At 40.9% G+C, this 57,750-nt stretch overlaps 2 protein-coding genes across 2 annotated transcripts; one reads left to right on the forward strand and one right to left on the reverse strand.

Annotated features, from left to right (window-relative positions):
• The first annotated feature begins 5,643 nt into the window (after positions 1 to 5,643).
• Positions 5,644 to 6,637, forward strand: LOC140364943 (trace amine-associated receptor 2-like). Its single transcript, XM_072451324.1, has one exon. It carries the CDS (start codon positions 5,711 to 5,713, stop codon positions 6,635 to 6,637), a length of 927 nt encoding a protein of 308 aa, XP_072307425.1. The 5' UTR covers positions 5,644 to 5,710.
• A 2,324-nt stretch (positions 6,638 to 8,961) lies between these two features.
• LOC140363529 (uncharacterized) lies at positions 8,962 to 50,998 on the reverse strand. Its single transcript, XM_072450147.1, has 66 exons — positions 50,911 to 50,998; positions 50,473 to 50,579; positions 50,322 to 50,373; positions 49,655 to 49,807; positions 49,116 to 49,280; positions 47,914 to 48,060; positions 47,683 to 47,853; positions 47,095 to 47,166; positions 46,796 to 46,948; positions 44,950 to 45,117; positions 44,824 to 44,865; positions 44,514 to 44,579; positions 44,368 to 44,439; positions 44,069 to 44,221; positions 42,252 to 42,419; positions 42,126 to 42,167; positions 41,816 to 41,881; positions 41,670 to 41,741; positions 41,371 to 41,523; positions 39,554 to 39,721; positions 39,428 to 39,469; positions 38,972 to 39,043; positions 38,673 to 38,825; positions 36,891 to 36,945; positions 36,652 to 36,684; positions 36,491 to 36,547; positions 36,342 to 36,407; positions 36,196 to 36,267; positions 33,954 to 33,995; positions 33,793 to 33,849; positions 33,644 to 33,709; positions 33,498 to 33,569; positions 31,256 to 31,297; positions 31,095 to 31,151; positions 30,946 to 31,011; positions 30,800 to 30,871; positions 28,538 to 28,579; positions 28,377 to 28,433; positions 28,228 to 28,293; positions 28,082 to 28,153; positions 25,840 to 25,881; positions 25,679 to 25,735; positions 25,530 to 25,595; positions 25,384 to 25,455; positions 23,126 to 23,167; positions 22,965 to 23,021; positions 22,816 to 22,881; positions 22,670 to 22,741; positions 20,424 to 20,465; positions 20,263 to 20,319; positions 18,405 to 18,439; positions 18,228 to 18,299; positions 17,421 to 17,939; positions 17,005 to 17,111; positions 16,860 to 16,918; positions 15,970 to 16,109; positions 15,685 to 15,900; positions 14,153 to 14,356; positions 13,928 to 14,068; positions 13,675 to 13,853; positions 13,387 to 13,551; positions 11,765 to 13,195; positions 10,542 to 10,583; positions 10,410 to 10,478; positions 9,803 to 9,854; positions 8,962 to 9,731 (listed from the first exon to the last, which is right to left on the reverse strand). Exons 2-66 carry the CDS (start codon positions 50,575 to 50,577, stop codon positions 9,652 to 9,654), a joined length of 7,533 nt encoding a protein of 2,510 aa, XP_072306248.1. The 5' UTR covers positions 50,578 to 50,579; positions 50,911 to 50,998; the 3' UTR covers positions 8,962 to 9,651.
• Between the last annotated feature and the right edge of the window lie 6,752 nt (positions 50,999 to 57,750).

A 57,750-nucleotide genomic window follows, 5' to 3' on the forward strand; every position in this document is an offset into this window, starting at 1 on the left:
CACTGTTTGCCTGCACTGCCTCACTAGGCCCAAACACCATGACTTCCCCAATTTGCCAGAATTGAAGTCGAGATCTTGGAGCTGAAAGCGGGAAGAGGAGGCGGTGCCCTCTTTTTACAACATATTATTTTTATTTGTAATTATAAAAGACAAGAAAAGGTGAGGCCCAAGACTAGAACCCAGTGAAATATTTCATGCATTACAAAGTAAACAACGCCTCTCCTTGAACCGACACCTTAACGTGGTGGAGGGGTTTGAGTGCCCGAATGATCCCGGGAGCTATGTTGTCGGGGGCTTCATGCCCCTGGTAGGGTCTCCCAAGGCAAACAGGTCCTAGGTGACGGGTCAGACAAAGATCGGTTCAGAAGCCCCCTATGATGACAACACGAACAAGGCAGTTTACGTCGCCCGGATCGGCGTCACCGGGGCCCCATCCTGGAGCCAGGCCTGGGATGGGTGCTCCATGGCGAGCGCCTGGTGGCCGGGTCTTACCCCACGGGGCCCGGCCGGGCACAGCCCGAAAGAGCGACGTGGGGCCGCCCTCCCGTGGGCCCACCACCCGCAGTAGGATCCATAAGGGGCCGGTGCAGAGAGATCTGGGCGGCAGTCGACGGCAGGGGCCTCGGCGACCAGATCTCCAGACACAGAGACTAACTCTGGGGACATGGAATGTCACCTCGCTGGGGGGGAAAGAGCCTGAGCTTGTGCGGGAGGTTGAGCGATACCGACTAGATATAGTCGGCCTCACCTCCACGCACAGTTTGGGCTCTGGAACCCATCTCCTCGAGAGGGGCTGGACGCTCCACTTCTCTGGTGTTGCCCGCGGGGAGAGGCGGCGGGCTGGTGTGGGCTTGCTGATAGCCCCTCAGCTCAGCCGCCACGTGTTGGAGTTTACCCCGGTGAACGAGAGGGTCGCGTCCCTCCGCCTTCGGGTGGGGGACAGGTCTCTCACTGTTGTGGCGGCCTACGGGCCGAACAGCAGTGCAGAGTACCCGGCCTTCTTGGAGTCGTTGGGAGGGGTACTGGACAGTGCACCGACCAGGGACTCCGTTGTTCTACTGGGGGACTTCAACGCCCACGTGGGCAATGACAGTGACACCTAGAGAGGGGTGATCGGGAAGAACGGCTTCCCCGATCTGAACCCGAGCGGTGTTCAGTTATTGGACTTCTGTGCTAGCTACGGATTGTCCATAACGAACACCATGTTCAAGCACAAGGGTGTTCATCAGTGCACATGGCACCAGGACACCCTAGGCCGGAGGTCAATGATCGACTTTGTTGTCGTGTCATCAGACACGACAACAGAGTTGTCAACCGATCACCACCTGGTGGTGAGTTGGATCCGCTGGCGGAGGAGGAAGCCGGACAGACTTGGCAGACCCAAGCGCATTGTGAGGGTCTGTTGGGAACGTCGTGCGGAGCCCTCTGTCAGTAGGGTATTCAACTCGTACCTCCGGTAGAGCTTCTCCCATGTCCCGGGGGAGGTTGGGGACATTGAGTCCGAGTGGACCATGTTCTCCGCCTCCATTGTTGATGCGGCTGCTCGGAGCTGTGGTCGCAAGGTCTCCGGTGCCTGTCGTGGCGGCAACCCCCGAACCCGGTGGTGGACACCGGAAGTAAGGGATGCCGTCAGACTGAAGAAGGAGGCCTATCAGGCCACTCTGGCTTGTAGGTCTCCGGAGGTCATCGACGGGTATCGGCAGGCCAAGCGAGCCGCGGCTCGTGCTGTCGCAGAGGCAAAAACCCGGGCCTGGGAGGAGTTCGGGGAGGCCATGGAGGAGGACTATCGGTCGGCACCAAAGAAATTCTGGCAAACCGTCCGGCGCCTCAGGAGGGGGAAGCAGTGTCTCACCAACACCGTTTACGGTGCGGGTGGAGGCCTGCTGACCTCGACTGGGGATGTCGTCGGATGATGGAAGGAATACTTTGAGGATCTCCTTAATCCCTCAGTCACGTCTTCCGAAGAGGAAGTAGAGACCGGGGACTCGGAGGCTGGCTCATCCATCACCCAAGCTGAAGTCACTGAGGTTGTTCGCAAACTCCTCGGTGGCAGGGCTCCGGGGGTGGATGAGATTCGCCCTGAGTACCTAAAGTATCTGGATGTTGTAGGACTGTCTTGGTTGACACGTCTCTGCAACATCGCGTGGCGTTCGGGGACCGTGCCTCTGGACTGGCAGACCGGGGTGGTGGTCCCTCTGTTCAAGAAGGGGGACCGGAGGGTGTGTTCAAACTACAGAGGGATCACACTCCTCAGCCTCCCAGGTAAGGTCTATTCCAAGGTACTGGAGAGGAGAATCCGACCGATAGTCGAACCTCGGATTCAGGAGGAGCAGAGTGGTTTTCGTCCCGGTCGTGGAACACTGGACCAACTCTATACTCTCCATCGGGTGCTCGAGGGTTCATGGGAGTTTGCCCAACCAGTCCACATGTGCTTTGTGGATCTGGAGAAGGCTTTCGACCGTGTCCCTCGGGGTGTCCTTTGGGGGGTGCTCTGGGAGTACGGGGTCCGGGGCCCTTTGCTCAGGGCTGTCCGGTCCCTGTATGACCGGAGCAGGAGCTGTGTTCGCATTGCCGGCAGTAAGTCAGACCTGTTCCCAGTGCATGTTGGACTCCGCCAGGGCTGCCCTTTGTCACCGGTTCTGTTCATAATTTTTATGGACAGAATTTCTAGGCGCAGTCGGGGGTCGGAGGGTGTCCGGTTTGGGGACCACAGGATCTCATCTCTGCTGTTTGCAGACGATGTTGTCCTGATGGCTCCATCAAACCCGGACCTGCAACATGCACTGGGACGGTTTGCAGCCGAGTGTGAAGCGGCTGGGATGAGAATCAGCACCTCCAAATCCGAGGCCATGGTTCTCGACCGGAAAAAGGTGGCTTGCCCTCTCCAGGTGGGTGGGGTGTCCTTGCCCCAAGTGGAGGAGTTCAAGTATCTTGGGGTCTTGTTCACGAGTGAGGGAAGGATGGAGCGTGAGATCGACAGGCGGATCGGTGCAGCGGCTGCAGTGATGCAGTCGCTGCATCGGACTGTTGTGGTGAAGAGGGAGCTGAGCCGAAAGGCAAAGCTCTCAATTTACCGGTCGGTCTACGTTCCTACCCTCACCTATGGTCATGAGCTTTGGGCAGTGACCGAAAGAACAAGATCGCGGATACAAGCGGTCGAAATGAGTTTCCTCCGCCGTGTGGCTGCGCGCTCCCTTAGAGATAAGGTGAGGAGCTCGGCCACACGGGGGGAGCTCGGAGTAGAGCCGCTGCTCCTCCACGTCGAGAGGAGACAGCTGAGGTGGCTCGGGCATCTGTTCCGGATGCCTCCTGGGCGCCTCCCTGGGGAGGTGTTTCAGGCATGTCCCACCGGGAAGAGGCCCCGGGGAAGACCCAGGACACGCTGGAGAGACTATGTCTCTCGGCTGGCCTGGGAACGCCTCGGGATCCCCCCGGAGGAGTTAGAGGAAGTGTCTGGGGAGAAGGAAGTCTGGGAGTCCCTGCTCAGACTGCTGCCCCCGCGACCCGGCCCCGGATAAAGCGGCAGAAGATGGATGGACAAAGTAAACAGTATCAAGCACTTTTTGTCTGCAGCTGCTAAAATTGAATTAGCCATTAACTATTTTTTTAATAGTTTTTTCTTGTTAACATCCTTTTTTTTTCCTTTTTTTCCATTTGTTTATTAGTGCCATGTTACGTAATATTTGAGTTTATGTGCAGAACTTTGTCAACCTTGTGTTGGTAAAACTTACAAATGCAAGTACTTTACAAATAAAGTTGGAAAGCTTTCAGCTTCAAAAGGGAGGTACATTACTACTCAATCATGTGAATTTAAAGGTGCCATAACATGCTTTTTTTCACGTTTCGTAGTCTATCCTAAGTGTATAATTGATAATAATAAGGGTTGTGCAACACCCTTAACATAATGGTTAAGAAATATCACCCAGACCTTGGACCCCCTCACCAACCTGGAAATGCAAACAGCTTGGTTTGATATTGGCCCCCACCCTTGTGAAGAGCGATCTGGCTCCCCCGCCCAACCCGTGACGTAGTCTCAGAGAGCGTGTGTGCCCCGCCCACCCGTGACGTAGTCTCAGAGCGCGTGTGTGCCCCGCCCACCCGTGACGTAGTCTCAGAGAGCGCGTGTGTGCCCCGCCCACCCGTGACGTAGTCTCAGAGAGTGCGTGTGTACCCCGCCCACCCCGGAGACGGTGGGGGTGTAAACAAACTAACTCAATAATCACGTTTTCGATTCTAGCGGCGGTAAAAGACGACGGGACCGGTCCCCTTGTCATACGTTGGCCGCCACTTTTTGCGTTCCTTTGCACTGATAGAGCGTGGAAAGTGATCTCAAACGTACATTATGGAGCCCCCAGTGCTTTCAGAGGCCACAAACTCCTTGGACGAGCTACACAGAGGTCAATATTTAGAAAAGCTGTGATCAATCAACTCAGAGCCATATTTTATGCCTAAATCACGACTCTTCCAGATATCTCCAAGCCCACTGGTCCCATGGTTCACAAGTCCCAATTTTGATCAAAGGCTCTACGGCTGAATAAAACTGATGTTATTCTACAGCGTTTATTCTCCAGCGCAGGCAGGCGGTGCGTGAGTCTGCATGCCCGGGTCACCTACACCGGGCTGAACAGCTGTCAGCTCCGCCGCAAGCCGCTCCGTCCGCGCGCGAGTGAGTGACAACCGATAAAACTTCAGATCAACAAAGTGTGTACTAAACCGATGTTAATTCTACAGCGTCGGCAGAACAGATAGACTTATATATCCGGAGCTCCAGCGCAGACAGCGGTGCATGACAGTCTGCATGCCCGGGGTTCAGCGCACCTCCACCGGGCTGAACAGCTGTCAGCTCCGCCGTGCGCCGCTCCTGCTGCGTGAGTGAGTGACCGATAGAGCTTCAGATCAACAAAGTCTACTTTGAGCCTAAATAAAACTGATGTTAATTCTACAGCGTGCGCAGAACAGATAGATCTATATATATATATATATATATATATATATATATATATATATATATATATATATATATATATATATGTATAAAAGTCTATGTCCATTGCGCTCTTATTTCCTGGTTTTTCGGTATCGGTATAGAACTTCTCTCCGTTTATTTTCCCGGTTGCTGCATCAACTGCCACATAAACCTTCACCATTGTGATAATAGTAAAGAGTGCGATATCATGAATGAAGTTTTCGGCCTCTTTGAGCCGTGTTTAACTTAAATAGCCCCCCTTCCCCCCTCAGCGCGGAGCCGGGGGGAAGGGGGCGGGAGGCGGCAGGCAGGAGGGGGGTGGAGAGGGGGGATGGTGACGCGTGCCTGTGGTTATGACGCGGTCTTGCACCCACTGCCCGTCAGTTTGGAGGAAAGGAGATAGTCTGTAATATAGCTAAACACTGCGGGAATCAATCAAAAAAACACTCTGGGTACATATATGAAGCACAAATAGCAATGTAAGAAGGTTAAAAGCTCTGAAAAGTCGATTTTGCATGTTATGGGACCTTTAAACAATGAACAAATAGTAGCCTAAATTACATGTTGTTGTGAACAATGGTCTATGTTGTGATTCAAGATTCACTCATCCAATCAGAGAGCTACGAGGTGGAGCAAGATAAAAGTCCTGGTTGCGGACGGCATTTCAGACAAGCTGATCCTAGACTTATCATTCATGTTTTATTTTTAATTATGCTCTTGTAAATCCTATTTGTTCATTTCTGCATGGAGCCGCTCACCAACCTAACCACCTGTATCAATAATGTATCAGCAGCTAGTAGGACTCAGATGTTATCTTTTGTTTTAGGTAATTTTGCTGCTTTAACAGTATGTCGTAACCTGCTTGTTATATTTTCTATTATTTATTTCAGACAGCTCCACACTCCCACAAACTACCTGGTCTTGTCTTTGGCTGTGGCCGATCTGCTTGTGGGTGTTGTGATTTTGCCTTTTAGTATAGTCTTATTTGTAAGCCCATGCTGGGATCTCCAAGATGTCTGTCTACTACGTTCTGTATTTGATTATGCGCTGTGCTCTTGTTCAATATTGAACCTGTGCTTAATCTCCATTGACCGATATTATGCTGTGTGTCACCCTTTAATGTACAGAACCAAAATGAATGCCTCTTTTACTGCGATCCTAATTTTGATCATTTGGATTGTTTCAATAAGTTGTGGAATTGTCATGGCGCGTAGTGGACAAAAGAACAATTCAAGGTGTGCATTCGTATTTGGTTTAAGTTTAGGGTCTATAACTGCTGTCACGGCGTTTTACATCCCTGCAATTATAATGATTACACTTTACCTAAAGATTTTCCATGTGGCTCGAAAACAGGCTCAAAGCATCCACAGCATGCACACTAGCGAAGCGGTGAATAAAATGGAGAGGAAGGCAACGAGGACGCTCGTCAAAGTGATGGGAGTGTTTTTGCTTTGCTGGACTCCCTTCGCCTTGTGTATCACGTTTCTACCTTTAAATAATTTCAATGTTCCTCTAGCCGCAATGGAGGTTTTTAAATGGTTTGGGTGGTCGAATTCAATGCTCAATCCTTTCATCTATGCTTACTTTTACAGCTGGTTCAGGTGTGCTTTCAGAATAATACTCTCTGGTAAAATATTTAAGGGTAAATATACCAATGCTAGACTGTATTGAATATATATTGTAATACATTATTTTAAGAGCTAGTGTTTAGTGGTTGAAATCACTGGATTTGGATGAAATTTACTTTTTTTTTTACAACATAAGATTTTTTTTAAAATCCAACATTATTAACCCTGTAATTACAAACTGTATATTTTACTGAGCATTATGTTTAAAAATCTGACAATCCTTCTTTTATATGTCTGATTAGAAAATGACACACACTTTACAGAACAACATTAATGATTAATTTGATTAAAGGTAGTCTATAAAAATACATACAACTCTCTCAAACATAAATGCGATGCTTTTGTTACGACCATTTAACTTTAATGCAAATGTTACAAAGATAGAGATCAAACAATAAAACATTATACAAACAGTTAAACGTTTTAAAACGTGATTAAAAAGATGACATGATGATGCAAGCCTTATCTTCTTAGGTAGTGTCGTTTCAAAGCAGAGGACATCACCCTTTGTGTTGATATTTTATTTCTACTGCCTCTCTCAAGAGCAAGAAAAACAAAAACCATAAATCTCTCATAAAGGCTTCGGGTGGCATGTGAATGGATCCGGGAGCCTTGGCAAGGCCTCAATGTCCTTTTAACCAAACCCTTTACGTTGTTCACAATCCAGAAGCTGTGTGTACCAGTGTAGCACAAAGCATGGGAAGGATGTTGAGGTCTTTCACCATTCCCTGCACTAAAATTGCGTTCATGAATTCCTTGGGAACTTGGGGAAAAGTTTTTTTCTGTGAATGCACATGAATTTTCAGACGTCGAGAAAATAACTTGTGTCAAAAGCTGCTGCCTGTCTGCTACACTTGACATCACCTGTTGAGTGTGTTGTGTGGAGACAATCATGACAATCATGTCATTGAAATACAGATGACACATGAACTTCATAAGACTGTTCTAGAGATGCACTTGCAGAACAATGCAGTTTCAGCCTCTCTTCTTCCTGGAGAAGTGGACACTGTAAAAACTGTAGTAAAATTAGCCTTGTTTATGGCCACAGGCAGTTTTGTGTTTTTCACATATTATGTGAAAAACACAAAATATAGATTGTATTGCAACTTGAATGAACTGGAATGAACTTTAACTTGAATGAACTTTAATTTAATAAACTTCACTTTTTTCAATGAACTTTAATTTTTTTTCATGATGAATGTGAGATTGATAATTATTAAGAAGTGTTGATTGCAATTGTATATATACATTATATGAACATTCATGGTACATTTTTTCCTTTGACCTCTGTCTTGTAGGTCAACTCTGTGTTGCTGTGTGTTGCTGTGTTGCGACAGCCTCGAAACTTGACAGAGCAGATCTGTGTGGAGGAGTGGGCCAAAATCAATGATGCAGTGTCTGCAAACCTGGTCAAGAAAAACAGGAAACGTTTGACCTCTTTAATTATAAACAATACCTATTTGGCACTGTAAACGGTACCAAATATTAAAACAGATTTTTTTTTAAATTTGCTACAACATCCATATACGTTATTTAAAAAATATACAATGTGCTTTCTAGATTTATTTTAAAAGTGGGAGAACTTGCAAAATCAAAGAGTTTTCAAATGCCTTAAACTTGAGCGTCTTTTCACACTGTGCACTAAAATATACACTCAATAAAAGTGACATTTCCAAAAGTTGCACTTGAATAACTTGCTTTTCTAAAAAAATAAATACATTTAAACCTATTATTATGTTTTATTTTCCTTGTGATTGAAGTTTATCACAATGACATGGGGATTGGCGATATTGTCTACAAAGCATGGCTCAAAGTGAATCTAAGGTTAAAGAAATGTTTATTGAAAAATACCTTTGGGTGTAATGGTTATTGAAAAGTATGTGAAAGATGAAGGACAACCACAGAGGCACAATGACATTTTATTTAAATTTATAAAAATAATTATTTTTGGATAAATAAATCATCTATACAAAGAATGCCATATTCAATTTACAAGAATAATAAATGAACTACAGACAACATTCACAGTTAATACAGCAGCTTTTAAAAATTATATCTGGGGAAAGTGTGTAATGTAATAATGCAAAATTTAGTGTGAGTGAATAATTAGATTATCATTCTCTCATAAAGTCACATATAACATTATTTTTGGCATACACAAATGTCTATTTATGCTCTCCTGGCACACTTTTCAGTTTTGTGGCCAAGCCAGATCCCGTCAGATCAAAAGCTTAGCAGGACAATGCCTGGTTAGTACTGGAATGGGAGACGGTTGGAACACCAGCTTCCACAGTGAGGCGTCGTGTCTGTAGGAAAGACTCTTCACCCACATTCCCTTGTAAGAATGAAGAATGGCAGCCTTAGATCTGTCAGTCAATTCAGCGGTTTTGTGTGTCCAAAAGTACTAAATAAATATGAAGCATTTTTATTATTAATATCAGTTTTACTATTTTTACTTGTATTGTGTATTAAGATAGCACATATCCAATACATATTATTACAAAACATAATCAAAAGCAAGACGGCAATTTGGTTTGATATACAGTACAGAATAAAGCTGTCCTGCTTTCAGTAAGTGTTTTGTTGTAGTGCATTCCCTTGTCTTGTTGGTTTGTGTGCAATTTTAATATTACTTGCTTCTATATTGAATGAATGTTTGATTAATGATTCCTTCAAAAACATACATAAAAAGTGCATCATTTATTGGGCTAAAACTAAACTACTTCATTGCTCTTGAGTGAAAAAACAACAGCTTATCTCTTCCATGTCTCGAGTCAAGAATAGAAATAACATTTTCTATCTTGTATTTGTTCAATTACAGGTGATGTGTAGTTCAAATTTAGCGTGAAAAAATATGCATTATTACTGAGGGCAGGCGCTCCTCTCCACAGATCAAATCTGCAACTTGGCCTTGCTTGCCTCCATGAAAACATATATATACAAATATAACACCATATCGTGGAAAATTCCTGGCAAAACAATAACATCTTAATGGAAACATTTCCATGGAAACAAGCAGGTGTTGTATACTCCCCAGAAATGTTACATAGTGCCTCTTTAAGGCCCATGATAAGAAGAGTAAGACTCCACAGGCTCGCTGCTGCTGTTGGTAAATGCATTTGACAGGTGATACACATCTGAAAGAGAAGCTCACTCTTAGACATCACTTGATTTTGTACAAAAAAAAATAGCAGATTGCATCACTTACTTCGTCGTCTAAATATGCTGAGGAAGGAATTAATGGCCCCCACATTAGAGCTCTGGAAAAGAAAAAAATACAGTTTAAATCAGTTTCTGAAATTGGAATGTAGGCTCTTTCTCGTGGTACAAAATTGCTTCAGTTCTAGTTCGCTTAAATGAGACTAAACATCTAAATACCACCCACAATCACAGTCTGAAGGAGCTGTTAGTCTGGGCAGTGTCCAGAAGGCTAAAGGAGAGGGAAAGGAGGGAGTGAGGGGTGGCGTCTGGACCAAGAAGGAAAAATTAGGGCATTTGTGTTTATCTGAGCTTTGGCTGGATGATCAACGAGAGTTGAAGTTTCATATGAGGTTGTAGAAAGAACACCCATCAGGTTTGTGCAGACCAATAGGGTTAAACCGGAAACTCCAACGTTGATCAACAGCAATCGGATCTATGCAGGCTTTTACCCCCAACGTACCTAGTGCGAAAAAACTCTGTCCCGGAGGCAGGTATCTAATCAGTGGTGTTTGATGTCAGAGAAAACGTGAAACGTATTGGCTATTGCCAAAACCACAAAGCCGCAAAAGTACTTTAGGGGTTAGTTCTTAGTTCAGTGTTTATCATTGACTCACTCTTGTCCGATTGGAGCTAGAACCAGATGATCGTGTTGTTGGTGGTTTTCTTGACAGGATGGCACGTATCTAAATGCACAGATTATGTCATTTATAAGCATTATTGAAAACCTTCCTTATTGACTAACTTACCCTAGAATCAAAGAGTGTTCCAAAGACTAGAATAAATAAACCCTGTAGAGTAACAAAACAGTATTATCAAATATTCATATCACACATTCATATAGTGTACATGAGGATGCAATTTTTATACACAATTTTAACTATTGCAACTATGTATGTGCAATATGTAACTGATTAAATGTCTACTCAATATGACATTGTAGTAGTAGTAGAGAGGTAGTTTTACACTACTTCTTAAAAAAAAGTCGCCACTTGGCTTCAACTAAGCAAATACAGTTGGTACAAGCCTCCTGATCTTTCAGCTGCAACACGGTATTTAAACCCAACTGATGCAGTTAGTGGCTTCTCATTTCTGAAACAACCATGTGGAAAGACAAATCCCATGGTCATGGAAAATATGTCAATATGTTTGAGAAGGGTCAAATCATTGGATTCAGGCAGAGAAACAGAAACTAATCTACTCCAGATCTGAACCCCAAGTGAGAGTGTTTGGAGCCGGAGAAGGCTTTGTGCAGTGGTCTATATTTTTGAATACTGTGTGCAAAATGTCTTTGCTAAGTTTGTCAACTCAACATACAAAGTCATTACCACTGGAATTGCAGCGGTTTATCACAAGATGAAGTCAGCTTTTGGTGAGAAAAAATAGTTTTCTATTTGGATGTGGCTGAAGAGCCGCGGTGCGGTCAAATGGCCCAGCAGTTTCAGGAACCGCGGCACTGCCACGACCCTAACCTTAACCTTAACCCTAACCCTAACCCTAACCCTAACCCTAACCTTAACCTTAACCTTAACCCTAACCTTAACCCTAACCCTAACCCTAACCTTAACCTTAACCTTAACCCTAACCCTAACCCTAACCTTAACCCTAACCTTAACCTTAACCCTAACTCTAACCTTAACCCGGCGCAGTCAAATAGCGCAGCAGTTTCAGGAGCCGCGACACAAAATAACATGGCATTCGGCCGTTCTGTAGACACTCCCTTTCTATTTAAATCTATTTTGCTATTTTGTTAACACCTGAGTCTGCATTCTTCTGGTGCTAAAGCGTTACGGAGCCCAAAGGGAGTGAGACCGCTAGGAAGCTAGTACCACTTGTGGTCCACTTTGCATCGTTGAAACAGGCTGGCAAGGTTTACTTAAGTAAGCTGAGACACTTTCGGACCGCACCAATCCCCTCCAAAATGAACCCTTCAAAGCCTGACTCATAACCTTATGTCTATTATTCCACTTACCTGTAAAGAGTTGAAGAATGCAAATGCAATATGGATTCCTTTATTTGTTGGCTCCACCATAGTTCCCACTCCTAAAGACCAGGTCAGTCCAAATAATGGCGTCAGGATAAGCACACAGCGCGCTATCACCTTTAGTGTGTGCAAGTTATCGTCCTCTGCTGAGTCCCCAATGCCTCCACTCCTCAGCATCTTGTACAGCACAACAAACAGGATGATGATGTTAATAAACACTATAGTTAAGGCAGGTATGACCAAGGCCAGAAGTGCCATAGTCTCATCCCAATTGAGCCAGCATGCTTGGGTTTTCCGGATGTATCCGTTTCTTGAGGCAGTAGCAGCGACAGTCACCACAGCTATGATCAATGGAGCTCCATAGCCAACACAAAAACCCACGGCCAACATGGTTGACTTGGACATGTGCGAGAAGACCATGACCGTGCGGTAAAATAACAGCAGTCCAGATACTAGCATCCAGAAGAAAAGTGCTAAGTAGAAAAAGTGCATAAAAAATGTTACTGTGCTACACTTATCAACTGGTACGTCATGATTCTCATCCGGGTTTTCCAGCGGGTTCTTTGCAATAAAGGCTGCGATCATAAAGCAAATGTCGGCAATCAACAAGCAAACGGCGATGTTAACTATGGAGACATGTCGCATAAACGCAGTACTATTTCTGGTGACGGCTTTCCAGACATAACCTTCAATAATAAGGCAAATAACAAGACTAGCCAGCGATATCGCAACACCCAAGTACGTGATGATATCCAAAAGTTCTCTTATAGATTCAGGAATTTTTGTTGACATTAGAATGGAGAAGGAGGTAAGATGGTTGCAATTGCATGTTACAGTGTCGTTTATGTCCGAAACAAGGTCACACCCCTCGCTATCCCATGCTCCGAGGCCGTCTAGAAGACTAAAATCCCAGAATACACATTGAGGATTGAGGGATAGCGAGTCATCCCTTTTCTCGTAAGTCAACGTAACATTATTGATGTCTTGATCTACTTTAATAAGCACCACATCAGCATTGATTACAGTGTCCGAAACCATGGGAACTGTATTGTTATCTATGGAGTTTATTGTTGTAGTTGTTTGTTGGCTGATATTAAAACTTCCATTTCGCGGTGGCATAATGTTGTTCAGCGTGGTAAAGACAATGGTTGTTATAGAGACGTTGTTAGGCTGAGTATTAATGAGTATTTTAATGCCGATGCTAGAGTTGAGGTCGACGGAAAAAGAGTTGCTGAATGTGGTCCTGTTCAGCATGATGCTTTGAGTGGTGATGGAGAACGTCTCCTCCAGCCCTTCGGACAGTTTCTCCAGAGCGCCCAGAAGCTCAGAGCTGGCATTGTTGCTTTGGTTTGTGTTCAGAACTTGCCACGAGGAAGCGGCGTTGTTTGCGCTGATCTTGTCCACCACCTCAAGGACATTCTGTAACAGGCAGAACATTTGATTAGACTTCACTCTCCCTGTAGGAAAAATAAACCCCTGTAATTAATCCATACTTCAACCAGGGTTTCAGGGTAAACGTTTGGGCTTACTGGGTGTCCACATGTATGAATACATACAAATAGTAATCCATACTGTATATACATTATTAATTGCATTTTAAAATACCTCACCTTCATAATAGATTTAGTGACAGTCTCTGCGACATTAGAAATGGTGCTGACAATTCCAACAATTGCTGAAATGGTGTTTGACGACTCAGCTATGGCCTCGTTCTGTGTTTCAACAGCCTGATTTAGTGTTCCAACAAATTCCAACACATCCACAGGATCCAAATCCTAAATCCAAAACATGAGATGTTAAGGTCAATCTGTAACTTTTTTGTTTGGCAGTGTTTATGAACTTGTCTTGGTTTAAATATCTAGATATCTAGGTTTAAGGTCCCCCCCCTAACACCCTACCTCTGATTCCGTTAGCAAGTCTTTGATTTCTTCCACAATGCAGGTATCCTCCACAAGCTTCCAGCTTCCATTGCTCTCACACACGGCTTGCTTGATGCCCTCCTGCCCTTTCTCGCAGCCAAGGATTGAGGTGCTTCCTACTTTCCCACTCCCATATATTTTATCATCACAGGTCGGCGCTGTTAAATTAGACAGGAGGTGTTGTAAAGAAAGATAGCTGATATGTACTAAATAATGCTTTAAAAGTCCTTACATTCTCTGAACAGGGTCAGTTTTGTTGTTCGTTTGTATTTTGTAAGGGTTTCCACCTGGCAGGTGTAGGTTTTGGGTTGAGAGCTCACACAGGTTTTTACAATAAGTTGTGTGCAGTATTTACCGTTTTCAATAGAATGATCTGTAAACACAACCGTAGCACATTTGAAAATGATTTATAAGAGATGACTGAACTAAACCAAAAACATTATTGATGAATTCATACCTGAGGTTTCAGAAACGTCCAACCATTTCACTTTATAGACCGACTGCACACAGCAAGACAGCTTCAGAGGTAGGTCGTCACATTTGGCATTTCTCTCTATGTCGACTTGTATATCGGGGAGTGCTTGCTTGATGTTATCTGTGGCTACGGATCCTTTCTGGATGTAGTTCAGAACTGTGCCTTTCAAAGTGCACTCATATAGTCCTGCAGCAGAGAAACAGCTGGATACATTCACCAGTATCACCAATGACATACATCTAATCTACGGAAAAATATGGGTAACTTTCTTTTGAATGTGACTATTCATAGCATGATTGCCCGAGGGGTGGTGATTTTGAGACCACTTGAACCTGTGTACCAATTGAGGCTAAATAGTGACATTCCTTGTTTGTTTGCCAGTGTCGGTGTAGTCCCTCATTCGTCCAGGAGTTTTCCATTGTAGAAAAAGATTCAGTTTTAGTCATCTGGACTCTGGACCTTTTGACTCTCATCCGAGGGTCATTATAAATCTGCAAATCAAGACCGGGAACTCAGATATTTATCCTACTCTGCCTACTGGGCGGGATCTCCTGATACAGGGTGTTTTTGGTTTCACCAGAAACTAAACTCTTTATTTTCTATCAAACTAGCCTCTTTGTTCACTATCAGTCCTTAAATGGGCTATAAGCCTCCTATTGTACCTGGCTCACTCGCTCACATCCCCGAGTAACTGATTAGCATTCGAATGCCCTGGGAGTCTACCTCTCCAGGAATTCAAAATTCCATTATAAACGACCAGAATTGTTGAATGTTAAAAGTGTATAGAGAGAGATTAAACAGCCACTTCACAAGAGGCTTTATCAGCACAGAACACACTCGAGTTAAGGACCACAGAGCGCCGTGCATCTTCATCTTAAAGCCATAAACCACTCTATTGAGGACAGTGAGGTGAAGATTCTAAGCAGGGAGAAAAGATGGTTTGAAAGAGGAGTTAAAGAGGCAATCTTTGTTAAAAAATAAAAAACGCCCTTAAATAGAAACGGTGGTTTAAGATTCAACCTACCGTCCAGATGACTACAACTGAATCTTTTTCTTTGTCTGCCAGTACTACATCTGTTTCAAACTCGCATTGTTGGCTCAAGCACAAAACATAAGCATTTATAATCTACTATGTCTACTATGTCTTTAGAAATTACTCCTTACACTATGGTAATATGATTTATGTTAAGCATTACAGTGTAACAGAGAATACACAAGAAGACAACACATTTTGCTGAATTTTCTCATGTGAGCTTTTAACCATGTTATTTATATCTATTTAGGCTAAATTTAGGCTTTGTGTCATACATGTAGAGTCTCTTGACATATTTCTATTCTTTATCATGTTGTTTATATCAATATTGCTGTTTACAATGAACAAAATGTAATATATGTGGGTAATAGTTCATTAATGCACACAAAAAAAGTAAAATACATCTTAATCTATAAACACCCCAATAATTACTTGAAATATTCTGGTGAAAAATGTGTGGATTAATTTACTATTTACTTACCAGCATCAGCAAGAATCACTTGATTGACCTTGAGATTTGATTGTAGACTGTTTATGCTTATCGAGTATTTTGTGCGATTTTTTGCACTCTTTCCTTCAAACTTCCATTCAACTCCACTGAGCACACCCAGGTTGACGTTTGTCGGTGGAGGTCCACATCTCAACTTCATACTATTTCCAGTATAGGTGAGTAAGGGAAATGTAAGTGAGCTGGGTGCTGTGAGAGAGAATACATATATCATCTGAATCTGGAAATGGAATCCAGGTAACTTGATTTGATACTAACCATTCAAATAAGCTGTAACTAAACCAATGACAGGGGCGACTTCTTTCATCGCTTCAGGAATTTGTGCATTCACTTCAAGAATTTTGTCAGTGTTGATCTGGGAAGTCTTAAGCGTGTACTGTGTCACTATACTGCCCTCACTGTAACAGAAAACGCAATGTTACTCAAAATATATTCTAATTTATATGACATAAAGATAAGGTGCAAAGGTGCAAATTCGGATGCAAATATGATAATGTTTCAAACACAATACCTAGTCATACATAGATACTAATTGATACTAAAACTAGTACCAAAAGTACTAGTTTTCTTCTAATTGGGAGTATTGATACCAAAAATCATATAAAGACCTGTTTGGTCAAGATCTATAATAGGTCTAGTGTAAGATCATATTGTATTTGGGAATGTTAAATGTCCACAATGTAACTTTTTCTGGCGAGGGGTCAGCCACCTGCTTGAGATGGTGCCCTTCGAGGCAACTGCTGTTGTGATTTCGGGTTTTACAAAAACAAATTAATTGAGATGTTATTACTTTGCTTGGAATAGAATGTTCCAGTGGCATTAAACTCATATCTTTTACCTGTTTTCACAGGCATTTCATTACGAAAAATGAAGCTAACCTTAAAAACATTTATTCTTACTGTGAGCAGGAGTGGGAGAGATCTGAGATCAGATCCGCTCTCCCCAGATCTCTCCCCAGATCTGACCTGTAAATGAGCACCTGCAAAAGGCAGGTTGCAGAGCCTCACCAGAAAAGTTACATAGAGCAAATCTAAGGAAACCACTATTTAAACCCCCCCCCCAAAACATTTACATTTGAAAGAGTACTGCCACTTCAGTAAATTATATATAAGCATCTATAACTAATGTTAGGAGAACAAATGTTTTACCTGAAACCATTTACAGTAACAGCGATGAACCCATTGAGGCTGCTGTACTGTTTTTTCAGCTAATGAAAAAAAACATATTGAAAACATTCAAAATTTAAAAAAAAGTTTGACATAATAGTTGAAGTTGTATGAAAAATACTCTTACCACAGGATAAACCTGCTCTTTGAGGGTTTGGAAGGCTTCACTTGAGCTGATAGCGAGTTCGGGTTCATATTGTTTATCTAATGTTATCAACATTTTCCACTCCAGTCCTGTCAAGGAGACATCAATTTAAGTAAAGGCGAAACGTTTAAATTTTTCTGGCGGGGTTGTCTCCATAGAAATATTATTACTTTGCCTGAAATGTTTTGCAGCGTGGCAATAAACGTATCCATCTTGCATTGATTTCATTATGGGTTTTTCTTATTACTGAAAACTACCTTAAAAAAATACATTCTTTCCATGCGCGAGCTTGTTTCTTCAGAAATATATTGCATGTTGCCATAGTGATAGATTTGTTTATTGCCATACTGAGTAACATAGCATGCACTGTACAGTGTGCATAGTTTAAGACACTGTACCTTTTGATGGGGCGGTGGTTGGTGGGGTTGTGGTGGTTGGTGGGGTTGTGGTGGTTGGTGAGGATGTGGTGGTTGGTGGGGCTGTGGTGGTGGGTGGGGCAGTGGTTGGTGGGGATGTGCTGGTTGGTGGGGCTGTGGTGGTGGGTGGGGCTGTGGTGGTGGGTGGGGCTGTGGTGGTGGGTGGGGCTGTGGTGGTGGGTGGGGCAGTGGTGGTTGGTGGGGCTGTGGTGGTGGGTGGGGCTGTGGTGGTGGGTGGGGCTGTGGTGGTGGGTGGGGCAGTGGTTGGTGGGGATGTGCTGGTTGGTGGGGATGTGGTGGTTGGTGGGGCTGTGGTGGTGGGTGGGGCTGTGGTGGTGGGTGGGGCTGTGGTGGTGGGTGGGGCAGTGGTTGGTGGGGATGTGCTGGTTGGTGGGATGGTGGTAATATTTGAAGTAATTGTAATATTAGGAGAAGGAGATATGGTACTGGGGGTTGTAGAAGGCAGTCTGTTTATTGTAGTGTTTGTAGTTGGAGATATCACTGTGAATGCAGAAGAAGATAATAGTCATTAATTATGAACTGAATAACTGTTATCTTAAAACATGAAAAATTGGTTTGGAAATAAAACTTTGGAAAAGTCATGTAAAAAGCGAAACTCTTGGGAAAAAATGATAATAATTCTAGTGTGAAATAATTAATTTCCAAATTGTAAAAAAAGACTCACATCTCTTCCCTCTAATAACATCTGGACAGATGGTAGTGACTGTTTCAAAAAGGTTTCGTGTTCTTCCTGAATTAAATTTGCTGGGATTGATCTGTGTTACTCACAGGTGACCACAGTGGAGGGAACAGTCACAGGAGTTGTAGTATTCAGCTCTGATGTAGAGTTGGAAGTTGTGTCTGTGAAAAAATACCACAATTTACAACTATTTCTTTGAAAGATGAAGAGTGTCAGTGTGATGTTCATCACTTACTTGTAATAATTGTCATTAAAGTTGTAATTACAGGAGCTACTGTTGTACTGGTAAAACCAGTTGCATCTGGAATAAGAAAAGCCAATTAGGCCCGAGCGCCACAAGCTGGCGAGAGGCCTATTAATCTCGTAAGGCTAATGACACGGCTGCGAAAGTGCGCACGTAGTGCGCACAAAATCGAGCGCGAAGCGCTCGCCCACTTCCAAACACTCACTAACGCACTCCTCCACTCATGCACGCCCCGTGCATACTAATTAGTTGTAGGAAAATGGAACATTACCGTTGTAAACGGGCGAAGCCCGTGCAAAAGTTCGCACTAAACGAGCACTTTACATTGGGATGACGACCGCGAAGCGGTCGTCATCCCCATATAAAGCACTCATTTGCGCTAAGTAGCTCACGAATACGTTCCCCATCTCTTGCATGTTCCGTGCATATAAGCATGTAAGGCAAAAATTGAACATTATTACTGTATAGAGGGCCAAAAACACAAAGTGGGCGGAGCCCACTCAAAATTATCGAAAGTACCCGTCAGTGACCAGGGACCCACACCATGAGGTAGGAAAGCGCGAGCGCTTTCCGAAAATGTATAGTTTATGATATTTGAAAAATGGGAAACATTGTTTTCGCATCGGAATATTATTCTTTCTTTCTTTCTTCTTCTTCTCGGGACCAACCCCCCTATTTTTCACCCAGTGAACATTGACGAAAAGTCACAAAAATTTGCACGCCTCTAAAAATCGTGCCTCTCTACATTCTGGCTATTTCCCTTTTCTAAAATTAAAAAAATTGGCGCGTCAGCGCCCCCAAATGTACCAAAAATGCATTGAGAGATGGGAAATGACCCAAAAAAAATCTGATCGTAGAATCATGAAATTTGGCGCAGAGGTAGATGGTGACAAGAGAAGTAAAAAATATTATTACGGCAACGCCGTCCGCCCAACCAAATGTCGGCCATATTGCTTCAAAAATGGCTAAACATGACTTCGGAGTTTTTCCAAACGTCGTACTTTTACGAACTCCTCCCAGGGCGTTGGCCCTAAAAAGCTGAAATTTGGTGAAAATGCTACTGAGGAGTGGGACATCAAAAGTTATCCAAATTACATTGATACCTCTCACGGTCTCTGTGCGGCGAAGCCGCAAACTGTAGCTAGAATTTCAGAAATCTCCCATATTTAAAATTTCTGCCGTTTGCGCAGATAAAGTCCGAATTGCGTCAAATTAGAATCAGTTGTTAAACTCTTTGCCCTAAACCTACTTGAAGTGAAATAAATTCATTTGGCGCCACAGCGCCCCCTACAGATTTTATATGGAGGTTAAATGTTTAGTTTTGCGAAATTATATGAAATTTGACACACAACTCAATTTTAGCATCCCCATCAAAAAAGTCAATGACTCATGTCATAATTGTTATGGCGTTGCCGTAACGATGACCGAAACCTTTCATGTTATTCCAATGGGGAAATCGCCAGAACATGTTTACACTTTAGACTTTCACAAACTCCTCCCAGGGCGTCAGCCCTATTAACCTGAAATTTGGTGAGACTCATCTTCAAGACCATCAAAAGTTATCCACATTTTCATTCAAAGAGTCACGGTGTCTGTGCGGCAAAGCCGCACATTTTGCCAAGAATTCAAAATAAAATTGCTTTTTGATGGTAAAACAAAGGGGAGAAGATGTGACAGCGTCACAGATTCAGCAGTAGGCGTAATAAAAGGACAATTGGGGCGCGTTAGCGCCCCCTCCTCTTGCGGCGTGGCGGCGGTGTGGCGGCGGCGTGGCGGCGGCGTGGCGAGGGCCGATCATTGCCGCTTGCGGCTATATTTTGAAATTATTGTTGGAAACACGTTTTAATGTAAGGGACTATTTCCGATTCATGAGTACTTACTTGTTACAGGTAATGGAGTGGTCACATTCATTTCTGTTGTTGTAGGGGTTGTGATTTCTGTTAAAAAGAAGATGGTTTAAAGTAAATATGTTCATGTGTGGGTATTGTGCCTATAGTAAATGTTTATGAATTGTGAATTACAAAATGACCCAACATGTTACCTGGGGTTGGCACAGGTGTAGTTGATGGACAGGCTGTGAAGTCTGTTAAATATTACAGAGAAATATGGATAAGTCCTTTACTTGTATCATCATTTCTTTACAATATTGTCCAAAGACAGAACTCACTACGGTCAAGAGGCCGGCAGTCCTGTCCATCAGGAGGAAGGCCATTGATACATCCACATGTGTCATTAGAGATGCTGTCACATGACCCATAGGATAAACACAGGTCACATGACCATCGGTACTGCTCCTCACATGTGCACTGGTAACTATCATTGTTCAGACTGCACACTGTGGAGAAACACCCAAACACTGTCACTTTAACTCAGATTTCAACCCTTAATGTAGTGAAATGGTTTCCATAGTGGACTGTCCTCACTGAGAGACACTTCTGTTGAATTCTTCACATCATCCCTTAACAAGCCACAGATCACTGGACTCAATAACTACTGGTACATGAAAACATTTTTTCCTCACACTTGCGACCTCTGTTAAGTTGTTTCTTGGTTGCTAGGTTACACTGGAATAAAGTGCCATATTTTGCAGTTTACCAAAACAGCAAAAGGTATGTAGACCTCAGAGTCAACCTGGCCCTCTAATTCATCCTGCAGCACCTGGACTCATCGGGAACATACTTCAAGATCCTTTTCTGTCAACTGCTGCTGTCTTTACAACATACTCTTTCTAGAAGGCTTCAGGATGAGCTCTCTCAGCTTAACATGGCCGACTCCAACTCCAGGTGGGTCACTGATTTCCAAAAGAACTAGTGGCGACATGTGAGGCAGGGGAAGAATGTCCCTCAACATTGGACCATTTGTACTGGTTTTCTTCAGGGCTGTGTACTTTACTCCTGGCTCTTCTCCTTAAACACTAATCCTTGTCCCTCTTGCCACAAACAAGAAAAAGGAATATTTTTTTGCATAAGAGACATCACCCTTGTTTAGCTCATCTCAAATGCTGATGGGTCTGCAAGAAAGTAAAATCTGAAGGCCCAGAAGAGAGTGGAAGTTATGGAAGACTACAGGAAAGTCACAGCCCTCCCTTTTTCCCTTTTCCTCCCTGACAGACACTCCCTATCAATACTATGGAATTCTTATACATCCTGGCTACCACTGGTCCAAGGCCAAACAGCTCTCTCATCAAGAAGACCCAGGAGAGGCTGTAGTTCTTGCAGTAGCTGAGGAAAGCTTAGGATGTATGTACTCTGCTCAGAAGGTGATCAAATGTGGGTCATCAGGACTCAAGAGTTGTGTAGGTCTGATCTCAGCTGACAATAGTAATGGAAAATAGGCCATGTCATGTCATGTTATCCTATCTATGCTGGTTTTCTGTGAGCAGATGATACATGTGGATATAGGAATATGGGTTACTGATAAATGTGAATATAAGAATATGGGTTACTGATAAATGTGGATATAAGAATAAGGGTTACTGATAAATGTGGTCCGGCATACTCTGTATCTTGGACATGGATTGAGGGTCAGGTCACCTCCAAAATGAGATCGCTTGAATCTTTGCATCTGTGATGGTTATTTTATCTCTTTTGGAGCTGATTTGATTATGATGATAAGTAAGTAAGTGTTAATGTTTGTCACTGCCTTTAAAAGGATGTGTGTTGTCATTGTTCTGGAGGGTAGGGACAGAAACCTTTGTTAGGGACAGTGGTTATTTGCCCTGCACGAGTAAATAAAGATCCACATTTTGAGAAAAACAAACTGTTCTGTTTCATCTTTTCTTGGTAATTGTTTGCAGAAATTCCTTAACATCCCTCTCAACCTGGACATGGACATGACTCTCTCATATTATTACTACTTTAAAACAAAATGTATTTATATCTAATTCAAGTAGCAAAACACAATCCTTGTTTGAGAAATTCTGTTTACTGATTGGGGCAAAAGAACGTGTTTGTATATTTTTCATGACCAAAGTTGAAAGCATTCTCACCTGTAGAAATATCAACACTGTTGATGTGTATGCTGTTGTTTACACTGATGGGGTAAGAGGTGTTTCTCAGAGTCATCCTCAGCAGATTTATCGCAGCGAAATCTGTAGTGTTCAATTCAATAGTAATGCTGTATTTATGAAGAAATGCAGGAGCTGTCAAAGACAAGATGAGAAATGTGTCAAAAGACTCCTCACATCTCTTCCCTCTAATAACATCTGGACAGATGGTAGTGACTGTTTCAAAAAGGTTTCGTGTTCTTCCTGAATTAAATTTGCTGGGATTGATCTGTGTTACTCACAGGTGACCACAGTGGAGGGAACAGTCACAGGAGTTGTAGTATTCAGCTCTGATGTAGAGTTGGAAGTTGTGTCTGTGAAAAAATACCACAATTTACAACTATTTCTTTGAAAGATGGAGAGTGTCAGTGTGATGTTCATCACTTACTTGTAATAATTGTCATTAAAGTTGTAATTACAGGAGCTGCTGTTGTACTGGTAAAACCAGTTGCATCTGGAATAAGAAAAGCCAATTTGAAATTATTGTTGGAAACACGTTTTAATGTAAGGGACTATTTCCGATTCATGAGTACTTACTTGTTACAGGTAATGGAGTGGTCACATTCATTTCTGTTGTTGTAGGGGTTGTGATTTCTGTTAAAAAGAAGATGGTTTAAAGTAAATATGTTCATGTGTGGGTATTGTGCCTATAGTAAATGTTTATGAATTGTGAATTACAAAATGACCCAACATGTTACCTGGGGTTGGCACAGGTGTAGTTGATGGACAGGCTGTGAAGTCTGTTAAATATTACAGAGAAATATGGATAAGTCCTTTACTTGTATCATCATTTCTTTACAATATTGTCCAAAGACAGAACTCACTACGGTCAAGAGGCCGGCAGTCCTGTCCATCAGGAGGAAGGCCATTGATACATCCACATGTGTCATTAGAGATGCTGTCACATGACCCATAGGATAAACACAGGTCACATGACCATCGGTACTGCTCCTCACATGTGCACTGGTAACTATCATTGTTCAGACTGCACACTGTGGAGAAACACCCAAACACTGTCACTTTAACTCAGATTTCAACCCTTAATGTAGTGAAATGGTTTCCATAGTGGACTGTCCTCACTGAGAGACACTTCTGTTGAATTCTTCACATCATCCCTTAACAAGCCACAGATCACTGGACTCAATAACTACTGGTACATGAAAACATTTTTTCCTCACACTTGCGACCTCTGTTAAGTTGTTTCTTGGTTGCTAGGTTACACTGGAATAAAGTGCCATATTTTGCAGTTTACCAAAACAGCAAAAGGTATGTAGACCTCAGAGTCAACCTGGCCCTCTAATTCATCCTGCAGCACCTGGACTCATCGGGAACATACTTCAAGATCCTTTTCTGTCAACTGCTGCTGTCTTTACAACATACTCTTTCTAGAAGGCTTCAGGATGAGCTCTCTCAGCTTAACATGGCCGACTCCAACTCCAGGTGGGTCACTGATTTCCAAAAGAACTAGTGGCGACATGTGAGGCAGGGGAAGAATGTCCCTCAACATTGGACCATTTGTACTGGTTTTCTTCAGGGCTGTGTACTTTACTCCTGGCTCTTCTCCTTAAACACTAATCCTTGTCCCTCTTGCCACAAACAAGAAAAAGGAATATTTTTTTGCATAAGAGACATCACCCTTGTTTAGCTCATCTCAAATGCTGATGGGTCTGCAAGAAAGTAAAATCTGAAGGCCCAGAAGAGAGTGGAAGTTATGGAAGACTACAGGAAAGTCACAGCCCTCCCTTTTTCCCTTTTCCTCCCTGACAGACACTCCCTATCAATACTATGGAATTCTTATACATCCTGGCTACCACTGGTCCAAGGCCAAACAGCTCTCTCATCAAGAAGGCCCAGGAGAGGCTGTAGTTCTTGCAGTAGCTGAGGAAAGCTTAGGATGTACTCTGCTCAGAAGGTGATCAAATGTGGGTCATCAGGACTCAAGAGTTGTGTAGGTCTGATCTCAGCTGACAATAGTAATGGAAAATAGGCCATGTCATGTCATGTTATCCTATCTGTGAGCAGATGATACATGTGGATATAAGAATATGGGTTACTGATAAATGTGAACATAAGAATATGGGTTACTGATAAATGTGGATATAAGAATAAGGGTTACTGATAAATGTGAACATAAGAATAAGGGTTACTGATAAATGTGGTCCGGCATACTCTGTATCTTGGACATGGATTGAGGGTCAGGTCACCTCCAAAATGAGATCGCTGGAATCTTTGCATCTGTGATGGTTGTTTTATCTCTTTTGGAGCTGATTTGATTATGATGATTTGCGTAAGTGTTAATGTTTGTCACTGCCTTTAAAAGGATGTGTGTTGTCATTGTTCTGGAGGGTAGGGACAGAAACCTTTGTTAGGGACAGTGGTTATTTGCCCTGCACGAGTAAATAAAGATCCACATTTTGAGAAAAACAAACTGTTCTGTTTCATCTTTTCTTGGTAATTGTTTGTAGAAATTCCTTAACATCCCTCTCAACCTGGACATGGACATGACTCTCTCATATTATTACTACTTTAAAACAAAATGTATTTATATCTAATTCAAGTAGCAAAACACAATCCTTGTTTGAGAAATTCTGTTTACTGATTGGGGCAAAAGAACGTGTTTGTATATTTTTCATGACCAAAGTTGAAAGCATTCTCACCTGTAGAAATATCAACACTGTTGATGTGTATGCTGTTGTTTACACTGATGGGGTAAGAGGTGTTTCTCAGAGTCATCCTCAGCAGATTTATCGCAGCGAAATCTGTAGTGTTCAATTCAATAGTAATGCTGTATTTATGAAGAAATGCAGGAGCTGTCAAAGACAAGATGAGAAATGTGTCAAAAGACTCCTCACATCTCTTCCCTCTAATAACATCTGGACAGATGGTAGTGACTGTTTCAAAAAGGTTTCGTGTTCTTCCTGAATTAAATTTGCTGGGATTGATCTGTGTTACTCACAGGTGACCACAGTGGAGGGAACAGTCACAGGAGTTGTAGTATTCAGCTCTGATGTAGAGTTGGAAGTTGTGTCTGTGAAAAAATACCACAATTTACAACTATTTCTTTGAAAGATGGAGAGTGTCAGTGTGATGTTCATCACTTACTTGTAATAATTGTCATTAAAGTTGTAATTACAGGAGCTGCTGTTGTACTGGTAAAACCAGTTGCATCTGGAATAAGAAAAGCCAATTTGAAATTATTGTTGGAAACACGTTTTAATGTAAGGGACTATTTCCGATTCATGAGTACTTACTTGTTACAGGTAATGGAGTGGTCACATTCATTTCTGTTGTTGTAGGGGTTGTGATTTCTGTTAAAAAGAAGATGGTTTAAAGTAAATATGTTCATGTGTGGGTATTGTGCCTATAGTAAATGTTTATGAATTGTGAATTACAAAATGACCCAACATGTTACCTGGGGTTGGCACAGGTGTAGTTGATGGACAGGCTGTGAAGTCTGTTAAATATTACAGAGAAATATGGATAAGTCCTTTACTTGTATCATCATTTCTTTACAATATTGTCCAAAGACAGAACTCACTACGGTCAAGAGGCCGGCAGTCCTGTCCATCAGGAGGAAGGCCATTGATACATCCACATGTGTCATTAGAGATGCTGTCACATGACCCATAGGATAAACACAGGTCACATGACCATCGGTACTGCTCCTCACATGTGCACTGGTAACTATCATTGTTCAGACTGCACACTGTGGAGAAACACCCAAACACTGTCACTTTAACTCAGATTTCAACCCTTAATGTAGTGAAATGGTTTCCATAGTGGACTGTCCTCACTGAGAGACACTTCTGTTGAATTCTTCACATCATCCCTTAACAAGCCACAGATCACTGGACTCAATAACTACTGGTACATGAAAACATTTTTTCCTCACACTTGCGACCTCTGTTAAGTTGTTTCTTGGTTGCTAGGTTACACTGGAATAAAGTGCCATATTTTGCAGTTTACCAAAACAGCAAAAGGTATGTAGACCTCAGAGTCAACCTGGCCCTCTAATTCATCCTGCAGCACCTGGACTCATCGGGAACATACTTCAAGATCCTTTTCTGTCAACTGCTGCTGTCTTTACAACATACTCTTTCTAGAAGGCTTCAGGATGAGCTCTCTCAGCTTAACATGGCCGACTCCAACTCCAGGTGGGTCACTGATTTCCAAAAGAACTAGTGGCGACATGTGAGGCAGGGGAAGAATGTCCCTCAACATTGGACCATTTGTACTGGTTTTCTTCAGGGCTGTGTACTTTACTCCTGGCTCTTCTCCTTAAACACTAATCCTTGTCCCTCTTGCCACAAACAAGAAAAAGGAATATTTTTTTGCATAAGAGACATCACCCTTGTTTAGCTCATCTCAAATGCTGATGGGTCTGCAAGAAAGTAAAATCTGAAGGCCCAGAAGAGAGTGGAAGTTATGGAAGACTACAGGAAAGTCACAGCCCTCCCTTTTTCCCTTTTCCTCCCTGACAGACACTCCCTATCAATACTATGGAATTCTTATACATCCTGGCTACCACTGGTCCAAGGCCAAACAGCTCTCTCATCAAGAAGGCCCAGGAGAGGCTGTAGTTCTTGCAGTAGCTGAGGAAAGCTTAGGATGTACTCTGCTCAGAAGGTGATCAAATGTGGGTCATCAGGACTCAAGAGTTGTGTAGGTCTGATCTCAGCTGACAATAGTAATGGAAAATAGGCCATGTCATGTCATGTTATCCTATCTATGCTGGTTTTCTGTGAGCAGATGATACATGTGGATATAGGAATATGGGTTACGGATAAATGTGAATATAAGAATATGGGTTACTGATAAATGTGGATATAAGAATAAGGGTTACTGATAAATGTGGTCCGGCATACTCTGTATCTTGGACATGGATTGAGGGTCAGGTCACCTCCAAAATGAGATCGCTTGAATCTTTGCATCTGTGATGGTTATTTTATCTCTTTTGGAGCTGATTTGATTATGATGATAAGTAAGTAAGTGTTAATGTTTGTCACTGCCTTTAAAAGGATGTGTGTTGTCATTGTTCTGGAGGGTAGGGACAGAAACCTTTGTTAGGGACAGTGGTTATTTGCCCTGCACGAGTAAATAAAGATCCACATTTTGAGAAAAACAAACTGTTCTGTTTCATCTTTTCTTGGTAATTGTTTGCAGAAATTCCTTAACATCCCTCTCAACCTGGACATGGACATGACTCTCTCATATTATTACTACTTTAAAACAAAATGTATTTATATCTAATTCAAGTAGCAAAACACAATCCTTGTTTGAGAAATTCTGTTTACGGATTGGGGCAAAAGAACGTGTTTGTATATTTTTCATGACCAAAGTTGAAAGCATTCTCACCTGTAGAAATATCAACACTGTTGATGTGTATGCTGTTGTTTACACTGATGGGGTAAGAGGTGTTTCTCAGAGTCATCCTCAGCAGATTTATCGCAGCGAAATCTGTAGTGTTCAATTCAATAGTAATGCTGTATTTATGAAGAAATGCAGGAGCTGTCAAAGACAAGATGAGAAATGTGTCAAAAGACTCCTCACATCTCTTCCCTCTAATAACATCTGGACAGATGGTAGTGACTGTTTCAAAAAGGTTTCGTGTTCTTCCTGAATTAAATTTGCTGGGATTGATCTGTGTTACTCACAGGTGACCACAGTGGAGGGAACAGTCACAGGAGTTGTAGTATTCAGCTCTGATGTAGAGTTGGAAGTTGTGTCTGTGAAAAAATACCACAATTTACAACTATTTCTTTGAAAGATGGAGAGTGTCAGTGTGATGTTCATCACTTACTTGTAATAATTGTCATTAAAGTTGTAATTACAGGAGCTGCTGTTGTACTGGTAAAACCAGTTGCATCTGGAATAAGAAAAGCCAATTTGAAATTATTGTTGGAAACACGTTTTAATGTAAGGGACTATTTCCGATTCATGAGTACTTACTTGTTACAGGTAATGGAGTGGTCACATTCATTTCTGTTGTTGTAGGGGTTGTGATTTCTGTTAAAAAGAAGATGGTTTAAAGTAAATATGTTCATGTGTGGGTATTGTGCCTATAGTAAATGTTTATGAATTGTGAATTACAAAATGACCCAACATGTTACCTGGGGTTGGCACAGGTGTAGTTGATGGACAGGCTGTGAAGTCTGTTAAATATTACAGAGAAATATGGATAAGTCCTTTACTTGTATCATCATTTCTTTACAATATTGTCCAAAGACAGAACTCACTACGGTCAAGAGGCCGGCAGTCCTGTCCATCAGGAGGAAGGCCATTGATACATCCACATGTGTCATTAGAGATGCTGTCACATGACCCATAGGATAAACACAGGTCACATGACCATCGGTACTGCTCCTCACATGTGCACTGGTAACTATCATTGTTCAGACTGCACACTGTGGAGAAACACCCAAACACTGTCACTTTAACTCAGATTTCAACCCTTAATGTAGTGAAATGGTTTCCATAGTGGACTGTCCTCACTGAGAGACACTTCTGTTGAATTCTTCACATCATCCCTTAACAAGCCACAGATCACTGGACTCAATAACTACTGGTACATGAAAACATTTTTTCCTCACACTTGCGACCTCTGTTAAGTTGTTTCTTGGTTGCTAGGTTACACTGGAATAAAGTGCCATATTTTGCAGTTTACCAAAACAGCAAAAGGTATGTAGACCTCAGAGTCAACCTGGCCCTCTAATTCATCCTGCAGCACCTGGACTCATCGGGAACATACTTCAAGATCCTTTTCTGTCAACTGCTGCTGTCTTTACAACATACTCTTTCTAGAAGGCTTCAGGATGAGCTCTCTCAGCTTAACATGGCCGACTCCAACTCCAGGTGGGTCACTGATTTCCAAAAGAACTAGTGGCGACATGTGAGGCAGGGGAAGAATGTCCCTCAACATTGGACCATTTGTACTGGTTTTCTTCAGGGCTGTGTACTTTACTCCTGGCTCTTCTCCTTAAACACTAATCCTTGTCCCTCTTGCCACAAACAAGAAAAAGGAATATTTTTTTGCATAAGAGACATCACCCTTGTTTAGCTCATCTCAAATGCTGATGGGTCTGCAAGAAAGTAAAATCTGAAGGCCCAGAAGAGAGTGGAAGTTATGGAAGACTACAGGAAAGTCACAGCCCTCCCTTTTTCCCTTTTCCTCCCTGACAGACACTCCCTATCAATACTATGGAATTCTTATACATCCTGGCTACCACTGGTCCAAGGCCAAACAGCTCTCTCATCAAGAAGGCCCAGGAGAGGCTGTAGTTCTTGCAGTAGCTGAGGAAAGCTTAGGATGTATGTACTCTGCTCAGAAGGTGATCAAATGTGGGTCATCAGGACTCAAGAGTTGTGTAGGTCTGATCTCAGCTGACAATAGTAATGGAAAATAGGCCATGTCATGTCATGTTATCCTATCTGTGAGCAGATGATACATGTGGATATAAGAATATGGGTTACTGATAAATGTGAACATAAGAATATGGGTTACTGATAAATGTGGATATAAGAATAAGGGTTACTGATAAATGTGAACATAAGAATAAGGGTTACTGATAAATGTGGTCCGGCATACTCTGTATCTTGGACATGGATTGAGGGTCAGGTCACCTCCAAAATGAGATCGCTGGAATCTTTGCATCTGTGATGGTTGTTTTATCTCTTTTGGAGCTGATTTGATTATGATGATTTGCGTAAGTGTTAATGTTTGTCACTGCCTTTAAAAGGATGTGTGTTGTCATTGTTCTGGAGGGTAGGGACAGAAACCTTTGTTAGGGACAGTGGTTATTTGCCCTGCACGAGTAAATAAAGATCCACATTTTGAGAAAAACAAACTGTTCTGTTTCATCTTTTCTTGGTAATTGTTTGTAGAAATTCCTTAACATCCCTCTCAACCTGGACATGGACATGACTCTCTCATATTATTACTACTTTAAAACAAAATGTATTTATATCTAATTCAAGTAGCAAAACACAATCCTTGTTTGAGAAATTCTGTTTACTGATTGGGGCAAAAGAACGTGTTTGTATATTTTTCATGACCAAAGTTGAAAGCATTCTCACCTGTAGAAATATCAACACTGTTGATGTGTATGCTGTTGTTTACACTGATGGGGTAAGAGGTGTTTCTCAGAGTCATCCTCAGCAGATTTATCGCAGCGAAATCTGTAGTGTTCAATTCAATAGTAATGCTGTATTTATGAAGAAATGCAGGAGCTGTCAAAGACAAGATGAGAAATGTGTCAAAAGACTCCTCACATCTCTTCCCTCTAATAACATCTGGACAGATGGTAGTGACTGTTTCAAAAAGGTTTCGTGTTCTTCCTGAATTAAATTTGCTGGGATTGATCTGTGTTACTCACAGGTGACCACAGTGGAGGGAACAGTCACAGGAGTTGTAGTATTCAGCTCTGATGTAGAGTTGGAAGTTGTGTCTGTGAAAAAATACCACAATTTACAACTATTTCTTTGAAAGATGGAGAGTGTCAGTGTGATGTTCATCACTTACTTGTAATAATTGTCATTAAAGTTGTAATTACAGGAGCTGCTGTTGTACTGGTAAAACCAGTTGCATCTGGAATAAGAAAAGCCAATTTGAAATTATTGTTGGAAACACGTTTTAATGTAAGGGACTATTTCCGATTCATGAGTACTTACTTGTTACAGGTAATGGAGTGGTCACATTCATTTCTGTTGTTGTAGGGGTTGTGATTTCTGTTAAAAAGAAGATGGTTTAAAGTAAATATGTTCATGTGTGGGTATTGTGCCTATAGTAAATGTTTATGAATTGTGAATTACAAAATGACCCAACATGTTACCTGGGGTTGGCACAGGTGTAGTTGATGGACAGGCTGTGAAGTCTGTTAAATATTACAGAGAAATATGGATAAGTCCTTTACTTGTATCATCATTTCTTTACAATATTGTCCAAAGACAGAACTCACTACGGTCAAGAGGCCGGCAGTCCTGTCCATCAGGAGGAAGGCCATTGATACATCCACATGTGTCATTAGAGATGCTGTCACATGACCCATAGGATAAACACAGGTCACATGACCATCGGTACTGCTCCTCACATGTGCACTGGTAACTATCATTGTTCAGACTGCACACTGTGGAGAAACACCCAAACACTGTCACTTTAACTCAGATTTCAACCCTTAATGTAGTGAAATGGTTTCCATAGTGGACTGTCCTCACTGAGAGACACTTCTGTTGAATTCTTCACATCATCCCTTAACAAGCCACAGATCACTGGACTCAATAACTACTGGTACATGAAAACATTTTTTCCTCACACTTGCGACCTCTGTTAAGTTGTTTCTTGGTTGCTAGGTTACACTGGAATAAAGTGCCATATTTTGCAGTTTACCAAAACAGCAAAAGGTATGTAGACCTCAGAGTCAACCTGGCCCTCTAATTCATCCTGCAGCACCTGGACTCATCGGGAACATACTTCAAGATCCTTTTCTGTCAACTGCTGCTGTCTTTACAACATACTCTTTCTAGAAGGCTTCAGGATGAGCTCTCTCAGCTTAACATGGCCGACTCCAACTCCAGGTGGGTCACTGATTTCCAAAAGAACTAGTGGCGACATGTGAGGCAGGGGAAGAATGTCCCTCAACATTGGACCATTTGTACTGGTTTTCTTCAGGGCTGTGTACTTTACTCCTGGCTCTTCTCCTTAAACACTAATCCTTGTCCCTCTTGCCACAAACAAGAAAAAGGAATATTTTTTTGCATAAGAGACATCACCCTTGTTTAGCTCATCTCAAATGCTGATGGGTCTGCAAGAAAGTAAAATCTGAAGGCCCAGAAGAGAGTGGAAGTTATGGAAGACTACAGGAAAGTCACAGCCCTCCCTTTTTCCCTTTTCCTCCCTGACAGACACTCCCTATCAATACTATGGAATTCTTATACATCCTGGCTACCACTGGTCCAAGGCCAAACAGCTCTCTCATCAAGAAGGCCCAGGAGAGGCTGTAGTTCTTGCAGTAGCTGAGGAAAGCTTAGGATGTACTCTGCTCAGAAGGTGATCAAATGTGGGTCATCAGGACTCAAGAGTTGTGTAGGTCTGATCTCAGCTGACAATAGTAATGGAAAATAGGCCATGTCATGTCATGTTATCCTATCTATGCTGGTTTTCTGTGAGCAGATGATACATGTGGATATAGGAATATGGGTTACGGATAAATGTGAATATAAGAATATGGGTTACTGATAAATGTGGATATAAGAATAAGGGTTACTGATAAATGTGGTCCGGCATACTCTGTATCTTGGACATGGATTGAGGGTCAGGTCACCTCCAAAATGAGATCGCTTGAATCTTTGCATCTGTGATGGTTATTTTATCTCTTTTGGAGCTGATTTGATTATGATGATAAGTAAGTAAGTGTTAATGTTTGTCACTGCCTTTAAAAGGATGTGTGTTGTCATTGTTCTGGAGGGTAGGGACAGAAACCTTTGTTAGGGACAGTGGTTATTTGCCCTGCACGAGTAAATAAAGATCCACATTTTGAGAAAAACAAACTGTTCTGTTTCATCTTTTCTTGGTAATTGTTTGCAGAAATTCCTTAACATCCCTCTCAACCTGGACATGGACATGACTCTCTCATATTATTACTACTTTAAAACAAAATGTATTTATATCTAATTCAAGTAGCAAAACACAATCCTTGTTTGAGAAATTCTGTTTACGGATTGGGGCAAAAGAACGTGTTTGTATATTTTTCATGACCAAAGTTGAAAGCATTCTCACCTGTAGAAATATCAACACTGTTGATGTGTATGCTGTTGTTTACACTGATGGGGTAAGAGGTGTTTCTCAGAGTCATCCTCAGCAGATTTATCGCAGCGAAATCTGTAGTGTTCAATTCAATAGTAATGCTGTATTTATGAAGAAATGCAGGAGCTGTCAAAGACAAGATGAGAAATGTGTCAAAAGACTCCTCACATCTCTTCCCTCTAATAACATCTGGACAGATGGTAGTGACTGTTTCAAAAAGGTTTCGTGTTCTTCCTGAATTAAATTTGCTGGGATTGATCTGTGTTACTCACAGGTGACCACAGTGGAGGGAACAGTCACAGGAGTTGTAGTATTCAGCTCTGATGTAGAGTTGGAAGTTGTGTCTGTGAAAAAATACCACAATTTACAACTATTTCTTTGAAAGATGGAGAGTGTCAGTGTGATGTTCATCACTTACTTGTAATAATTGTCATTAAAGTTGTAATTACAGGAGCTGCTGTTGTACTGGTAAAACCAGTTGCATCTGGAATAAGAAAAGCCAATTTGAAATTATTGTTGGAAACACGTTTTAATGTAAGGGACTATTTCCGATTCATGAGTACTTACTTGTTACAGGTAATGGAGTGGTCACATTCATTTCTGTTGTTGTAGGGGTTGTGATTTCTGTTAAAAAGAAGATGGTTTAAAGTAAATATGTTCATGTGTGGGTATTGTGCCTATAGTAAATGTTTATGAATTGTGAATTACAAAATGACCCAACATGTTACCTGGGGTTGGCACAGGTGTAGTTGATGGACAGGCTGTGAAGTCTGTTAAATATTACAGAGAAATATGGATAAGTCCTTTACTTGTATCATCATTTCTTTACAATATTGTCCAAAGACAGAACTCACTACGGTCAAGAGGCCGGCAGTCCTGTCCATCAGGAGGAAGGCCATTGATACATCCACATGTGTCATTAGAGATGCTGTCACATGACCCATAGGATAAACACAGGTCACATGACCATCGGTACTGCTCCTCACATGTGCACTGGTAACTATCATTGTTCAGACTGCACACTGTGGAGAAACACCCAAACACTGTCACTTTAACTCAGATTTCAACCCTTAATGTAGTGAAATGGTTTCCATAGTGGACTGTCCTCACTGAGAGACACTTCTGTTGAATTCTTCACATCATCCCTTAACAAGCCACAGATCACTGGACTCAATAACTACTGGTACATGAAAACATTTTTTCCTCACACTTGCGACCTCTGTTAAGTTGTTTCTTGGTTGCTAGGTTACACTGGAATAAAGTGCCATATTTTGCAGTTTACCAAAACAGCAAAAGGTATGTAGACCTCAGAGTCAACCTGGCCCTCTAATTCATCCTGCAGCACCTGGACTCATCGGGAACATACTTCAAGATCCTTTTCTGTCAACTGCTGCTGTCTTTACAACATACTCTTTCTAGAAGGCTTCAGGATGAGCTCTCTCAGCTTAACATGGCCGACTCCAACTCCAGGTGGGTCACTGATTTCCAAAAGAACTAGTGGCGACATGTGAGGCAGGGGAAGAATGTCCCTCAACATTGGACCATTTGTACTGGTTTTCTTCAGGGCTGTGTACTTTACTCCTGGCTCTTCTCCTTAAACACTAATCCTTGTCCCTCTTGCCACAAACAAGAAAAAGGAATATTTTTTTGCATAAGAGACATCACCCTTGTTTAGCTCATCTCAAATGCTGATGGGTCTGCAAGAAAGTAAAATCTGAAGGCCCAGAAGAGAGTGGAAGTTATGGAAGACTACAGGAAAGTCACAGCCCTCCCTTTTTCCCTTTTCCTCCCTGACAGACACTCCCTATCAATACTATGGAATTCTTATACATCCTGGCTACCACTGGTCCAAGGCCAAACAGCTCTCTCATCAAGAAGGCCCAGGAGAGGCTGTAGTTCTTGCAGTAGCTGAGGAAAGCTTAGGATGTACTCTGCTCAGAAGGTGATCAAATGTGGGTCATCAGGACTCAAGAGTTGTGTAGGTCTGATCTCAGCTGACAATAGTAATGGAAAATAGGCCATGTCATGTCATGTTATCCTATCTATGCTGATTTTCTGTGAGCAGATGATACATGTGGATATAGGAATATGGGTTACTGATAAATGTGAATATAAGAATATGGGTTACTGATAAATGTGGATATAAGAATAAGGGTTACTGATAAATGTGGTCCGGCATACTCTGTATCTTGGACATGGATTGAGGGTCAGGTCACCTCCAAAATGAGATCGCTTGAATCTTTGCATCTGTGATGGTTATTTTATCTCTTTTGGAGCTGATTTGATTATGATGATAAGTAAGTAAGTGTTAATGTTTGTCACTGCCTTTAAAAGGATGTGTGTTGTCATTGTTCTGGAGGGTAGGGACAGAAACCTTTGTTAGGGACAGTGGTTATTTGCCCTGCACGAGTAAATAAAGATCCACATTTTGAGAAAAACAAACTGTTCTGTTTCATCTTTTCTTGGTAATTGTTTGCAGAAATTCCTTAACATCCCTCTCAACCTGGACATGGACATGACTCTCTCATATTATTACTACTTTAAAACAAAATGTATTTATATCTAATTCAAGTAGCAAAACACAATCCTTGTTTGAGAAATTCTGTTTACGGATTGGGGCAAAAGAACGTGTTTGTATATTTTTCATGACCAAAGTTGAAAGCATTCTCACCTGTAGAAATATCAACACTGTTGATGTGTATGCTGTTGTTTACACTGATGGGGTAAGAGGTGTTTCTCAGAGTCATCCTCAGCAGATTTATCGCAGCGAAATCTGTAGTGTTCAATTCAATAGTAATGCTGTATTTATGAAGAAATGCAGGAGCTGTCAAAGACAAGATGAGAAATGTGTCAAAAGACTCCTCACATCTCTTCCCTCTAATAACATCTGGACAGATGGTAGTGACTGTTTCAAAAAGGTTTCGTGTTCTTCCTGAATTAAATTTGCTGGGATTGATCTGTGTTACTCACAGGTGACCACAGTGGAGGGAACAGTCACAGGAGTTGTAGTATTCAGCTCTGATGTAGAGTTGGAAGTTGTGTCTGTGAAAAAATACCACAATTTACAACTATTTCTTTGAAAGATGGAGAGTGTCAGTGTGATGTTCATCACTTACTTGTAATAATTGTCATTAAAGTTGTAATTACAGGAGCTGCTGTTGTACTGGTAAAACCAGTTGCATCTGGAATAAGAAAAGCCAATTTGAAATTATTGTTGGAAACACGTTTTAATGTAAGGGACTATTTCCGATTCATGAGTACTTACTTGTTACAGGTAATGGAGTGGTCACATTCATTTCTGTTGTTGTAGGGGTTGTGATTTCTGTTAAAAAGAAGATGGTTTAAAGTAAATATGTTCATGTGTGGGTATTGTGCCTATAGTAAATGTTTATGAATTGTGAATTACAAAATGACCCAACATGTTACCTGGGGTTGGCACAGGTGTAGTTGATGGACAGGCTGTGAAGTCTGTTAAATATTACAGAGAAATATGGATAAGTCCTTTACTTGTATCATCATTTCTTTACAATATTGTCCAAAGACAGAACTCACTACGGTCAAGAGGCCGGCAGTCCTGTCCATCAGGAGGAAGGCCATTGATACATCCACATGTGTCATTAGAGATGCTGTCACATGACCCATAGGATAAACACAGGTCACATGACCATCGGTACTGCTCCTCACATGTGCACTGGTAACTATCATTGTTCAGACTGCACACTGTGGAGAAACACCCAAACACTGTCACTTTAACTCAGATTTCAACCCTTAATGTAGTGAAATGGTTTCCATAGTGGACTGTCCTCACTGAGAGACACTTCTGTTGAATTCTTCACATCATCCCTTAACAAGCCACAGATCACTGGACTCAATAACTACTGGTACATGAAAACATTTTTTCCTCACACTTGCGACCTCTGTTAAGTTGTTTCTTGGTTGCTAGGTTACACTGGAATAAAGTGCCATATTTTGCAGTTTACCAAAACAGCAAAAGGTATGTAGACCTCAGAGTCAACCTGGCCCTCTAATTCATCCTGCAGCACCTGGACTCATCGGGAACATACTTCAAGATCCTTTTCTGTCAACTGCTGCTGTCTTTACAACATACTCTTTCTAGAAGGCTTCAGGATGAGCTCTCTCAGCTTAACATGGCCGACTCCAACTCCAGGTGGGTCACTGATTTCCAAAAGAACTAGTGGCGACATGTGAGGCAGGGGAAGAATGTCCCTCAACATTGGACCATTTGTACTGGTTTTCTTCAGGGCTGTGTACTTTACTCCTGGCTCTTCTCCTTAAACACTAATCCTTGTCCCTCTTGCCACAAACAAGAAAAAGGAATATTTTTTTGCATAAGAGACATCACCCTTGTTTAGCTCATCTCAAATGCTGATGGGTCTGCAAGAAAGTAAAATCTGAAGGCCCAGAAGAGAGTGGAAGTTATGGAAGACTACAGGAAAGTCACAGCCCTCCCTTTTCCCCTTTTCCTCCCTGAAAGACACTCCCTATCAATACTATGGAATTCTTATACATCCTGGCTACCACTGGTCCAAGGCCAAACAGCTCTCTCATCAAGAAGGCCCAGGAGAGGCTGTAGTTCTTGCAGTAGCTGAGGAAAGCTTAGGATGTACTCTGCTCAGAAGGTGATCAAATGTGGGTCATCAGGACTCAAGAGTTGTGTAGGTCTGATCTCAGCTGACAATAGTAATGGAAAATAGGCCATGTCATGTCATGTTATCCTATCTGTGAGCAGATGATACATGTGGATATAAGAATATGGGTTACTGATAAATGTGGATATAAGAATAAGGGTTACTGATAAATGTGAACATAAGAATATGGGTTACTGATAAATGTGAATATAAGAATATGGGTTACTGATAAATGTGAATATAAGAATATGGGTTACTGATAAATGTGAACATAAGAATAAGGGTTACTGATAAATGTGGTCCGGCATACTCTGTATCTTGGACATGGATTGAGGGTCAGGTCACCTCCAAAATGAGATCGCTGGAATCTTTGCATCTGTGATGGTTGTTTTATCTCTTTTGGAGCTGATTTGATTATGATGATTTGCGTAAGTGTTAATGTTTGTCACTGCCTTTAAAAGGATGTGTGTTGTCATTGTTCTGGAGGGTAGGGACAGAAACCTTTGTTAGGGACAGTGGTTATTTGCCCTGCACGAGTAAATAAAGATCCACATTTTGAGAAAAACAAACTGTTCTGTTTCATCTTTTCTTGGTAATTGTTTGTAGAAATTCCTTAACATCCCTCTCAACCTGGACATGGACATGACTCTCTCATATTATTACTACTTTAAAACAAAATGTATTTATATCTAATTCAAGTAGCAAAACACAATCCTTGTTTGAGAAATTCTGTTTACTGATTGGGGCAAAAGAACGTGTTTGTATATTTTTCATGACCAAAGTTGAAAGCATTCTCACCTGTAGAAATATCAACACTGTTGATGTGTATGCTGTTGTTTACACTGATGGGGTAAGAGGTGTTTCTCAGAGTCATCCTCAGCAGATTTATCGCAGCGAAATCTGTAGTGTTCAATTCAATAGTAATGCTGTATTTATGAAGAAATGCAGGAGCTGTCAAAGACAAGATGAGAAATGTGTCAAAAGACTCCTCACATCTCTTCCCTCTAATAACATCTGGACAGATGGTAGTGACTGTTTCAAAAAGGTTTCGTGTTCTTCCTGAATTAAATTTGCTGGGATTGATCTGTGTTACTCACAGGTGACCACAGTGGAGGGAACAGTCACAGGAGTTGTAGTATTCAGCTCTGATGTAGAGTTGGAAGTTGTGTCTGTGAAAAAATACCACAATTTACAACTATTTCTTTGAAAGATGGAGAGTGTCAGTGTGATGTTCATCACTTACTTGTAATAATTGTCATTAAAGTTGTAATTACAGGAGCTGCTGTTGTACTGGTAAAACCAGTTGCATCTGGAATAAGAAAAGCCAATTTGAAATTATTGTTGGAAACACGTTTTAATGTAAGGGACTATTTCCGATTCATGAGTACTTACTTGTTACAGGTAATGGAGTGGTCACATTCATTTCTGTTGTTGTAGGGGTTGTGATTTCTGTTAAAAAGAAGATGGTTTAAAGTAAATATGTTCATGTGTGGGTATTGTGCCTATAGTAAATGTTTATGAATTGTGAATTACAAAATGACCCAACATGTTACCTGGGGTTGGCACAGGTGTAGTTGATGGACAGGCTGTGAAGTCTGTTAAATATTACAGAGAAATATGGATAAGTCCTTTACTTGTATCATCATTTCTTTACAATATTGTCCAAAGACAGAACTCACTACGGTCAAGAGGCCGGCAGTCCTGTCCATCAGGAGGAAGGCCATTGATACATCCACATGTGTCATTAGAGATGCTGTCACATGACCCATAGGATAAACACAGGTCACATGACCATCGGTACTGCTCCTCACATGTGCACTGGTAACTATCATTGTTCAGACTGCACACTGTGGAGAAACACCCAAACACTGTCACTTTAACTCAGATTTCAACCCTTAATGTAGTGAAATGGTTTCCATAGTGGACTGTCCTCACTGAGAGACACTTCTGTTGAATTCTTCACATCATCCCTTAACAAGCCACAGATCACTGGACTCAATAACTACTGGTACATGAAAACATTTTTTCCTCACACTTGCGACCTCTGTTAAGTTGTTTCTTGGTTGCTAGGTTACACTGGAATAAAGTGCCATATTTTGCAGTTTACCAAAACAGCAAAAGGTATGTAGACCTCAGAGTCAACCTGGCCCTCTAATTCATCCTGCAGCACCTGGACTCATCGGGAACATACTTCAAGATCCTTTTCTGTCAACTGCTGCTGTCTTTACAACATACTCTTTCTAGAAGGCTTCAGGATGAGCTCTCTCAGCTTAACATGGCCGACTCCAACTCCAGGTGGGTCACTGATTTCCAAAAGAACTAGTGGCGACATGTGAGGCAGGGGAAGAATGTCCCTCAACATTGGACCATTTGTACTGGTTTTCTTCAGGGCTGTGTACTTTACTCCTGGCTCTTCTCCTTAAACACTAATCCTTGTCCCTCTTGCCACAAACAAGAAAAAGGAATATTTTTTTGCATAAGAGACATCACCCTTGTTTAGCTCATCTCAAATGCTGATGGGTCTGCAAGAAAGTAAAATCTGAAGGCCCAGAAGAGAGTGGAAGTTATGGAAGACTACAGGAAAGTCACAGCCCTCCCTTTTTCCCTTTTCCTCCCTGACAGACACTCCCTATCAATACTATGGAATTCTTATACATCCTGGCTACCACTGGTCCAAGGCCAAACAGCTCTCTCATCAAGAAGGCCCAGGAGAGGCTGTAGTTCTTGCAGTAGCTGAGGAAAGCTTAGGATGTACTCTGCTCAGAAGGTGATCAAATGTGGGTCATCAGGACTCAAGAGTTGTGTAGGTCTGATCTCAGCTGACAATAGTAATGGAAAATAGGCCATGTCATGTCATGTTATCCTATCTATGCTGGTTTTCTGTGAGCAGATGATACATGTGGATATAGGAATATGGGTTACTGATAAATGTGAATATAAGAATATGGGTTACTGATAAATGTGGATATAAGAATAAGGGTTACTGATAAATGTGGTCCGGCATACTCTGTATCTTGGACATGGATTGAGGGTCAGGTCACCTCCAAAATGAGATCGCTTGAATCTTTGCATCTGTGATGGTTATTTTATCTCTTTTGGAGCTGATTTGATTATGATGATAAGTAAGTAAGTGTTAATGTTTGTCACTGCCTTTAAAAGGATGTGTGTTGTCATTGTTCTGGAGGGTAGGGACAGAAACCTTTGTTAGGGACAGTGGTTATTTGCCATGCACGAGTAAATAAAGATCCACATTTTGAGAAAAACAAACTGTTCTGTTTCATCTTTTCTTGGTAATTGTTTGCAGAAATTCCTTAACATCCCTCTCAACCTGGACATGGACATGACTCTCTCATATTATTACTACTTTAAAACAAAATGTATTTATATCTAATTCAAGTAGCAAAACACAATCCTTGTTTGAGAAATTCTGTTTACGGATTGGGGCAAAAGAACGTGTTTGTATATTTTTCATGACCAAAGTTGAAAGCATTCTCACCTGTAGAAATATCAACACTGTTGATGTGTATGCTGTTGTTTACACTGATGGGGTAAGAGGTGTTTCTCAGAGTCATCCTCAGCAGATTTATCGCAGCGAAATCTGTAGTGTTCAATTCAATAGTAATGCTGTATTTATGAAGAAATGCAGGAGCTGTCAAAGACAAGATGAGAAATGTGTCAAAAGACTCCTCACATCTCTTCCCTCTAATAACATCTGGACAGATGGTAGTGACTGTTTCAAAAAGGTTTCGTGTTCTTCCTGAATTAAATTTGCTGGGATTGATCTGTGTTACTCACAGGTGACCACAGTGGAGGGAACAGTCACAGGAGTTGTAGTATTCAGCTCTGATGTAGAGTTGGAAGTTGTGTCTGTGAAAAAATACCACAATTTACAACTATTTCTTTGAAAGATGGAGAGTGTCAGTGTGATGTTCATCACTTACTTGTAATAATTGTCATTAAAGTTGTAATTACAGGAGCTGCTGTTGTACTGGTAAAACCAGTTGCATCTGGAATAAGAAAAGCCAATTTGAAATTATTGTTGGAAACACGTTTTAATGTAAGGGACTATTTCCGATTCATGAGTACTTACTTGTTACAGGTAATGGAGTGGTCACATTCATTTCTGTTGTTGTAGGGGTTGTGATTTCTGTTAAAAAGAAGATGGTTTAAAGTAAATATGTTCATGTGTGGGTATTGTGCCTATAGTAAATGTTTATGAATTGTGAATTACAAAATGACCCAACATGTTACCTGGGGTTGGCACAGGTGTAGTTGATGGACAGGCTGTGAAGTCTGTTAAATATTACAGAGAAATATGGATAAGTCCTTTACTTGTATCATCATTTCTTTACAATATTGTCCAAAGACAGAACTCACTACGGTCAAGAGGCCGGCAGTCCTGTCCATCAGGAGGAAGGCCATTGATACATCCACATGTGTCATTAGAGATGCTGTCACATGACCCATAGGATAAACACAGGTCACATGACCATCGGTACTGCTCCTCACATGTGCACTGGTAACTATCATTGTTCAGACTGCACACTGTGGAGAAACACCCAAACACTGTCACTTTAACTCAGATTTCAACCCTTAATGTAGTGAAATGGTTTCCATAGTGGACTGTCCTCACTGAGAGACACTTCTGTTGAATTCTTCACATCATCCCTTAACAAGCCACAGATCACTGGACTCAATAACTACTGGTACATGAAAACATTTTTTCCTCACACTTGCGACCTCTGTTAAGTTGTTTCTTGGTTGCTAGGTTACACTGGAATAAAGTGCCATATTTTGCAGTTTACCAAAACAGCAAAAGGTATGTAGACCTCAGAGTCAACCTGGCCCTCTAATTCATCCTGCAGCACCTGGACTCATCGGGAACATACTTCAAGATCCTTTTCTGTCAACTGCTGCTGTCTTTACAACATACTCTTTCTAGAAGGCTTCAGGATGAGCTCTCTCAGCTTAACATGGCCGACTCCAACTCCAGGTGGGTCACTGATTTCCAAAAGAACTAGTGGCGACATGTGAGGCAGGGGAAGAATGTCCCTCAACATTGGACCATTTGTACTGGTTTTCTTCAGGGCTGTGTACTTTACTCCTGGCTCTTCTCCTTAAACACTAATCCTTGTCCCTCTTGCCACAAACAAGAAAAAGGAATATTTTTTTGCATAAGAGACATCACCCTTGTTTAGCTCATCTCAAATGCTGATGGGTCTGCAAGAAAGTAAAATCTGAAGGCCCAGAAGAGAGTGGAAGTTATGGAAGACTACAGGAAAGTCACAGCCCTCCCTTTTTCCCTTTTCCTCCCTGACAGACACTCCCTATCAATACTATGGAATTCTTATACATCCTGGCTACCACTGGTCCAAGGCCAAACAGCTCTCTCATCAAGAAGGCCCAGGAGAGGCTGTAGTTCTTGCAGTAGCTGAGGAAAGCTTAGGATGTACTCTGCTCAGAAGGTGATCAAATGTGGGTCATCAGGACTCAAGAGTTGTGTAGGTCTGATCTCAGCTGACAATAGTAATGGAAAATAGGCCATGTCATGTCATGTTATCCTATCTATGCTGATTTTCTGTGAGCAGATGATACATGTGGATATAGGAATATGGGTTACTGATAAATGTGAATATAAGAATATGGGTTACTGATAAATGTGGATATAAGAATAAGGGTTACTGATAAATGTGGTCCGGCATACTCTGTATCTTGGACATGGATTGAGGGTCAGGTCACCTCCAAAATGAGATCGCTTGAATCTTTGCATCTGTGATGGTTATTTTATCTCTTTTGGAGCTGATTTGATTATGATGATAAGTAAGTAAGTGTTAATGTTTGTCACTGCCTTTAAAAGGATGTGTGTTGTCATTGTTCTGGAGGGTAGGGACAGAAACCTTTGTTAGGGACAGTGGTTATTTGCCATGCACGAGTAAATAAAGATCCACATTTTGAGAAAAACAAACTGTTCTGTTTCATCTTTTCTTGGTAATTGTTTGCAGAAATTCCTTAACATCCCTCTCAACCTGGACATGGACATGCCTCTCTCATATTATTACTACTTTAAAACAAAATGTATTTATATCTAATTCAAGTAGCAAAACACAATCCTTGTTTGAGAAATTCTGTTTACGGATTGGGGCAAAAGAACGTGTTTGTATATTTTTCATGACCAAAGTTGAAAGCATTCTCACCTGTAGAAATATCAACACTGTTGATGTGTATGCTGTTGTTTACACTGATGGGGTAAGAGGTGTTTCTCAGAGTCATCCTCAGCAGATTTATCGCAGCGAAATCTGTAGTGTTCAATTCAATAGTAATGCTGTATTTATGAAGAAATGCAGGAGCTGTCAAAGACAAGATGAGAAATGTGTCAAAAGACTCCTCACATCTCTTCCCTCTAATAACATCTGGACAGATGGTAGTGACTGTTTCAAAAAGGTTTCGTGTTCTTCCTGAATTAAATTTGCTGGGATTGATCTGTGTTACTCACAGGTGACCACAGTGGAGGGAACAGTCACAGGAGTTGTAGTATTCAGCTCTGATGTAGAGTTGGAAGTTGTGTCTGTGAAAAAATACCACAATTTACAACTATTTCTTTGAAAGATGGAGAGTGTCAGTGTGATGTTCATCACTTACTTGTAATAATTGTCATTAAAGTTGTAATTACAGGAGCTGCTGTTGTACTGGTAAAACCAGTTGCATCTGGAATAAGAAAAGCCAATTTGAAATTATTGTTGGAAACACGTTTTAATGTAAGGGACTATTTCCGATTCATGAGTACTTACTTGTTACAGGTAATGGAGTGGTCACATTCATTTCTGTTGTTGTAGGGGTTGTGATTTCTGTTAAAAAGAAGATGGTTTAAAGTAAATATGTTCATGTGTGGGTATTGTGCCTATAGTAAATGTTTATGAATTGTGAATTACAAAATGACCCAACATGTTACCTGGGGTTGGCACAGGTGTAGTTGATGGACAGGCTGTGAAGTCTGTTAAATATTACAGAGAAATATGGATAAGTCCTTTACTTGTATCATCATTTCTTTACAATATTGTCCAAAGACAGAACTCACTACGGTCAAGAGGCCGGCAGTCCTGTCCATCAGGAGGAAGGCCATTGATACATCCACATGTGTCATTAGAGATGCTGTCACATGACCCATAGGATAAACACAGGTCACATGACCATCGGTACTGCTCCTCACATGTGCACTGGTAACTATCATTGTTCAGACTGCACACTGTGGAGAAACACCCAAACACTGTCACTTTAACTCAGATTTCAACCCTTAATGTAGTGAAATGGTTTCCATAGTGGACTGTCCTCACTGAGAGACACTTCTGTTGAATTCTTCACATCATCCCTTAACAAGCCACAGATCACTGGACTCAATAACTACTGGTACATGAAAACATTTTTTCCTCACACTTGCGACCTCTGTTAAGTTGTTTCTTGGTTGCTAGGTTACACTGGAATAAAGTGCCATATTTTGCAGTTTACCAAAACAGCAAAAGGTATGTAGACCTCAGAGTCAACCTGGCCCTCTAATTCATCCTGCAGCACCTGGACTCATCGGGAACATACTTCAAGATCCTTTTCTGTCAACTGCTGCTGTCTTTACAACATACTCTTTCTAGAAGGCTTCAGGATGAGCTCTCTCAGCTTAACATGGCCGACTCCAACTCCAGGTGGGTCACTGATTTCCAAAAGAACTAGTGGCGACATGTGAGGCAGGGGAAGAATGTCCCTCAACATTGGACCATTTGTACTGGTTTTCTTCAGGGCTGTGTACTTTACTCCTGGCTCTTCTCCTTAAACACTAATCCTTGTCCCTCTTGCCACAAACAAGAAAAAGGAATATTTTTTTGCATAAGAGACATCACCCTTGTTTAGCTCATCTCAAATGCTGATGGGTCTGCAAGAAAGTAAAATCTGAAGGCCCAGAAGAGAGTGGAAGTTATGGAAGACTACAGGAAAGTCACAGCCCTCCCTTTTTCCCTTTTCCTCCCTGACAGACACTCCCTATCAATACTATGGAATTCTTATACATCCTGGCTACCACTGGTCCAAGGCCAAACAGCTCTCTCATCAAGAAGGCCCAGGAGAGGCTGTAGTTCTTGCAGTAGCTGAGGAAAGCTTAGGATGTACTCTGCTCAGAAGGTGATCAAATGTGGGTCATCAGGACTCAAGAGTTGTGTAGGTCTGATCTCAGCTGACAATAGTAATGGAAAATAGGCCATGTCATGTCATGTTATCCTATCTATGCTGGTTTTCTGTGAGCAGATGATACATGTGGATATAGGAATATGGGTTACTGATAAATGTGAATATAAGAATATGGGTTACTGATAAATGTGGATATAAGAATATGGGTTACTGATAAATGTGGATATAAGAATAAGGGTTACTGATAAATGTGGTCCGGCATACTCTGTATCTTGGACATGGATTGAGGGTCAGGTCACCTCCAAAATGAGATCGCTCGAATCTTTGCATCTGTGATGGTTATTTTATCTCTTTTGGAGCTGATTTGATTATGATGATTTGCATAAGTGTTAATGTTTGTCACTGCCTTTAAAAGGATGTGTGTTGTCATTGTTCTGGAGGGTAGGGACAGAAACCTTTGTTAGGGACAGTGGTTATTTGCCCTGCACGAGTAAATAAAGATCCACATTTTGAGAAAAACAAACTGTTCTGTTTCATCTTTTCTTGGTAATTGTTTGCAGAAATTCCTTAACATCCCTCTCAACCTGGACATGGACATGACTCTCTCATATTATTACTACTTTAAAACAAAATGTATTTATATCTAATTCAAGTAGCAAAACACAATCCTTGTTTGAGAAATTCTGTTTACGGATTGGGGCAAAAGAACGTGTTTGTATATTTTTCATGACCAAAGTTGAAAGCATTCTCACCTGTAGAAATATCAACACTGTTGATGTGTATGCTGTTGTTTACACTGATGGGGTAAGAGGTGTTTCTCAGAGTCATCCTCAGCAGATTTATCGCAGCGAAATCTGTAGTGTTCAATTCAATAGTAATGCTGTATTTATGAAGAAATGCAGGAGCTGTCAAAGACAAGATGAGAAATGTGTCAAAAGACTCCTCACATCTCTTCCCTCTAATAACATCTGGACAGATGGTAGTGACTGTTTCAAAAAGGTTTCGTGTTCTTCCTGAATTAAATTTGCTGGGATTGATCTGTGTTACTCACAGGTGACCACAGTGGAGGGAACAGTCACAGGAGTTGTAGTATTCAGCTCTGATGTAGAGTTGGAAGTTGTGTCTGTGAAAAGTTTACAATATGCAATTTACAGCAATATATCCGACTGATGGAGAGTGTCAGTGTGATGTTCATCACTTACTTGTAATAATTATCATTAAAGTTGTTGTTACAGGAGCTGCTGTTGTACTGGTAAAACCAGCAGCATCTGAGAATTAAAAAAATAAATCTGTCAGAAACCAATGCCATGAAACACGATCTCTCTGAACTCTCAGATTATTTTTAACGCAGTCGTCACGTTCATTTCTGTTGTTGCATCGTAGGTTATGAAATATAAAAATATTTAGGTCAAATATATATATATTTTTAGATTGTTTTAGTTTCTACTCACTAATGTGTGATTCTCACAAAACAAAGTTGTATTTGTAACAGATTGTTGTGTCAGCTTTACCTGTAGTTAGCGGAGTAGTTACTGGAGTAGTTAATGAAGAGGCCGTGCAGTTTGTGTCGCCTGTAAAAAGCAGTTGTTCCTCTTGTAATCCATCACTTTTCAAACATATTTTTCTTTTGTAAACTTACTCTGATCATGCATAGACTGACAGATCTGTCCATCTACAGGAATGGCATTTATACAGTCACACAACTGACCGCTGTCATTTTCACACTTGCCATACTTCTCACACGTGTCACAGGGCCAGACGTAACCCCTTTCACATCTGCAGTGCAAACCAGCTGCACTTGCATTGCAAACTGAAATGGAACCATAATTCTCAATCTTTTAAACAGTATTTGAGTAGAATAAAAGCTTACCTGTTGTAATGTCAATGTCAGATATGTTGACTTGTGAGTTGATTTGGACAGGTAAAGTGATCGCTCGCAGACTGTTTTTCAGTTCGTCTAAGTCCGTGGTGTTCAGCTCTATGACGACTTCGTATTCAAATATCGTCTGAGGCGGGTCTGAAAAAATGTTTTATTCATTATTTTTCTTTTTTTTTACAGTGCCACAAGCCTCATCAATCTAGATGCCCAGCAGCAGCAGAACCCTTCGCCACCTCAGCCTATCGAGTGTCCAAGCCCCACTGAATTAAGATAAGATAAGATATTCCTTTATTGTCCCACATGGGGAAATTTCATTGTTGCAACGCAGGTAGATACAGAAGAAAAGAACAGATCACTTATAGGAAGTTTGAAAAACACTCTCAGTAGAAGATCTCTTATGAACAAAAACTCCCATTTCCCAACAAGGGATGGAGGGGAAAAAATAATAAAGATAAAAATAAATAAATACATAAATACTATTGCATGTGATCACGACAGTAATTGCACATGAATATGTGTCACGAGAGCACATGGATTGCACATGAATTTCACAGCAATTGCACATGAATCACGACAGTAATTGCACATATGACGGAAACTATAACCTTCATCATTGTTTAATATGATCATTTAGAATTATTACTGGGCTTAAAACTTGCAAAACAACATCAGCATTTTAGCGTGTTAACAATATTAAAGGCGTTATGGCCTTTAATATGGCCCCCGTGTGGACTGATACAACACACACGTGCGTTTATTAGTGCGACGGATCGCATCGCATCGCTCGTCTCCCATAGATTTCCGTCTTCTTCAGAGACAGCTCGAATAGTCTTTCTCCGTCCTAATTTTGTCCCGTACACGGAGGGAACTATATTAACTATATTATGATAGATCCATGCGCTTAGACACGCGGAAACATGCTGCTCTCCTGGGGACGAGCCAGAACGAGGCTGCAGGTGAGCTCTATGATTGATACGCGGCAGGACTAATTTTCTGTCCACGCCACGAGGAAATGAGACTCAGATTTGGGCCAAAAAAATTGTCCATTACGCCATTAAGTTAGCTGCCCTGATCTGCATGGAATATGCTGCAATGTCACCTGAAAGCTAATGATTTAAGTCTAAGGCTTTTCTCTGTTTAAATCTAAGTTGAATTATGACATAAAAACAACCATTTAAAGCTCAGAGCCTTACCTTGTTTGGGTTGACAGTACAGTCCATCGGAGGGGATGTTATTTATACATGCACAGGCGTCATCGATCATTTCATCACATGCTCCATATGTCAGACAGCTGTTATAGGACCACACAAACTGTTCTTCACATCTGCACTGGAAATCCGAGCCATTTTGGGAACACACTAACAGCAAAAAATAAAGTAAAAGAACATTACAAACTCAAAAGATTACAGTGGAAATCTATAATGGCTTTTGTTTGCCTAGCAACATGACGCATTTCTTAACAAAGTACTTACTAATCGTTAATGTTAACTTCTATTTTTATGATGTGGAAAATAAATAATTACAAACAAAATAGATGCAGAAATAAAACACCACTTTTCACACATGGATGTAACAAATAAAATAAAACAAAAATAATGGTCTATTTAATTTGGGTCTAAATGACATATTGTTTTAATGTTTTACATTTAAGGAGAACATGAAAATAAAAGGAATAAGTTTGGCCTCTTGCCTACAAACATGAAATCATGGTAAAAGACAGACATGTTTTAACCTGTGGTGATTTCCACGTGTGTGAGGTTGACCGAGGGGCCCAGGGTCAGGGAGAAGTTTCCGCTCTGCAGTAAGGTCCGAAGACTGTCCACTGCCTCAAAGTCTGTCATATTGAGCTCCACATCCACCTCATACTCAGTCACCGAGGGCAGAGCTGTAGCACAGAGCAGCAATATCATTCTTATAGTCCGGATAATGTCAACGCGTCGACAAACAGAAGCGTTTACATTACATGTTCTTTAAGAATCTGTTTCAGCATTTTGGCACAAATAAAAAACAGTAGCGATAATACATACTAAAGCTATTATAATAAAAGAGTTTGAAGTTCTCATTTTAGACAACTCAGACTTTATATTAGACACTGTTCTTTTTTTCGTTTCAATATTTGGAAATGTGTAGGAGAAAAAGAGAAAAACAGGAAACAACAAATCAAGAAGATCAAGATGACTCTAAGTCATTCATAAACTATACAGTGGTCTGCTTCAAGTCTGAGAAAGCACAAATAGCTCTATTATGTATGTACGGTGGCCCAGAAGTGCAAAACAAATTTACATCGAAACATTTGTACCAAAAAATCAAAACATATTGACAATATTGACCACAAAATTGTGGAACATATTGGCTTTGCATTTCTGGGCCAGCGCACGTGTTAAGATGAACACACTGACCCTCTCTCTTTTGTCTTGCGTGAGGTTGAAAGTCTTCATCATCATTTGACACCTCAAAAAAAAAAAAAAAAAAAAAAGATTTATATTCATGAATTTGATGTGATCTATAAACATTGTCCCTTATTTAGTGTCGTTACCACGGCGAACATACCGGTGAAACCAGGCTGAAGATCTGAGTCACCTTCTGTGTTTCCAAAATACAGATTATCACCACCGCAGCAGCAATGAGTGTCCAGCCATACTTGGAAATGGCCATACCTTGAACAAATGACCCAGTTTTTCTTATTATTCAAACTGTTGTGTATTTATTTATTATATATGTATGTACGTACGTATGTGTTATTTATTTATACATCATTTATTAACTAGAAAATCTGCAATGGCTGAAGCCATTGCTGGAGTGTCTGCGTCTCTCCCTCTCCCCCCATCTCCCTCTCTGTCTCTGTCTCTGTCTCTGTCTCTGTCTCTGTCTCTCTCTCTCTCTCTCTCTCTCTCTCTCTCTCTCTCTCTCTCTCTCTCTCTCTCTCTCTCTCTCTCTCTCTCTCTCTCTCTCTTACGTTTCTAAAGTACATTGTTCATTCATCATTACCTTTAATGGACCTTCAGAGGAATTGCGAATACAATGGACAATGCAGCGCCCGTGTCATGTTGGGCAATAGACCTCGTCAGAAAGTCATGAAAAGAAACCTAGAAAAATAATACAATATCATATGGTTAAGAATCAAGGGCAGAGCAACCAAAGATGTATCAAGATTATTTTACTCATATTGATCGATCAATGTCCTATTAAAAACAGATAAAATGTCTTTTCCTGAACAAACAATACAGAGTTTAATTATTACCACTTAAGTAAATCGTCAAATTTCTTCCTTGAAAGCCTGAAAGTCACATGCTTTTCATGTTCTAGCTCTGGCGTCTTAAACAGGATGTTTCTGTAACTTGTAACTTCAACCCAAATAAAACTGGTTTTCTTCAGATATTAAAGATCCATTTGTTAAAACTGTTCACCATGTGATCATCAAAAGCATTATTATATTAACAAACTTTAGGTCCATTGAATTTGGAGCTATTGTTCCATGGGTTTTCCAGCATCTTCTATTTTCAGATCAGAGATAATCTCAGTAATCTAATCCTTAATAATTCAATGCAGCTGACTCATCTCCCGGACAACACCTTTAGCTACTTCCAGTGAATAAGCAGACATGCGTATAGGTCTTAGAACTATGCAAAACAAAATAAAGTGGCGTTTCCTTGATCAAATACAATGCTCGTTGATAAAAACTTTAAACTATTATCACATTTATAATGGTGTCGAATTCAAACTCAACAATGTAAGTTAGAGTAAAATGTTGATAGTACAATGTGCAAACAAATAAACAAACAAGAAGCAAACAAACAAACAAACAAACTACTTTTACTTAAGTACTTCTTTAGACTGCTGTTCATTTTACCACAATATCTCAATGAAAAACTCATTAAGGATACTAAGCAGTTCAGGTGACAACACAGGCCATCTTCAGTTTACTGTTTTTAATTTTTAAGTAATAAAACAGCAGTTGAAAGTATAATTATCTTAGCTGTTTATCATTACAGTGGCTCATACCTGAGATTTTCAAAGGTCTTGGTTGTTGACATATGAGACAGTAAAGTTTGGAAAAGTCCCTTCAAGTGCCAACTGTCAACACACAAACCCATTATCAAACCCATTATAGGTCAATCACTTAGAGAAAAATGAATGAAACACTTGAGGGACTTCAGTTTAGTTCAAAGTCATCTATAAATACAAATAGACAAGGTGATAGAAGGAAGAAATATGCTCAAAGTGTTTATGTCTGTCACTTTGTTAGTTTTGGATGATCCTCATGCTACTTATTTTAGAAAATACTCTTCTGTTTAATACTTAAATTATTCTCCAGGAACAGCAAATGATGAGGGCTAGATCATAACAATGGACATTTAAAACTAAAAGGTGAATTTCATATTCAAAATGATGCAAATATGAAGTGAAGCGGACTGTATTTCACCAAGATAAAAATGAAATGCTGACTTGAAATAGAGACACATTGTCATTATTTATAGTCAAATTATTTGCTTCGTATAAACATGGTGAATTTTGAGCCTAAAGCTTATTTAAGATGATTAACCACAAAGTATTTTTCTTCATAACACATAAATAAATCAACAAAATACTCACAATGATGGCGGCTTACAAAAAAATCAGGTGAAACTCATCATTCTTAATCCGATGTGTCAAAAGCCGTTCTCTTGTCTAAGTGCCTTTTGCACACTGAGCGTTTCTGAGAGGAAGTGCATGTGAGGGTTGTTATGTGGTGCAAGGAAACTTTCTTGACAAAAAGCCGCTGCACTTCCTGAAACATGGTCTGGGACAGCCCACTCTGGCACTGGCTCAACAGGTTCAAGGATTATTTACAGTCCTTTTACAAGCCTATCTTTTCCCCTTTCTCCAGCTGTACTCGAGCGTGGACGACGTTACAGCCACAAGTGGTCTGCAGTTACCAGCGTCATTCTGGTCATTCAGGGCCAAACTACAGGTGCCCCTGCATCACCCTCAGAGTGCTGCAGTACTGTAGTACTGTAGCACGCTGCAGTACTGTAGTACTGTACCACGCTGCTGTAGCACGCTGCAGTACTGTAGTACTGTAGCACGCTGCAGTACTGTAGTACTGTACCACGCTGCAGTACTGTAGTACTGTAGTACTGTAGCACGCTGCAGTACTGTAGTACTGTACCACGCTGCTGTAGCACGCTGCAGTACTGTAGTACTGTAGCACGCTGCAATACTGTAGTACTGTACCACGCTGCAGTACTGTAGTACTGTACCACGCTGCTGTAGCACGCTGCAGTACTGTAGTACTGTACCACGCTGCAGTACTGTAGTACTGTAGTACTGTAGCACGCTGCAGTACTGTAGTACTGTACCACGCTGCAGTACTGTAGTATTGTACCACGCTGCAGGACTGTAGTACTGTACCACGCTGCAGTACTGTAGTACTGTACCACGCTGCAGTACTGTAGTACTGTAGTACTGTAGCACGCTGCAGTACTGTAGTACTGTACCACGCTGCAGTACTGTAGTACTGTACCACGCTGCAGGACTGTAGTACTGTACCACGCTGCAGTACTGTAGTACTGTACCACGCTGCAGTACTGTAGTACTGTACCACACAGTAGGACTAGATTTTGTACTCATGATGCATGGTATTTTATTTGGGATTTATTTATTTCCGCTTGGTAGTTTGAGCTCAGAAATCAGTCACAGAGAGGTTCAGAGGTCCAATGTTCTCAGAGCCAAAGTCAAAAAAGGATGTCACTGTATCATTTTTTTATTATTTAATTATTAACGCTTACTCAGACTGTAATCAAACAACAGCAACATCTTTCATTTTCTTCATTTTCATTCCCATATTTGAGCACGTTACTATTCCTAAAGTTTGTGACAGGGTTTGTGTGAATCTGAAGGACAAACCAAAGTAAGATGCCAGATAAGAAAGTACGTTACATTTAGGTTTCTGGTGTGGGTCTGATACCTGCTGCCAAACATGTAAGTACTTTATTGAATCAAAGCTTAAGTAATACTCTCCCAAATGTTTCTCTGAAAAAAAAAAAAAATGCTTCCAAGAATGTCCCTGAGGCTATAAACACACTGTATCAGATTGTTATTTCATATTCACTGTAAACTAATACATTCCTGTCACAATGGTGAAGTTAAATGAGACAATCACTGTGAGAAGTTATGACAACGAACAAATCATTATCAGTACATCATCTACGCGATCAGATTTATTACTGCAGGGCTCAGATTAAGGATTTTCACTTGTATAGCGGTGCTGCTAAACAATCCGTTATTTTTTTCAAATTTGTATAGCAATTTCATAATTGCATAGCAAAACACGAAAGTGACTAACAATCAATATTTTCCATTGATGTAACAAGATTATTTATTTCAAATGTATTTGTAAACATTCGTTTTACAAAAAAGCTCCTAACAAATGAACTTTTAAACACTTTTTAAACATTTAAAAAAAAAAAAAATTGCAAAGAAAATTTGTTGTAGAACAAATTAATTAACACCAAGTTAGATGGCCTTATTTACACCTTTCTTCCATATCATCATCAATCAGATGACTATTTGCAGGAGTCTCATTTACATATTAATTGTCTTTACATTCACATCAAATATTTATTAAGCTTCTGATGGAAAAATAAATGTTGCTGTGGCGTCCATCATGGTATATTTTATGTGTTATTCAAATTGTACCGCTCTATTTGACGTTCCATTCCATTTTTCGTTTTGCTTTTTGATGACGGTCCCTAAGTACTCTCGTCTCTGCTCCGGCTGCACATTTGATGACGGTCCCTAAGCACTCGTCTCTGCTCCGGCTGGACATTTGATGACGGTCCCTAAGCACTCGTCTCTGCTCCGGCTGCACATTTGATGACGGTCCCTAAGCACTCGTCTCTGCTCCGGCTGGACATTTGATGACGGTCCCTAAGCACTCGTCTCTGCTCCGGCTGCACATTTGATGACGGTCCCTAAGCACTCGTCTCGGCTCCGGCTGCACATTCGGATCAGTGTAATTCGCTGCGACCAAAATACGCATCTGATTGTTAAAATGAGGTTGCAGTCACGTGGCAGTGTAAATATGAATATTTTGGCTTTGAGCTATTGACCTCGGAAGTCTGAATCTGTGACACTAACTTTACCGCACGTGGCTCCTCCCACTTTCAGACTCTCGATCTGAGACAGCAGCGGCATGTCAACACAGCGTCCTACATGTGTCATGCCGTTATTGACGATGGATTGACGAGTGATCAGTACTTTAAGCCACTTTGGTTCTACAATTGAACACACAACTCGCAAAAGCTGCGATACAAAAGCACTTTTTTCTGACGAACGCATCGCATTTGAGAGAAATTGCGTCGCATTTTGCGATGCGACACCGCTTATTCTGAACCCTGTACTGTATCTCAAACTTTAAATAATCTATAAATGATACAATCATTTAACTTTGGAATTCCAAGCAATGTAATTTACATTGGAGAAAATGTTAAATAATATCATTATCATATTCCATCGCCAAATCAAAAGGTTATAACTTGTTATGTATTTCTATAAAGGTGCACTGTGTAACTTTTCTGGTGCAGCCATTTGCTTGTCTCCATGGAGATGTTATTGCTTTGTGTCTGACTCATTATTTTGAGGAGGTGATCAAAAGATTCTGGACTTGAATTGGACTTGTATTGGTCTTGAATTGGACTTGAATTGGACTTGAATTGGTCTTGAATTGAACTTGAATTGGACTTGAATTGGTCTTGAATTGGTCTTGAATTGGACTTGAATTGGACTTGAAATAGACGTGTTTTCCCTTTACAGTCGGTAAAGTGATAGTCGGTTACTTGGTCCCAACTCTGTCTTAAATTACGTTCATGGTCAAATCTGTACATGTACATGATATAAACAAAATCTGTTTCGAATAATACCTGGTAAAGTTGTGAATGTAAAACAGTTCATGTGATCATCAGAGAGATTCAGCTCTGTCGCCTGCAGCTTTGTGATCTTAGGGACTTTTGGTGTTCGCTCTTAAGTTTGTTGACACTGGATCCACCGGTTTCAACACTTCAGGAATATTAGTCCCGCAATGCACATTTTAATCACATTCATTTCCGAGTGAAATTAATGTGCTCCTCACACCTAAGTGCCGCTTATAGTCTAATGAAATAGTCTTTTTTATGTCCTGATGAGTGACAGGCCACACCTCTAAAGCGAGTGAGCCTACTTACACTGCATTTATAAACTATTTCAATTTGAAAGTACGATGAAAATCTGAGCACAATTCAAATTTAAATTTGTATTTATTTTAGTCGTTTATTTTACAAGGACATTGCTCAATAAACATATCAAACAGACCAGAGATAGTGCTCATTTCCATCCGTCGTACTCGGGCCATGTAATGTCCAGTGAGATGTTTAAAATGCAGTTAAAATCAAGACAAACAAACAACAACAACTAATCACCAGCAGAGGGAGCACCTCATCAGCGATCCAAATCATTTAGATTTTAAAAGTTAGATAATTCCTACAGACAGCAGGTCACTAATGACTACACTCCTGGTTATCTTTACGGCACTTCTCAAGGTCCAAATCATTTCAGAACCATCAGAAACAAATGATGAAATTGACTCTTTGTCCACGAGATTGTGAGAAAAATGTGATTCCGTCCTTTCTTCAGCAAAGTGCCCTCGATGATAATATTATTACGATAAAGATGGTATTGAAAAGAAACAAAGAACTGTGTGACAAATCTTCAAAATGGAGAAATAGGTTTTTGTAACTCATATATACATAAAACATACAGAGTAGATTATACTCAATTTGAAAACATGTTTTACTTACAAAGGCCTTAGAGTGTTTAAAAAGTTGGGTTTATGGAGTCAATGATGAGTCACTGCTGTGTGGGTTGGACTTGCATTTTTTCATAACACCAACACAAAGAAATGGCTTGTTAATAAACCAATACAAAGTTAACGTCCTCATCCTTCCATGCTTGTTTATAGTGTTTTAAAGTTCATACAGTAGCTCAATGGACCAACGTGACTGCAGTTCGATCGCAACGAGCGGATACATTTATGGCAGAGAGCACTATGTAAACCTTTGCACAATCAATGAAAGCATTAGTTGTTGCTGAAGCGATCCTAAAATCCATCCATCCATCCATTTTCTACCGCTTGTTCCCTTTCGGGGTCGCGGGTGACTAGAGCCTATCCCAGTGACTTTGGGCCTTAGGCGGTCCTAAAATCATTAACTGTATTTCTGGCATGTGCTCTGACATTTTACTAAGCATAATGTGTCAGAATACTGATAAATGAATGAATATTTAACTATATCGGAATGATCCGCTGAGTCTAATCGAATCTAATCTAATCTAAGGGCAATTCAAGAGCAACATTGACAACAGGAAAGGAACAGAAAAATGAATAAGGTTCAACATGCATTTCAAGAGCTGATGTACGTAATACAACAGCGTCAGAACTAAACATTAATATTATATAAACACTGGACTAAATCCTCCAAAATTCCCACCATGCAGTTTATGTCAAGACTTTGTTATAAACTTTAAATAGCTTGTTAAATTGTGAATGGGGTAAGGGAATGGAAGAAATGGCTACTTGGAAATGGTTACTTTATAAAAAAATCTGTTTGTGTCAACAGTTTAACACAAAAGAAAAAGAGAATGCAAGATGGCGCCTGTGTTCGGCCACGCCACTGCTCGACTCTTGTTATGCCGCTTATTAGTGACGATCGTTACAACTTATGCAGTTTTATCAGCCCAGACATTAGTCTGTTGTGAGTCTGCTGTGCGGGTTTATGACCGTGACGCACTTTTTCGCATCAAAGCGTCGATGGAGTC

The sequence above is a fragment of the Eucyclogobius newberryi genome, unplaced genomic scaffold, assembly GCF_026437365.1.
Source record: "Eucyclogobius newberryi isolate DKJ021-1_F unplaced genomic scaffold, fEucNew1.0.hap1 SCAF_1, whole genome shotgun sequence".
In the NCBI taxonomy this organism is placed as follows: domain Eukaryota; kingdom Metazoa; phylum Chordata; class Actinopteri; order Gobiiformes; family Gobiidae; genus Eucyclogobius; species Eucyclogobius newberryi.

Coding starts and splice junctions, on each gene's coding strand:
- LOC140363529 (XM_072450147.1), bottom strand. CDS start 50,577: ATGGCCATTTCCAAGTATGGCTGGACACTCATTGCTGCTGCGGTGGTG. Junction 44,866..44,949: donor CTGCCGGCCTCTTGACCGTA/GTGAGTTCTGTC, acceptor AATATTTAACAG/ACTTCACAGCCTGTCCATCA. Junction 33,850..33,953: donor TACACCTGTGCCAACCCCAG/GTAACATGTTGG, acceptor TCTTTTTAACAG/AAATCACAACCCCTACAACA.
- LOC140364943 (XM_072451324.1), top strand. CDS start 5,711: ATGGAGCCGCTCACCAACCTAACCACCTGTATCAATAATGTATCAGCA.